The sequence below is a fragment of the Sinohyriopsis cumingii genome, chromosome 13 (genome assembly GCF_028554795.1).
Source record: "Sinohyriopsis cumingii isolate HCF-2022 chromosome 13, ASM2855479v2, whole genome shotgun sequence".
In the NCBI taxonomy this organism is placed as follows: Eukaryota; Metazoa; Mollusca; class Bivalvia; order Unionida; family Unionidae; genus Sinohyriopsis; species Sinohyriopsis cumingii.
Genome location: NC_142973.1, coordinates 47,277,568 through 47,349,656, shown reverse-complemented (window position 1 = coordinate 47,349,656; position 72,089 = coordinate 47,277,568). Strand labels below are relative to the sequence as shown.

The following is a 72,089-nucleotide window of genomic DNA, read 5'->3' as shown; positions in this document are numbered from 1 at the left end:
ACAGAACGAATAACCGTTTATTCGTCAGACATTTTCAAGCAAAAAGTCAGGATCGAATTGACGACTTATTATTACCTGTGAAGAAGAAAACAAACACAAATGGATACCTGGGAACTTTATTACCTTTTGAACCACAGTTCGTATACGTCTTCTTGGAATCCCGTCGTCTGTGCTAAAGATGAACTCCCTCATCGCAAACCTAAAGACCATCAAGCTTACGTGATCAACACGGACGAAAGTCATCTCCCAGGAACCCACTGGGTAGCCGTCTACTTTCCTCAAGAAGGCTGTGTGGAATATTTCGATTCGTACGGATTGCCCCCTTTGGAAGACGATATCATCGACTTTATGAGAAGAAATGCTCAAACCACCCGATTCAATAACGTGAAATTACAAGGCACAGATTCCTTGGTGTGTGGACAATATTGTGTGTATTTTCTGCATCATCGCAGCCTGGGCTATTCCTTAGAACATTTAGTGACTCATTTTGATCCTCGTTCTTCTGCTAGAAACGATGTGAAAGTAGATCGATGGTTTTGTGACCATTATGCTTATCTTTTGTCTCAAGCTAGGAAACGTAGTGTCCATCAATGGCCTAATGATTTCCAACAGTGGAAATCACAATTTCATTCACAACGTTGTCAGCCTTGTTTAAAGTAGTTAGTATTTGAAGAAAAAAATGTTTGTGATTTGAAAAAATTGTTAAATGTTATCATGTTGGATTATTGTTAGAGTTGTTGTTAGTTAGTGTTAAGTGATTTTTGAATAAAAAAATGTTGTGTTTTGAAAAAAATGCCTTTGTCTTTTGTTTAGCTATAAGAATGTTGGATTGATGCTCTTTCATTTCTTACTATCCCTCTCATGAACGTTGCGGCTCGAAAAAACCGTGTGTGGGATGTTTTCCTTCACGTCCGCGCTTTAACTTTAAGAACCGGTTTGTTCCCAGTCTAACCATCCATTGTCGACTCATCCTCCTACGAAGATGTGCTCCAAACTAGCTAAGCTCAACGAAGCCTACGTGAATTTGCATAGGGTCAGACACAGTCTGATACCGAAGCCAGAAGAAATAGAGAATGTGAGAATGTTAAAAATCACTGAAGACCTGATAGAAGAGCTCTTCAGAGAAGAAATGAACAGGGAAAAAGAAGAATGGACAGAGAAGTACAGACTTCAGAGACAGCAGCAACAGCAGCAACAACAGCAACAACAGCAGCAGCAGCAACCTGAAGCTGACAGAGGCTTTGTCGATTGCCGTATCGACACCAAAGAGTTCTTCTTCTCTTTCCGAAGAAGCAGACCTATCGCCAGAAAGTCTATCCTCAGAGGACATCGCATTCTTAGAAACTAAAAAAAGAATGCCATAGCAAAACAAAAAAACAGCCCTTTTCAGGGCTACCCAATACTCTAGAAAAGAAATAACTATTAATTTGCCAATGTGTGTGTGTGTAGGTAGAGTAGTGTGAAAATAAACACTAACTCTTTCTTAAAGAATGTGAGGGTATGAGTTTGTGTGTTTGTGTAATTGTGTTTGTAAGTGAAAAAATAGATTGATGTGTATAGTAGATTAAAATGATGTTAGTTTTTTGGCTGTTTGAGGTGTATATTTGGGGTTAGATTGGATTGCCTTGCGTATGTGGATAGTCTATTGAAGTGATGGGTAGCATAAAAACGTGAGTGAGTGTTTCTTTTAGGTCCGCGCGTTGTTGTTGTTTTTTTGTCATGATCTAGGTAAGATGAATTTTATGTTTTTAGGGGATGTTTTCCTTCACGTACGCGCTTTCAGTATAAAATGAAACTCGTTCGGCAGTCCAGCTACCCTTGTTGATTGATCAACACCAAAAATGAACACGAGACTGGAGAAACTGTTGGAACTTCATGTGCATCTGGAATATGCCAGGCGCATATTAAATGAACTGGCCGCTGAAGCCATTGTCGAGGAGGGAAGGATAAGAGAGGAGGAAAGAAGAAACAAAGAAGAGGAGGAGAGAAGATATAAAGAAGAAGAGGAAAGAAGATATAAAGAGGAGGAGAGAAGATACAAAGAAGAGGAGGAGGAAAAGGAGAGAAGAAAAAATTTCAGAATCCCAGAGAGTGAAAATTGGGATTCTGAAGCGACATATCCTGCCTCTGCTCTCTCCCCCCAAAAGGTAAAAAGTAATTGGGGGATAAGATGTGTATGTGGCGCCAGGCCTGGAAGGTGCCACCATTAACCAGGTGCCCATGAAGTTCCAAAAAAAACAGCCCTTTTCAGGGCTACCCAATACTCTAGAAAAGAAATAACGATAGATTTGCCAATGTGTGTAGGTAGAGTAGTGTGTATATAAACACTAACTCTTTTTTAAGATAGTGTGAGGGTATGCGTTTGTGTGTTAGTGTGTTTGTGTTTGTAAGAGCTCAGGTATGTTAGTGTGAATAGTAGATTATGGGTTTCTTAGCAAATGTGGAGAGTATAGTTAGGGTTATATTATATAAAATGAGAAAGTAGGGGGATGTTTTCCTTCACGTACGCGCGATGTTGGGCCATGATCTAGGTAAGATCCATTTTATGTTTTAGGGGGATGTTTTCCTTCACGTTCGCGCTTTTCGTATAAGAACCCACAGTATTCGTCGTTCAAACCATTCTTCATAGAAGATGGCTTCAAACCACCTGGATAAATTTCAATCATTGCAAGACGTCCTTGACAATATGGGAATGATAGAACAAATGCTCGTACGATTAGTTGAAGATCACTATTCTTATAGTCCGCATAGAGTAAAAATGGAAATTAATAATTTAAGAAAAGCAAAGGATATGATAAGTGCTGTAATGAAGGAAATAAAGGAGGAGAAGGAGGATGAAGAAGAAAGGACAAGGATGAGAGCATGGAATGAAAAAATTGAAAAAGAAGAAGAAAATGAGAAGAGGAAGAAAGAAGAAGAGGAGGAAGAGAAGAAAGAAGAGGAGGAGAAAAAAAAGAAGAAAAAGAGTGTAGGTGAGAAAATAAGAAGTTGGTGGAGGAAAAGAAGAAATTAGAAGCAGAAGAAGAAGAAAACCCAAAGGCCCTTTTCAGGGCCAGCCATATTTCTCGAAAAGAGATAGTCTTTTGAATTGCCTACCCCTTTTTAAAAAAATTTTTTTTAAAAAAAATCCCATGTTAAATTCCCCTTGTCCGTAGATTGTCCCACGATTTATTCCCATGTTAAATTCCCCTTGTCCGTAGATTGTCCCACGATTTATTCCCATGTTAAATTCCCCTTGTCCGTAGATTGTCCCACGATTTTTCGCCATGTTAAATTTCCATTGTCCGTAGATTGTCCCAAGGGGTTCTGTAATGCTAATTCCCATTGTCCGTAGAGTATCCCCCTTCACTACTTATAGTATTAGTAATAAATCTTTTTCTACTTGTTCTCCCACCATCATATCATTGTTTTCCAAAGACAAAGTAACGAATAAATGCAATCTCTCTCTCTCTCTCTCTCTCTCTCTCTCCAAACGAGAAGTGTCACGAAAATGTAATTGCTACTCCAACTTTGTTGCAGATTTTGACTAAATGATACGTGCAGATGAATTAATCGCAGGAAAGCTGTTTACTTATTTATTTATTTATTATTTGTTTATAACTTTTGTAAGAACGTATCCCTGTATGAAAAATAAATTTTTTAAGAATTTTAGCAGTTGATACTTACTTAGCGAGATATTTCATTAAATACCATCTCAAACTGGATAATTAAGGACCTTTAACAGGTATGTCAAACATACGTTTGGTTATTCAAATAAACAATCAAAATAAATTCGGAGTCAGACAGTCAAGGCATCTTCGCTAGCCACGGTTCCGATGTGATAACTCTATGTAGATAAACCCTATGTAGATATAATTATCGTATCGGAACCTTGGTCAGTCAAGATTACAGTCAGAAAATATAGTTTATTCCAGCCTTCATTGTCATAATATAGTAAAATGACCAGGTACGCCCTTGAATCAGTATTAGCGGATCGCATCAATGGGAACACACATACCCCAACGTACCCTCTCTCTCTCTCTCTCTCTCTCTCTCTCATATAGGCAATATAGTATTAAGCACTCATGAGCCGTGTTATGAATATGCGTTTCTAAGAAACACATTCAGGGGAAACAATGGTCTGAGTATGAAAGTGCATATTCAAAATATCAAAACGTTATGGAGATGCGTTGCTGCTAATAGTTTTATGAAACAAAGTTTATGATTTTAAAAAGCTTATGATTTAATATATATATTTCGTGCGAGCCAGGACGGCAATGTGTGTGTGTGTGTGTGTGTTGGAAAGTGTACAAAATGACAAGCTCATTAATTCATTTACATCCATTTGTTAGTGTAACGGCTGGCAACAGAAGGAATAGGGCTTGTGCATCGCTCCATTTTTTTACATTACCGACCTATGATAAATGGTGTCAAGTCAATGAAATATTTACACGCCCAGTTCAATGAACGTTCCACTTATCTTTGTCACAGAGTGCAAAGTCTATAGTTTCACGACGATAGGTTTTTCTTCTCCCTATTCTTCATTGCAATAACATCTAGAGATATTCAGAATATAGGCATCCGCATGGATTTTTCCAGGGTGATGGTGGTGGTGGTGGTACAAATCCAAAATCAAAGGGACGAGATTTAAAAGTGATGCAAATAGGTTAAAGGGGAGAGGCAAGCTCATACGATAGGATTTGGGTGGCTTAATAGATTTTTACTTAATCCCGAGGGCTATGTCCCCCCTTTGCCCTGACCTATTGCCCGCGGACGCCCGTGGTTCAGTATTCAGAAAAGTAAGACGTGTGCTTCGAAACTGATATGAGAGGTTAAAAACCGACAAAGGAAAGGAGCCCACTGCATGGTTGAGATTATCTAACCGCTTCCATCAATCCGTGTGCACGTACTTACATTGACAAATGGATGCGTATGACCTCGTGCAATTGTACTCTTATTTAAATGAAGACAGAAATAATACAATCTCAGGGTAAGACTAATGTACATTCACATATACGCACATATTTGAATACTTCGATGTAATCTAAAATCATTTATTTTAAAATGTGTTATTACCACCGGATTGGGTTGGTGGATAACAGAAAATCAAGGAGGCATGATGCAGAAACATGCATTTCATACTCAATGTGATACGTTCTTTCATCTGTAGTTGTTTGTTTTCTTCATGTTTATAGGTTATGCATAATTGTATTAGGACTTGACCTTGTCCAACACAAAGTTCTCTGTGAACCTGACTAAGGACATTTTTCTACAAAATAAATACATATTTAATATTTCTCTAGGAAAGTGGGTTAAATATTTGGATCATTATCAGTAAAGGTAGACATATTTATTTGGGTCTGGGTCTAGGATATTGGAATTCGCCCATGAAGAACCAGTTGTACCTGATGTTTCCCATGTTTTTTTGTTATCATTTTATCTGTTTACAACTTAGAATTTTATGGAAATGAGCTTTGGCCCTACATCCTGACTCTACGTTTGTGTCTAAGTTTTGTTGTTGTTGATATAATCAGGTTTACTTGAAAAATTATTAATTCTTGCGATAACACTATAAGCAGAATCTTTTATGTTTCTTGTTGTTGTGTTCGGTATTTGATTTTGAAGGAATAATATTTACTCAAAATATTATTCTCTTGAATTACAAAGTGCTCATTACATTTTGGACAATAACATTAACTTGGAATTATACTGAATTCAGGAAAGGACATACTGGATCATATTATTGGGATTAATTAGAAGACCGTTAACACATCATCACACTTTTGGCCACTGATACGTTAGTACATTTAAGAATACAGTAGCATCAACACCTTCAGCGATGGATCTTACTTTGAACACCACTGGATTGAACTACAAAGCATTCATTAGTACTGATGATAGACCTTTTGAACTATTTGTGATTTACTTCACTATATCATAAGTTTTATTTTAAGTGTTCACTTTTGTTGAATTTTACAAAACATGTTGCTTTTCGCTCATTTCTGTTTCTTAGTTTAATACCACAGAGTCGTGTTAATCTATAGTTTTGTATTACGCATAGTTATTTGTTTTACTTCTTATTTTAATAATATTTTATAACATTGTTATTTTTAAAAATTAAATATTACAGATTGAATAGAACAAGCCAAGGCAGCATAGTCGTTCTTTTTGTTTTCATATCTTTCTTTGTTTCTTTTCTTCATTCTTTTACGATGCTTCTTTTATTTCTTTGTTTATTAGACAAACATATAGATAGCGAATGAATGATTTGTCATTGGTCTCTTCGTCACTATCCAATAATTCTAAAATGTAGATAGAAGGATAGTAGTAAATGGGGGCACCCTAGCGACAATGGGAATTAGCATTACAAGACCCCTTGGGCAACTCTAGCGACAATGGAAAATTAACATGGAGAAAAATCGTGGGACAATCTGGCGACAAGGGAAATTAACATGGAGAAAAATCGTGGGTCACTCTAGCGACAAGGGGAATTTAACATGGAACTATAGTGTGGGTCTGTCTAGCGACAAGGGGAAATTAACATGGGAATAGAGTTTGGGTCTGTCTAGGGACAAGGGGAATTGAACATATGGAAATTGAACATGGTGGGTCTGTATAGCGTCAAGGGGAATTGAACATTGTGGGATTGTCTAGGGACAATGATGGTAGAGGGTCAAACACAACAGAGACAGAAACATACATACACTAGTACAAGCGTGAGATTTATATATAAAGCATTACCAAGACCTGAAATCTTGCTGGGGTGTTCAAAAATTTGCATAATTGTAATGATGCTATAAATAGCTATAATCAAGGAAATGCTCAACGACAAAATGGATGTGACTAAAAGTAACGCTAAAATGACGAAATTGTCCCAGAATTTAAAGGAAAATAAACATATCCCCGAAAATTAAGTTACAATGGTTTAGACTAAAATGGATAAAATTAGTAACTACTTACAATATCAACTTCTGTGACGATCGTGAATAAATACCTATGTATCTATAATCAGCTGAAATTCCTATGAAATCCCACTATCTATTTATAGCTCCAACTTGTGGGTTTTTCCTTTGGAAAATCCCACTATCTTTTTATAGCCTCAGCTTGAGTGACGTTCCTGTTTATGAATTCTAGTATATATGTATAGCTACAAAATGTGGAAATCCCCAAGTCGATATTTATAGTCTCAAAATTTCCAGCGTCAGTGACGTCACTGTACTGAACACTAGGGGATAAATGTCAACAGTGTTGCAAGTGGCTGACCTGAATACACGCTACTGCAGGTAGGTAGGTAGAGTGTATCTGATAGGGATAAAGTGAGTTTTTATAGAGACAAACAGAGACCAACACACACACACACACACACACACACACACACACACACAACGTACGCGCGCAGAGATACGCACACACACACACACACACACACACACACAACCACACAGAGGGAAGAGGAAAAAACAAACCCCAAATATACTATCAATACAGAAGGGAGATAACACAAACCCCAAATAAACTATCAACACAAACGTACGCGAACGCATACAAACCCCAAATATACTATTCACACAACGTCGCTAACGCATACAAACCCCAAATATGCTATCCACACTCGGGAGGAAGAAGAAAAAACAACCAAATATACGATCTACACAACGTACGCGAACACACACACACACACACGCACACACAGAGGGAAGAGGAAAAAACAAACCCCAAATATACTATCAACACAGAAGGGAGATAATACAAACCCCAAATAAACTATCCACACAAACGTACGCGAACGCATACAAACCACAAATATACTATCAACACAGAAGGGAGATAATACAAACCCCAAATAAACTATCCACACAAACGTACGCGAACGCATACAAACCCCAAATATACTATCAACACAGAAGGGAGATAATACAAACCCCAAATAAACTATCCACACAAACGTACGCGAACGCATACAAAACCCAAATATACTATCAACACAGAGTGAAGAAGAAAAAGTTTTTTGAAAGCACCTAAGCCCTCACCTGCAATGACCAACTCTGCCAAACACCTACACCCCACCCCCACTCCCAACACTACAAAACCCATTTAACCCGTTATTTTATGGCATCGGTGTGTGATTTAGGAAACATCAAGACACAAAATGATGGATGAATAGACTGACTATTGTTTACCGACTTGCATGCCTAAAGAGCGTGCGTGAAGGAAAACATCCTTCCATTTCAATTCTAACTAAAACATGATCCAGAGGGATAGAGAGAGGTGAAAGAGCACAATTTCATAAAGTGTGAGTAAAAACAAAACACGCCATCCTTATTATACAATGTCAAGACCAAGAGACACTTACGTTTTCTTTCTGGTCTATTCTCTTTTAGAAGGTAGTATGAAATTTCACATCAGGGCCAACGCATCGGCTCACATTGTCAATTTTTCCATTTCCATGTCTTTACTGGCACAAGTTCTTCATCATCTTCAATTTCTTCTTCTTCTGAATCCCTCTTCTCTGTTTCGTCTTGTTTTTGTTTCTTCTCTTTTCTCGTAGGGCACTCTGAATTCCAGTGTCCTTTCTCCTGACAACGATATTAGGTATCTTGACTTTTGTCTCTCTTTCTTAGACGAAGCAGGTATTCTGGAGACAAATACCCATTTACCTTTGCAGATATAGCAAACTTCATTAGCACTTACACACTTTCGTATGACTCTCATCAAATCAACGATCAAAAGAGTAAGTTTTGTTGCCACTTTCGCATGTGAATTATGCTTTCGTATGACTTTTAGCAAATATTTGACCAGCAGGTCGATCTGTGCTGACTCTTCCATCTTCTTGATCGTTTGAGAGCGGAATGAATACTCTGACGCTAAGACACTCTCCTTATATACAGGGACCTGCTGCGTATGAAACCTCGTCAAATGTAATTTTGCAATAAGATGAAACGATTTCATTGAGGAAGTAAAAAGCAATGATGTACCGTATCGCCTCACACAAAACCTGAAGTGTTAGTTCAAATCCGTGTCAGCGATTTCGAAGACGACATAACTGAGCTTTAATCAATGCTCTCCAATTATGCCACAAAACCACGAGTCCTGATTCACGCCAAAAGAAATTTCGTTCGGTCCATAAAAAATAGTATCATATCTGAGAAACGCAAAAAGGAACTTCCAGAAAACTGAGAAAGACGGCTTACACCTACAACGTAAATGTATGAGTTCAAGTAGTGCGTAAAACTTAGTCAAATTAAATTTTTATAGTCAAGACGAAACGATCTCTTTTCGAACAAGAAAGCAGACACCAAGCGACAATGGCGATCCGTGTCACACAACACTTTTCAAAATGTATATTATCAGAGGTTTGTTCTAGCGATCTGCACGGTTAAATTAAATGTTGATGTATTTTGCAATAAGACGGACACAATTTCCATGGGATCGCCCATGGTACGAATGTTCGTACATTAGTTTAATTTTTAAAAATATTTTTTTTTATATAAATCGCCTATAGGATAGACCCAGTAAAGCATGGCCATTCTCGTCACTGTCTGAATAGCTACTCAAGTCAATTCGAAGCGAACGCGGTAAGAAAATAAGTATAGCCAATGAAATGGCTTACAACGGGTGATGCATTGTTTTGTTCTAGGACTGTGTGGCATAATAATCCCTATGTTCTTGCGTTGTTACCATTACAGTGCAGACAGACTGAAATGTGAACTTACAAGCCCTCTTTGTGTGTGTTGTACCATTTCCTCTTACCACATCAAAATACAAAACAAGATGTACATATTTCTGGTCAAGCTGCAAGTGTGTGCGTGTTTTTGAAAATGGTAAAAATGGGATATACAATTTTCTCGTGACACTTATAAAGTGAAGAGTCTGTGCAAGTGTCAAAAGCCAAAGTCATATAAGTTTTGTATTTTGTACGGCTTGTAAAGATTTCCACTTTAGAAAATGTGAAGTATCACAAGTTATTATCACAAACAGAAGTGGAACATAGGGGCTTGCAAGAAAGAAAATAACCCAGACAGTTGGTGTCATCAAGAGTGCTAGAGACGGTACCCGAACTTGCTTGCTTGCTTACTTGAATTAAAGTGATTTTCGCTCTAATGGAGCATATATCACTGGTTTAATAACGCACCGCGTGATTTTTAATTACTCCTGGGGAAGGAAAGAGAGCCTCATCCCCCCAGGCTTTTATGTACTCACATACTACTTTTAAATTTAGCCAATCAGGTGTAGGACTAACTAGTCCTTAACAACCTGACTGAAAGGCTTTAAACATGAGTGGGAATTGTCTCACCACACACTCATTTTTCTGTCCGAGCGTGGTAAAGGAGGAAAAAGGTGCTCAGCAAGACAGCCATGGATGTTAAGTACTCACCAAAACGCTAGCCCGTACTTATTTCAAATCAAGTCGTGTCACCAAAAAAGACGACGTGTACGACATCAAAGGCATTGTCAAACGCAGAATGCCTCAGTGCTAACTGGCTAGGTCTGCATTTCTTGCTCCCGCTGCTGTTGCGTATATTTCTTCCCTCCACACCGAGTTCTGGGCCTAATTCTTTAAATTTCGTTGTACCCGAACTTACATTATCCATATTATCACCAACAAAAAAACCAAAAAAAAACCACAAATAAAACGCACAGACCTAAAAGAAACACTCACTCACTTTTTACAGAACATTACTATTTTTAAAATTTTGATAAGCGACGGAAACGAACAACTTAGAGTCACACTTTCTAACCAAGATAAAGAAATCATGTGCTGATAGACTCACTTCTGTATTTTTTCTTCTAACTGACTAACATATCATAGGCAATGGAATGTTATTTCTTTTCGAGAGTATGGGGTAGCCCTGAAATTTTTTTGGGGAACTTGAAGCGATCGCCATAGCTTCAAGTTCCCCCAAAATTTTTTAGGGCTACCCCATACTCTCGAAAAGAAATAACATTCCATTGCCTATGATATGTTAGTCAGTTAGAAGAAAAAATACAAAAGTGAGTCTATCAGCACATGATTTCTTTATCTTGGTTAGAAAGTGTGACTCTAAGTTGTTCGTTTACGTCGCTTATCAAAATTTTAAAAATAGTAATGTTCTGTAAAAAGTGAGTGAGTGTTTCTTTTAGGTCTGTGCGTTTTTTTTTGTGGTTTTTTTTTGGTTTTTTTGTTGGTGATAATATGGATAATGTAAGTTCGGGTACAACGAAATTTAAAGAATTAGGCCCAGAACTCGGTGTGGAGGGAAGAAATATACGCAACAGCAGCGGGAGCAAGAAATGCAGACCTAGCCAGTTAGCACTGAGGCATTCTGCGTTTGACAATGCCTTTGATGTCGTACACGTCGTCTTTTTTGGTGACACGACTTGATTTGAAATAAGTACGGGCTAGCGTTTTGGTGAGTACTTAACATCCATGGCTGTCTTGCTGAGCACCTTTTTCCTCCTTTACCACGCTCGGACAGAAAAATGAGTGTGTGGTGAGACAATTCCCACTCATGTTTAAAGCCTTTCAGTCAGGTTGTTAAGGACTAGTTAGTCCTACACCTGATTGGCTAAATTTAAAAGTAGTCTGTGAGTACATAAAAGCCTGGGGGGATGAGGCTCTCTTTCCTTCCCCAGGAGTAATTAAAAATCACGCGGTGCGTTATTAAACCAGTGATATATGCTCCATTAGAGCGAAAATCACTTTAATTCAAGTAAGCAAGCAAGCAAGTTCGGGTACCGTCTCTAGCACTCTTGATGACACCAACTGTCTGGGTTATTTTCTTTCTTGCAAGCCCCTATGTTCCACTTCTGTTTGTGATAATAACTTGTGATACTTCACATTTTCTAAAGTGGAAATCTTTACAAGCCGTACAAAATACAAAACTTATATGACTTTGGCTTTTGACACTTGCACAGACTCTTCACTTTATAAGTGTCACGAGAAAATTGTATATCCCATTTTTACCATTTTCAAAAACACGCACACACTTGCAGCTTGACCAGAAATATGTACATCTTGTTTTGTATTTTGATGTGGTAAGAGGAAATGGTACAACACACACAAAGAGGGCTTGTAAGTTCACATTTCAGTCTGTCTGCACTGTAATGGTAACAACGCAAGAACATAGGGATTATTATGCCACACAGTCCTAGAACAAAACAATGCATCACCCGTTGTAAGCCATTTCATTGGCTATACTTATTTTCTTACCGCGTTCGCTTCGAATTGACTTGAGTAGCTATTCAGACAGTGACGAGAATGGCCATGCTTTACTGGGTCTATCCTATAGGCGATTTATATAAAAAAAATATTTTTAAAAATTAAACTAATGTACGAACATTCGTACCATGGGCGATCCCATGGAAATTGTGTCCGTCTTATTGCAAAATACATCAACATTTAATTTAACCGTGCATATCGCTAGAACAAACCTCTGATAATATACATTTTGAAAAGTGTTGTGTGACACGGATCGCCATTGTCGCTTGGTGTCTGCTTTCTTGTTCGAAAAGAGATCGTTTCGTCTTGACTATAAAAATTTAATTTGACTAAGTTTTACGCACTACTTGAACTCATACATTTACGTTGTAGGTGTAAGCCGTCTTTCTCAGTTTTCTGGAAGTTCCTTTTTGCGTTTCTCAGATATGATACTATTTTTTATGGACCGAACGAAATTTCTTTTGGCGTGAATCAGGACTCGTGGTTTTGTGGCATAATTGGAGAGCATTGATTAAAGCTCAGTTATGTCGTCTTCGAAATCGCTGACACGGATTTGAACTAACACTTCAGGTTTTGTGTGAGGCGATACGGTACATCATTGCTTTTTACTTCCTCAATGAAATCGTTTCATCTTATTGCAAAATTACATTTGACTAGGTTTCATACGCAGCAGGTCCCTGTATATAAGGAGAGTGTCTTAGCGTCAGAGTATTCATTCCGCTCTCAAACGATCAAGAAGATGGAAGAGTCAGCACAGATCGACCTGCTGGTCAAATATTTGCTAAAAGTCATACGAAAGCATAATTCACATGCGAAAGTGGCAACAAAACTTACTCTTTTGATCGTTGATTTGATGAGAGTCATACGAAAGTGTGTAAGTGCTAATGAAGTTTGCTATATCTGCAAAGGTAAATGGGTATTTGTCTCCAGAATACCTGCTTCGTCTAAGAAAGAGAGACAAAAGTCAAGATACCTAATATCGTTGTCAGGAGAAAGGACACTGGAATTCAGAGTGCCCTACGAGAAAAGAGAAGAAACAAAAACAAGACGAAACAGAGAAGAGGGATTCAGAAGAAGAAGAAATTGAAGATGATGAAGAACTTGTGCCAGTAAAGACATGGAAATGGAAAAATTGACAATGTGAGCCGATGCGTTGGCCCTGATGTGAAATTTCATACTACCTTCTAAAAGAGAATAGACCAGAAAGAAAACGTAAGTGTCTCTTGGTCTTGACATTGTATAATAAGGATGGCGTGTTTTGTTTTTACTCACACTTTATGAAATTGTGCTCTTTCACCTCTCTCTATCCCTCTGGATCATGTTTTAGTTAGAATTGAAATGGAAGGATGTTTTCCTTCACGCACGCTCTTTAGGCATGCAAGTCGGTAAACAATAGTCAGTCTATTCATCCATCATTTTGTGTCTTGATGTTTCCTAAATCACACACTGATGCCATAAAATAACGGGTTAAATGGGTTTTGTAGTGTTGGGAGTGGGGGTGGGGTGTAGGTGTTTGGCAGAGTTGGTCATTGCAGGTGAGGGCTTAGGTGCTTTCAAAAAACTTTTTCTTCTTCACTCTGTGTTGATAGTATATTTGGGGTTTGTATGCGTTCGCGTACGTTTGTGTGGATAGTTTATTTGGGGTTTGTATTATCTCCCTTCTGTGTTGATAGTATATTTGGGGTTTGTTTTTGCCTCTTCCCTCTGTGTGTGTATGTGTGTGTGTGTGTTTGTTCGCGTACGTTGTGTAGATCGTATATTTGGTTGTTTTTTTTCTTCTTCCTCCCGAGTGTGGATAGCATATTTGGGGTTTGTATGCGTTAGCGACGTTGTGTGAATAGTATATTTGGGGTTTGTATGCGTTCGCGTACGTTTGTGTGGATAGTTTATTTGGGGTTTGTATTATCTCCCTTCTGTGTTGATAGTATATTTGGGGTTTGTTTTTGACTCTTCCCTCTGTGTGTGTGTGTATGTGTGTGTGTGTGTTTGTTCGCGTACGTTGTGTAGATCGTATATTTGGTTGTTTTTTTCTTCTTCCTCCCGAGTGTGGATAGCATATTTGGGGTTTGTATGCGTTCGCGTACGTTTGTGTGGATAGTTTATTTGGGGTTTGTATTATCTCCCTTCTGTGTTGATAGTATATTTGGGGTTTGTATGCGTTCGCGTACGTTTGTGTGGATAGTTTATTTGGGGTTTGTATTATCTCCCTTCTGTGTTGATAGTATATTTGTGGTTTGTATGCGTTCGCGTACGTTTGTGTGGATAGTTTATTTGGGGTTTGTATTATCTCCCTTCTGTGTTGATAGTATATTTGGGGTTTGTTTTTTCCTCTTCCCTCTGTGTGTGCGTGTGTGTGTGTGTGTGTGTGTGTGTTCGCGTACGTTGTGTATATCGTATATTTGGTTGTTTTTTCTTCTTCCTCCCGAGTGTGGATAGCATATTTGGGGTTTGTATGCGTTAGCGACGTTGTGTGAATAGTATATTTGGGGTTTGTATGCGTTCGCATACGTTTGTGTTGATAGTTTATTTGGGGTTTGTGTTATCTCCCTTCTGTATTGATAGTATATTTGGGGTTTGTTTTTTCCTCTTCCCTCTGTGTGTGTGTGTGTGTGTGTGCGTATGTCTGCGCGCGTACGTTGTGTGTGTGTGTGTGTGTGTGTGTGTGTATTGGTCTCTGTTTGTCCCTATAAAAACTCACTTTATCCCTATCAGATACACTCTACCTACCTACCTGCAGTAGCGTGTATTCAGGTCAGCCACTTGCAACACTGTTGACATTTATCCTCTAGTGTTCAGTACAGTGACGTCACTGACGCTGGAAATTTTGAGACTATAAATATCGACTTGGGGATTTCCACATTTTGTAGCTATACATATATACTAGAATTCATAAACAGGAACGTCACTCAAGCTGAGGCTATAAAAAGATAGTGGGATTTTCCAAAGGAAAAACCCACAAGTTGGAGCTATAAATAGATAGTGGGATTTCATAGGAATTTCAGCTGATTATAGATACATAGGTATTTATTCACGATCGTCACAGAAGTTGATATTGTAAGTAGTTACTAATTTTATCCATTTTAGTCTAAACCATTGTAACTTAATTTTCGGGGATATGTTTATTTTCCTTTAAATTCTGGGACAATTTCGTCATTTTAGCGTTACTTTTAGTCACATCCATTTTGTCGTTGAGCATTTCCTTGATTATAGCTATTTATAGCATCATTACAATTATGCAAATTTTTGAACACCCCAGCAAGATTTCAGGTCTTGGTAATGCTTTATATATAAATCTCACGCTTGTACTAGTGTATGTATGTTTCTGTCTCTGTTGTGTTTGACCCTCTACCATCATTGTCCCTAGACAATCCCACAATGTTCAATTCCCCTTGACGCTATACAGACCCACCATGTTCAATTTCCATATGTTCAATTCCCCTTGTCCCTAGACAGACCCAAACTCTATTCCCATGTTAATTTCCCCTTGTCGCTAGACAGACCCACACTATAGTTCCATGTTAAATTCCCCTTGTCGCTAGAGTGACCCACGATTTTTCTCCATGTTAATTTCCCTTGTCGCCAGATTGTCCCACGATTTTTCTCCATGTTAATTTTCCATTGTCGCTAGAGTTGCCCAAGGGGTCTTGTAACGCTAATTCCCATTGTCGCTAGGGTGCCCCCATTTACTACTAAGGATGTATACTACATTTGCAGTTCCGTGAAGAAAAGAATGGGTTTACCGACACAGTCATTAAGGGAAATTCATACATTATATTTATATTTTGACCAACGCCAGCTCACAATATATCAAGTCTGCCAATGATCTGCATCAAATGAATCCATACTGTGTCACACTGTCTTGATTTTGTTTTCTGCCTTCAATACAGACAAATGAAAACCCTAACAATGGAAGGGGGAGGGGTAGAGATACAATTTTTTTCTCTCTCGAAGATGTCTTTAATGGACACCTGTTCCATTGCAGAAAACAAACAATTGCTCCCAAATTTCAACAGATTGCTCTTTAAAATTATTCGTAATTGGTCAGTTCACTCCTTCTTCACAAAGAATTTATGGGCCCGGCCACATTAAAATGTATCCTAGTAAAGCTCTCAAAAGACATACACACATTGTAAACATTACGACACTACCGTACATGATAATCCCGTTAAAAGTCTAATTCGTCATTTAAATAACAAGTAGTATTTCATGCATGCCTTAAAATGTTTAACTTCATAATACTTACATGAGTCATATTGCTATGATCGTAAATTACGAACGAAAAGTGTACAAAAAATATTCCAAAGAAATTGATGAAATGTCTGAATTTCTATTACCAGGAACAAACTATTGGGAAAAATTAATAAAAAATATAGTATTACAGAACGATCATCAGACATTGTATTACATCAGTTTGACGAATAATGATAGCATAGTGTTAAGTCTTATTGATTTCCGTTAGACTCGGATGCGGATGCATAAAATCACAAAAGGAGTATGTATAATGTTGCCTCCCCCACCCCTCCCCGATTAACACCTGATTTACTCAAGAGATTGTATATGAAATGTGTGTACAGCAAATCCTGAATATTGGGTTGTGTCACGAACTGCGCCTGTTGCCCTTTAGGTATGTGGAAATTGAATGAGGAAAATGTACGCGTGAATTGTTATACAAAGAAAATTATTAAACGGACATAGTTGTTGGTAGGGAAACGCCCTTAATTCCAAAAGAGAACATAACAGACGTATATTCACGAACCAGTTATTATTATGTTTTCGCGCTCACTCCTTTATCGATATAAAAAAGCAGGGATTATTTACGATCCTGTTCGTCCGTTTGCGCGTGCTTTAACGTTTGAAAAAATGAACATCTCGTAGACCGTTCAAACAGAAACGTAAAACTTTAGACATTTTTCCAAAGTGTCTTGACGAAATTTTATTCAAGATAACTGTATGGCCTGTAGATGCATTGGGTGATAGAAAAATAAAAACGTGTTGGCGATGCTCATCCTTAAACAATGAATGTTGTAATGTATTGAATTACGAATTGGCTTATAATTAACTGCCATCCGACCCAACCGTGGCCTTAAAACTAGGGATACCATCCGTATTGGGGACGTAAACTAGTCGTTTATTTAAGACAACGAATAGTGCAAGTTTTTTCAGTAACCTACGCGCTTCTGATTTTCACCGAGTCATTATTAAAGACAGCTACAAAACCGAGACAAACAGTTAGCCCCCCCCCCCCCCCCAAAAAAAACAACGTTGAATTGCACAAGTTGACATGACTGTCTAGTGGAAGTTTGGTTTGAATGTTTAAGATTTCGCACCTAATTCGTTTGAACTTCGACGATAGTTTTATTAGGAAACATACATACATACATACATACATACATACATACATACATACATACATACATATATTTTGTGGATGTTGGAAGATAAACCAAGGTTCGCTTTCGCAGGTTCTTTAGGACAGGTATTTATATTGGAGTGGTATGCCGCTGTATATCTGTCTGTAGATTGGCGCTCAAAAGTCTGACAGATTTCTACCACAGCGAGAGGGGCCCCGAGTGGCCGAGTGGTCTAAAGCGCTCTCCGTCACGGATCACTGCCATCTCACCTCTGTCTGCGTGGGTTCGAGTCTCGGGCTCGGTCAATGTGGATATGTGGGAAAGCTTGCCGGTAGCTTCTCGTGGGTCGGTGGCTCTTTCCGGGGTTGTGTATAGCCTATCTTGTGCTGAAAAATGGCGTTAAACCCTATAACAACAAAAACAACCACAGCGGGATACCGTTGTATTCTTGGCTTCTTGTCGCCGCCTGGTAGCCAACTAGATCGTCGACTGGATCGATTCTGGACTGCAGACTGAGTAGTTGACTGGATTGCAGACTGATTCGTTGACTTGGTCGTGGTCCCCGGTCGTTACTCACTCAAGATCGACAGAGAGACGAATGGGGAAAAATTATGAGAGAATAGAGATCTTCAATTACTATCTGTATTCTTGCAAGATCGTAATAACAACATTTCCGTACTTCTTTAATGAGCCTTGAAGGCGTAGAGCCTCTATTCTGTTAGACGGAATACCTAGCCCGTATTTATTTGAGATTTAACTTGTCTGCTTAACTATTATCTATGTTTGTAAGTTTGTAAGTTACATAATATAAACAGGATGTTTACATTATTTTTTGTCCTTGATTGTAGGAATTCAATCAGTTGTTTAGGAGATTAAACTAATTTAAAAACAGACCTGTTTACAATTTGATTGGAAGTTTACACTGGAATGATGCACATCTAGGTGAAGGGAAAATGTATATAAATAGGAACTTGGTAACACATAAATCATTCCTGTGTTAAGATCAGTCTGTTGTAATCATTTAAAGCTGTTTTGTAACTCGAGAGGAATATTTATTGAAATTGTTCTGTGAAATTACTAAATTGCTCATTGACAATGGATTACTACATTGTTTTGGAATCATTATGAATTCACTCCAAGACATCCAGGATAATATCATTGTGAACATCATGACATTCAAGACCACTGAAATTCATTCGGAACATTCTAACAGTTTGGACTTGTGGTAAGACATTTAGGATTAGTTGGAATTGAATTCACACTACTAAAGTCTATTATATTCTTACTTTGCATCTCAGAGGAAACAATGTTTGTTGGTTTTACTTAAAATTGTTTTATTTCACCTGTTTCTGTTACTTATGTTAAGGCATATAGTCATAATAGAGACTGGAGACTCGTCCTGGATGCGAATTTATTACAAATCAGAGATAATAAAATTGTCTTTACAATTTAAATCGACTCTCATTGTCACTTGAAAAATTGAATTTCACACATTTGAGAAATCTTAGTGAAACCAACAAGAATTCACACTGCCAACTCATTTCGTGATCTTTGCTTTAAATCCTACACAAGATAGATAAGAGTCTATGAAAAAGGACGAGTTGCTTGAGCTTGCCAGACAGTCTAATCTTTTCTCAAGGTAAAGCATATTTATCTAAGCAAAACATAAAACACAAGCTCAGGTTTTGATGTTACTAGAATTGTAGGTTAGTCCTCCATTTTCAAGAAAAATAAAGCATATAACTACATTCAATATTTGGGGAAAATTACTGAAAAGTTGATATGACAAAGAGAACATTGACTTGTAATTATTAAGTACACTTATTAACCAAATATCGAGAAGTCTACACTTCACTGACGGAATAACAGAGTGTTGATTATGATGTGGTTAAAGAATATATCTGGAAGGGTTATGAGTTGATACCTGAGGTATATTGACAAGTTATGAGTTGATACCCGAGGCATATTGACAATCGTAGAATTTTTTTGACAACCCTATTCGAATTTGCAAGTGAAAAAGAACAACTGTTTAAAGGTAGTGCTCGTCCAAGAAGGTCGATAAAGATTACGATAACCTCACACAGCTCGTATTAATTGAAGAGTTTTAGAACTGCATCCATACTGATGTCAAAATATCCACTTTGATGAGCAGGAGGTGGACATTTGGAAAATGATGCTAGCTCAGCAGACTATTATTCATTGACTCAATTTCGTTTACTTGTCAATAAGTTTTCCTCTTAGCAGTTTTGTTGGTAAAAATTCATCTACATCTCATAGGAGTACCTCCAAAGCTCAGGCTGGCACAACACTGACAAATCGAAAGTCTGAAAAGACTGATCATTTCTCTTCCTACTTGCACTTATTGTAAAAAGAAGAAGTACGTTGTTTCTGATTGTTATAGGTTCAAAGTTAAGCGGCAGAATAAAGACAGAGCGATTCCAAAATGCTCTTATTTCAAAGTGGTGAAGGTCACGGTCTTTTAATGTAAGCAATACGTCTGTTGGATCAAACAAAACCCCAGCCTGATTTTGACACTTGTGAACCATTTATGTCAGAAGGTTCCAAATCACATATTGATAATTCTGGCAAGCCTATCCCAATTAAATTATTAATAGACACATGAACTTCTCAGAGTTTTGTGTTATCAGGGTACTTTGTCTTTGCCAGAGAAGTCTTCTTCTAGTGACAGTGCTCTTGTTCAGGGAGTACAGATCTACGAGAAAATAGCTCTTGGGAATGATGTTGATCATTAAATGATTACTTTAGCTGATATATTTATTGGTCTCTCTTTTGATAAGGTCACTTTTGATCCTGGTTTTGATCAATCAATAGGTATTGATCACAATGATCCTATTTTTTACAACCCATTATATTTATTCTGATCAGGGTGAAAAAGAAACAGTCACTCAGTGTCGAACAGGAACAAGATCTTGAAATTTCCTGTTTGTTTATAATTTGATAAATTACCGAAACTCAGCTATGGATGGACACTACCATTTTACAAGTACACATGATCTTGGAATCCGCTCGATAAACAACTTGATGAAAATAACAATCCCATTTCGAGTCAGGAACCGTATAATCAATTCGACGAAATCGCAAGGCGTTATGACACATATGTTATCATGACAACGAAAACGATAAATCCTATTGCGACCGTATTATGCTTGACGAGATAAGTAATTTTAAACTTAAAGGCTTCTTGTTTCACGGGCTGCGAGAAAGAATTGATAGTAAGCTGGTACAAGGTATCATCAGAGTGAAATAAAAACTCCAGCTTGGAAAGCCCTGGCTTGGAAATGTACTTTATGACGATGGAGTGCAAAGCGGTCTCGCTCTGGAGACACTTTCGTCTCAACTTTATAAACCTAAAAAAAAATTCATCGAGAAGGACTGTCGCAAATTCAGTTGATGACATATAGGCAAAAGATCTAGCTCATATGTCAAATATTTCACATCATAATGACAACAAAAGGTACCTGATGAATACAGTTGATATTTTGAGTAAATACGCGTTTAGTGTACCTGTTCTAGACAAAAAAGGAAAAACTGTAACTAACGCGTTGAGAGAGATTATATTCAACACAGAAAGAAAGTCTAATAAGGTATGGACATATCACGGAGGGGAGTATTTTAATAAACAATTAGAGCAGTATCTGGAACAAAATAACATCACCAAATACATCACCGGGAATAAGGGGAAAAGTGTCAACGTCGAGAGATTTAATCGCACGCTAAAAAAAGATCTAGAAGCAACTCGCAGCTAAAGATACTAACAGGTATGTTGATGATCTGCCAAAGATCACATCAGATTACAATAACACAAAACACAAAACACTTGGAATGTTGCCAAACGAAGCAGCTAATACTCCAGTATTGGCGAACGTGAATGTGTACCAAAGATACAAACTTAAAATTGATGACAGAGTAAGAATATCACTAGTGAGAAGGAAGAAAAAAAAAACGGTTGAAAAAGGATTTGCTGATAATTGCTCCGATGAAGTATTCGTTGTGCATATAATTTTAACAACAGTACCTGTGACGTATAAGCTGAAAGATTTAGCCCGGGATTATAATGCCAGAGAAGAAATTATTGTAAGTTTCTACGAACAGGAACTACAATATACGGATCAGGATATATTCATCATCGAGCGAATAATAAAAAGAAGAGGTAAGCAAAGTTTTGTCAAATAGAGAGGCTACGGATAGTTTTAATAGCTGGATACACACTAGTGAAATTAAAAATATTTGATTAAATCGCTTGCGATTTAATCCAATGACATTAAATATTTTCATATATATATGTTAGATATGATCGAGACACCATCATGAAAAGGGCTAACTGCTGTTTGACAAGGGAAGATCTAAGAAATATTCTGAAAATTGATATGTGAATAATCTGTAACTTTGTGTTAATTATCAGATATGGATAGATTTGTTACTCGAACTAATATTATAAATCCATATCAGCTGGTAAAGGCTGTAAGAAATATGTTCCGCGGTGATGCTAACGTGGTAGCTCGCTTTGAAGTAGAAAGATAGAAAAATAATTTGATCTTGCTCAGCAACTTCATCATATACTTCGATATGGAAGATCCTAGTCGAATACGATAAATAAACCTTAACCAAATATCTCAGTTTCTCTTGACAAATAGCGACGTGGCAAATATTTTAAATAGCAGGTGATTCGTATTGAAAGAAGATTTTGTATCCTGTTCGTTTTGACGTGGCAGATTTAGTGATGCCATCAGCGACATATTTTATTGATTCTGGAAAAATATTAAACTATTTTGATGATGCATAGACTGATAAAAATGCTGTTTCTTCACATATGACAGAGTTAGTTGCTGTAACAGATTCAGCATCTTTAAAGTTGCTACCATCAGATGCTTTACCTCGCCTAGTATTCTCTTGTTGTGTAACAAGGTCCAAGTTCTCCAAACGGTTATCGGTTCGAATTTTGTTAAGATGATCACTCACAAATCCACTAGGAATCAAACCATGAAAGACTTTGTAGATAAATCTGTCAGATTTGTAATAAACTTGATAAGTATTAGTTCCTCGAATCATCGCGTTCAGGTAACCATGATTTTTGACACGACCAATAACTTTTTTGCTTTGATATTTCTGACAATTCCTCTGTCGTTAGCCTTGTAAAAAATCGTAGACTGTGGTTGAAACTAGTTCTGCAATGACAAGTTACTGATATTATCTGCCTGACTATAATAACATGGTACCATCGAGTTTTAGTTTATCTCCATCACAATAACCTGTATGACTCTGCCATGTCAGCGTCTATGCCATATGGTGAGTTTATGTGGATCAATGAAAAACAGATTTGTCCATAATCAATGCTGATCGATTATAGTTTATCATCTGATGAACAGAGAAATTATTCGTAGGGTAAATTTATCTCCAACACTTTTGTTGTTCATAAAGTAGTTCCTAATCCGCTTGACAGACGGAGATACATTTTTCACTAAAAAAATCTTTAGCAAGCACTTGATCACAAATTTGTTGTAAGAAAAGTTCGTCGTGTTCTAAAATTTAACTAATCATCGTGGATGAAGAGTTATATAGACTCAAACACAGCACAACGAGCAACTGCAAAAATAAAATTCGAACAAAACGTTTTCAAACTGATGAATTACAGTGTCTTTGGAAATACTATGAAAAACATCCGAAAGTGATTCAATAATGAGGGGGTCTGACGGGGTAAGATCATGTTGTCGTCCTAACAGAAAAATAGAGTTTTGGCTAAGAAACCCCCTTTTAACTACTACTGTTTGCTCTTAGAGAGTCAGTGAGGAAATAATTAGGTTTATGTCCTTTTGAATTGGTTTTTGGACATGCCGTCCGTGGACCATTGAAATTATTAAAAGAAAACTTCTTTCAAATGAAGATTCCACGACTAATCCTCCTGCGTGTGCCCCTGATCTCAAATACAAGTTGTTAAAGGCTTGTGTTGGCAAAACTAATCTTCGTTCTACTCAGTCAAAATGAAAAGAAGGTATGACAGAAATACATAGGAAAGGAGTTCTCAGCCTGGTAATAGAGGGTGGCTCTCTTGGAAATACTTAAAAATCTTCCTAGGGCTAAATTTGATAGTTCTAATGCACTTGAAAGTACATTACTTAAAGTATCAACACTCATCGGTGGTGGAACAAAAACAACTTTGTCCTATAAATAAATTAAGGTAGCATGTTGATAGAGGTAGAACAGTTGTTTATTCAACAAATTTAGTTGCACCTGTCCCATAGTGTAAGGATGTAAACGATGTAGTACAATCTGACTGTAGTTACTCTGGTTGAACCAATCGTAGGATTTCAGATATATTAAACAATATGAATCAGACATTTTCACATCTACAACAATAGAAAAAGAGAAAACTAAAATAGCTATTATGTGAAATGAACACTTGTTTCCTGATGTTCCAACATGACGTTGGCACTGCGGATTCTACAGGTGTGAAACAGTTTCCTGTCAGGGTGAATATTTTCAAACACGAATATTTATTTTAAAAAAATTCATCTATTGAAGAATGATTTTATAGAACTAAGTAAATAGAATTCATCATGCATTCATGTACCTAAATCAGGTAATTCGTTCCCTACGTATATTAGGTATGACAAATTCAACAATGTCACCAAAAATTATTCATTTCCAGTGCCAAGAATTGCATCGACAAAATTGGAAATGCAAAATATGTCAATTTCATTTTAGAATAATTCTGTCAAATTCAGCATACGGACAGAGCATACGAACTCCATATATAATTTTTCAGTATAAAATAATGTTATTTATATGAAAAACTATCCTTGAAAATTCCAGCGTTTAATGAATCTGATAACATCTGGTCTAGATAGTTCGAAGATGTCATTATCTTTATCAATACCATAGAAAATGACACAGAAACCATTCGGAAATCCTTTGATCGACTCTTACGATTAATTTAGGTGAAAGTGCTTATGTCACATTTTTAGGACATATTGTGGGTCAAGGTCAAGTCAAACCTGTAGAAGTTAAGGTCAAGGCTATCTCTGAATTCCTAGTTACTAATATTACAAATAAACTGATGCGATTTTGGGGTATAGTTGGATATGATTGAAATTTTTGTTCGAATGTTTCCGTAGTTACTGAACAGCTGAAAAATGTGTTGAGTAAGAAATCCAAATTGTATTGGTCTTACAAATGTTAGAAATATTTGACTGATTAAACGCCGTATTTAAAAGTGCACCGGTTATTCCATCACCAAATTTCGGCCAATTATTGAAACCGACTGTTGATGCAAGTGATGTAGGGGTTAGTTGAAGATTAATTCAAGAAGAAACAAATGGCTTTGATCATCCATTGTGTTATTTTTCTAAATATATAAATAAGCACCAAAAATAAAAAAAAAAAATCCGCGACCGAGAAAGAATTGTAGGCTCTGAAACATTTTGAAGTGAATATATATTAATTCAGCTACTTCTCCGGAAATTGTATTCAGTGATCGTAACCCCCTTGCTTTTATTTACAAAATGAAAAATAAAAATCAGACTGTTGAATTGGATGGTGCTAGAATACAAAATTGACATCAAGGGAAAAGATCATGTGATTGCAGCTGCCCTCACGCGTGTATAGAATAATTACATTGCTCTGCTTTGCATACATTTTGTGTAATTAAGCTAACTGTCAGTCATTAGACATATTTTCATATGATAAATATGTATATAAAAGAACCTTTATTGTATAAGTTTTTCTTTTTCTTAATGATGGGAGGCGTTATGTATATTTAAATTAAATTAAGTTTTCTCAATAATTGTAAGTTAAATATGTGCAGAGGATGTTTAATTTTTGTGTGTTTATAGGTTATAAACAATTTGCTCATGAACTTAGAATATTATAGAAACACACTAGTTTAAAATTTGATCGGAATTTTACATTAGAATATATTGGATCTGGGTCAAATGAAAATGTGTATAAATTGGGACTTGGTAAACAAGTAAGTAAATCCTGTTTGAAGATCGTTCTGATTAAGTCCTTTTCAGTAGTGTTGTGGTTCGAGAGAAATTGTTCTTAAACTTGTTCATTGGATTTGCTAAGTGTTCATTGATTTTGGATTAACGTATTGTTTTGGAATGGTTGTGAACATATTGAAGACATTCTTGATTACATCATTGTGGTAAATGAGGACATTCAAGACTATTGGGATTAGTTCTTTCGGAACATTCTATTATTTTGAACTTGTGTGGAATTCATTCGGAACATGCTATATTTTTTTAAAAAAATGATTGGGAGATATATGATTATTTGGGATTTAATTTACTGTGGTTTTTTTTTGAAATTTCACTTAGTAACTTTTGAGCAATTAATTGTTAGTTGAATTTAATTAAACCGAGGTTTTCTTTCGGTTACATAAATTAAGACTTAGAATTATAACCACATGTATATATATATATATATATATATATATATATATATATATATATATATATATATATATATATATATATATATATATATATATACCAATAACAAAGACGGCAACGGATCAGATAAGCTATTGGGCCTAACGAATTCCTCCTGAGTGAAAAAGGTAAATTGGTATGGGCATGTCTCACGATCATCAGGACTTGGCGAGACATTCCTGCAAGGCACTGTACAAGGGAGAAGAAAGAGAGGCAGGCAAGGAAAGAGGTGAGAAGATAACATTCGAGAGCGGACAGGCTTGACATTGAGCGACTCATTGAGAAAGACGGAAAATCGAGAGGATTCGAGGAAGTTGGTTGTACGGTCTTGTGCGGTGCCCTAACGGTCTACCAAACTACAGATAAATGTGAGAAATTAAACATACGTTCCATTTCCGAATTAGTACTGTTCATTACCTTAGATTAAAAATCTTGTAAATTATGAAAGCCGTTGTTAAAGTGTACAGATACGGGAAATGAAAAAGATGAAACAATATAATTATTTGTGTGAAATCTGCGTTTGTTCGTGCCTTTAGATAATTGCTGATGGGTTAGGCCAAGATATTTCTTTTTACAAGGTATCAACAAAAAAAAAACATTAGATGTTTATATAGTTAGTATTATAATGCATCTGAAGTGTTTAATTGTTATTACTGATGCTGAAATAAGTATTGTGACTATTGAAATAACATTGCCAACATCTGGGTCTATTATATGTAGTTGATGAACCATGACGTTTAAACATTTAACAATGTTAGTTCATTAAGTATTTAAATATGATCAAAGTTTGATGTATGATGTCAGAACTAATAGGTCAGCAGCAGAGGAGGTGAACAGACCACTTTTTAGAAGGGTCCAAATGCCGAAAGAAGCCTTCGTAAAAACAAAGATGAAATGACGTAAATAACTTTAAAATCAAGGTGATCTAACCACGCTAAGGCTTCTCTAATTGGTTAGGTTTTTGTTTCTTTCTCGGACTGAAAAATCGTGATAAGCGTAAATCATATTACAAAATTGAACCAACTTGAGGTCGCACCTCCTCTGCTGCTTTAATTAAATCATTATTATATCAAGAATCTCACACTGCTAGATTAGCTCGAGAGAGACTAGAAGCAATCAAAAAAAATTTTCCTGTTCGTGATTCTGTTAGACAAAAATTGCAAGAATGTCAGGAAGCACAAGTTGAATACGCTGAAGATACAGAAAAAAATATTTAAACCTGTTACAAAAGTTACTGAAAAAGTTGTATAAGCTACTGAAGGTCTACTTCCAATGTTAGAGCGACTGCTACAGATACTAGAAAAATAGCAGAAAGAACTAAGAAAAAAAAACTTTTAAAAACACTTCCAACCGACATATCTGCTGCTCAGCCACCCCCCGCAGATGAAGAAATACTTGACGGTGTTAGTGAAATAAAACAATTCTTACACCAAAACCAAAACTAAAACTAAAAGAAGCGGAACCAGAAGAACAACAAGTTAAGTTATGTGAAAAATTTAATGATATGGCTATTAAGGCAATAGAAAAAATAAGAATAGAAGAGTTATGTAAATTCGGCGAGATTGTGGCTTCAAGTTACAATTTTAGAGATTGATATTTAAAATCTGAGTATGATAAACTTGTGAGTAAAGAAACATGGTATAAATGGATATATCGCATAAAATTAAAAAAAAAATAGAATCTCAAATGATGATATTACATATCAAGCATATAGAAATGAAATAAATAAATATCTTTTAGGTGCTCAATTTTCTCGACGACAACATTCTCAACAACAATTTCCTCAGCAGGAACCTTCCCTTCGACTTCCTCCACCACTACAACGAATAGAACGACAATAAAAACAACCACAGTCTCCTAAGACACAAAATTCTCGGCCACAACAAGATCCACAATGTCTTGAACCTAAAGATATTTGTTTTACTGATAAAGCTCTTAAGTATTTTGCTGAAAATCAGGATAAATTAATTGACATTGATCCAGAAGGTTTCCCTGGCACTACAGGAAGTGGTTTTCTACCTTGACTAAGTCAAGAGGAAGCGGTCTTATTGCCTGTCCTGACAGTGTTCTTTCTGACATAGAACGACTAGAAATACTGATTGGAGAAAAACTAGCAGGAAATAATTCTCCAGAAATCGTTAATGAAATATCTGATATTTGTCGAAGATTATTCACTGGCGGCATTATGGATCGCAGTATTTATCGTTCCCTTATTGATGAAATTGCTGATGATTATTATAGTGATTAAGATCGCTGCGATTAAATAAATGAATAACAAATAAGATGATCATACACACTGCTCAACGTGGACCGTTCATGGTCAGGGAAGTAAATTCACGACTGCCAACATACAAAGCAATTTACGGAGATGGAATTGGTGATGTCGTTCAAAATCTATTTAGAAAGATGGTTTTAAAAGCATTACCAAGTGCAAAACAATTAGGGATGAAGGCTATTGAGGCTGTTAGTGATAAAGGCACCGGCACAATTGGTAATGTTGCCGGTAAAGCGTTCTCGACAATCAGGGATAGACTAGTACGGTTAATGCGGCGAAAAGCACAACCAGTGAAACTGGCCAGCACTGAGGTTATGCCCGCAAATGTCAGTAAGATAATAAATCAAGCTGCAAATCAAAAGCTAGCAGAGTTGGCTGGTGTACCCATGTCAGAAAAAGAAAAAGAAAAAATATAACCGCAAGTCTGATATCAGAAAGTGGAATTTCCCGAAGTGGTCTTCGTGTTAAACGACCATGATTTAGATCATGGCAATTATAATAAAATGTTCAAACGTGTATCGGACCCAACGTTTGACATGGACGCACCAGTTCTCAAGTTTTCAGAAATGATTAAAATTTACCATGATGGCCCTTACATTAAAGGTACAGATGTGTCCAATTTAAATAATAATAATAGTAATAAAGACTACTTCAACAATTGTAACGAACACAGCTCCGTTGAAAACCACGATGTTATCAGCAAGTTCGAATGATCCTGAATTTAACGTCAACTTTCCAACTGCAATTCCAGTGAAAAAAATCGCTCTTGCACAATTACGAGTATATTACAGTTGGCCAAACATCAGATCAAAATCATTCGGTGGATTACATGCAAATAATTTCCCTTGTGTTTGCAAATAAAAAATAAACCAGATGGAACTCCCGGTTGGAATGTTATCTCTGTTCCCACTGGCAGTTATCAAATCGAACAAATCAATGATGAATTTCAGTGCAGAATAAAATCAGTAACTGGAAGAGAATCAAAAATATCAATTAATATTCATGAACCAACTTTATCATCTGCAATTGAAATACATTCACCTGATTACGTCGTTGATATTTATCAATCATCGATAAGATCTGTTTTAGGTTGGCCTGAAGTAGCACCAGAATATCATGGACCACCAGAACCAAAGTTAAATGATTTTACAACAAATGAATTTTTTTTTATAACAGATCCAAAATTCCGAGAAGAACCATGGGTTTATGAGAGATATATTACCCCTGATTTTAAAGGTTTAACATTTCCTAGAATCAGACTTGTTTTTTATTATGATAATGATACCAATAAACACAAATTTAACGAACAACATGTTAATATTTTTTCTCATAAAATCACTTCGGAATTCAGATATATATTGACTCATCTGCAAAATTTGTTTTCAAGCGCCACACAACATTACAGTGACGATATAAAATATCAGAGCATATAAATGGTACAACATTTAAATCGTGTTATATTTGATATTGAACCTATCAGTACACAAATAAAAAATAATTGATTTTGCTGATAGAGTAGTTTATGATTCAACAAATGAACAACTATTTCTTGAATCATATATGATTACAGAAAGACAATTACCAACATTTGTAATACCATAATTTGCCACTGACGAACTAAAAAAATCACTCAGTGATCTTATCAATGAAAACTTTCCTAAAATTGTCGAGTCATGGAAAAAAATAGCTCCACCTCCAGTTATTCTCGGATATGACAATGATCCATACGGAGGTGGGCGTCATATTTCACCAGGAATTGTTAATATAACTTCAACGATCGCAGTTAATCTTGTTTGTGATGTAATTGATGGCAGCTATCAAATAGATCTTGAAAGATCAAATCAGTCTCAACAAGGATATATTTTAGATATATTTTAGCCACAAGTCCCTCCTGGATACTTGATCGTGCAAGAACCGATCAATCCTGTTTATCTACGGTGTCATTATAATCTGTTATCACGAATAAATTTTAAACTTACTGACCAGTCCGGACACTTAATTGATTTAATAAATGGAAAATTGAATATAAATCTGTATGTAAGATTGTAGATCTTTGATCATTGATTTTTAATCTTAACGATTTTCAACCTCAGCGGGAAATCAGATTTTATTTTATTCTGATGACAAAATTAATTTTTTTTGTATGTAAAATGGTCAAGGAAAATCCGATAGATTTCTTAAATTTTGAGGGCAATAACCCATGCGCGTATTTCTCTAATTGAATTTAGGATTTTTGGTTGAAATATAATACAAGATGATTAATTTTAACGATTTTTTCAGTAAAATTAAGACAAAAACCACAAAATCAATTAGAGAATCGCTGGGGGTTTGACCCTCAAGATTTACGAAATCTGACGGATTTTCCTTCACAAAAACGACTAAAATAGGTTTAAAAAACGATGAATTTTAACCAAATTTCATGAAAAAATAAGAAATTTTGAACAACGTTAAAAAATATTTTAAAACAAATTCAGAAAAAATAAAAAGTCATTATAATAAAATGTTGTCCGTAGATTTTTTTGATCATGAAGTCATTTTTGCAGAGTGTTTTTCAATTAATCAAGAGGTAATTGCATAATGTATGAACATGTGGGGGTTTTCATACACGAAAGAGAGGCTCTTGAAAACGCCATGAAAATAATAATGACACAGTCTCCAGCAAACACAGAACAATTTTGTGCTGACGTAGTTATTGTTGAATACGGTAACGAAGACTTTTTATTGACGCAGGAACAATTGAATCAACTGCGGCGAGAACATATTTCTATGATCACGTGTGATAGAGATCAGATTCTGAGATTATGCCCATTCCTGCATTAAATTCGATCGACTTAAAAAACTATTGTCTGGTTCTGAATTTTAAAAAATAAAAATATTGTCTAGATAGTATATTTTTTTTACTGATTGTCATCTCGGGTTTGTCAAAGAAAACAAGATAATCAGAATTTAAAAAACAAATAAATCTGAAAGATCAAGGATTACACGTGCTCAGCGACAGGGTCCCCAGTTACCATAACTTTCATTGTCAATATTTTCACTTTCACCAGTAACAGAGCTAATTTGGATCGTTTCACGATCTGACATAATTTTTCTTAATTGTCTTATACGAGCATTAATTGTTTTCTTTTAAATTCGTATTCACGAGATAATTCTGATCTAATTTATTATACTGCGAGAGAGAGAGAGAGAGAGAGAGAGAGAGAGAGAGAGAGGGACGAATTCCCTCACCTCGTTTTCTTTTACTGTAGCTAACTATTGAAACATCGCCGATGTATTCCGATGGTAGCGTGTATCGACCTTCATATTTACGTTCTTGCAATGTTTCAAAATCAGAAATAATTTTTTTCAGGATTTAGTTCATCAGATATATTTATGGCGTCCTTTTCTAGTTTTTTAATAGTAGAAATAATATCATTAATATTTTCGTAATTCATTATATACTAAATATATATTAAAATAAAAAAATAACATTCTAGCAGACTCAAGAAGATATATTTACAGTATTTACAGTAAGGACGGCACATTATATATAATATTTACAGTAAGGACGGCACATTACATATAGTATTTACAGGTAGTAAATTTAAAGTATTTACAGTAAGGACAGCACAACATATACGGGAGCCGTTCTCAACATATACGAGAGTTATTCTCTACACTCAACAGATTTTTGCACACCTTCACCCCATAATCATCCCGGGGAGCGTGCAAAAGGAGCACACACCACGTAGTGACATGGCGGGAGGGTGTGCTTTTTCTACTGAGAATCGAGACTGGGCTGGGCCCCCGATTTTAAATATAAAAAGCGCGAAACCATCGACAGTTGTCAGTCATGGGACTCGATCGCCAGACCTCAAGCTTCATAGTTATACGAGCTAGCAATTGAGCAAAGGAGACATCTGACAGATATATGTTTTAGAAATTATTATAAAGTAATCTTGCTACAGTACAGCGTAGATTTATTTCTGTTTTGTCTATAATATTCTGCCTTGACAAAATTAGATCAATTATTTACCAGGACAAAATTAATAACGATGCAGAATTATATAACAAAATAATTATTTCCCTTCCTTCATGTCAGTGACCTCAGAAAGGGAGATAACCGTTGAATTACTCTGCCAAGGAGAATGGAGTTATCCCCTCTGGAGTAATATCAGAAAAAGATAATTTTTTTATCTTATATGTCAGATGTGTGAGGAAATGCAAAAAAATAGATATATTATAGAAATTTCTGCAATTCCTCAGTGACAATAGCATATATATATATATATATATATATATATATATATATATATATATATATATATATATATATATATATATATATATATATATTGTGATAAAAAACCCCACAAACGCCGACAATTCTGTGCAACTAGTTTCGCATTTAATGTATGCTTCTTCAGGCACGAAATGTTTTGAAAGTAACGGATGACGTCTTTTATTTTAAAACAACAATTACGTCATTACGTAACGTCATAAATGATATGCATCATTATAACAATTTTGTAACAATTATATATGACAGGATCTAAAAGATACACGAGTCTCTAATGAAACTTGAATTAGTAAAATAATAAAATAAACTAGATTCAAACAGTCATACATATAATTATATTGTTATAAAGGATATACAATATATCAATGTAAATTACAAAGAATTTTGTAATTAAGAATTGTCAATTGTCGGATGAAAATGATTCAGGCGATCAATAAATATTTTTAGTTCTTCAGTTGAATGGTTCCAGATCATAAATATGGCTCCTTCATACGCTTCCCTTTTCATGGGTAAATTAGAAAAAGATTTTCGTCAAAACAAAAAGTTTAATCCATCTGTTTGGTTTAGATTTTTAGATGACATATTTATGATCTGGAACCATTCAACTGAAGAACTAAAAGTATTTATTGATCGCCTGAATCATTTTCATCCGACAATTAAATTTACTTATACTGCATCAAGTACGCAAGTTTCATTTTTAGATGTAAATGTAATAAAAAATATTGATAACACTATCTCTACAAATATTCATATCAAAGAAACTAATATCCACCAATATGTAGAATATTCTTCATGTCATCCCATGTCATGTAAAAACGGCATACCATATAGCCAGGCCAAAAGATACCGACGCATTATTTCAGATGATTGTCAATTACAAAATTCTTTGAATAAATTACGAACTTATTTCCAAAATAGAAATTATCCTACATACATAATTGATTCTGCACTGAACAAAGCCCTTAATCTTACTCAACATGAGGCTTTAAACACAGCAGAATGTAAAATAGAGAGAGATGTAATTCCTTTCACAATACAATATAATCCTTCATTACCTAATATAGGTCGTATAATTAATAAATATTATAGTCTCCTAAATTTATCCAATAAAACTAGCGTCAAATCACTTTTCAAAATTAAACCAGTTCTCGCTTATAGAAGACCCAAGAATTTGCAAGATTTTTTAATCAGAACTAAACAGACAGAAAATAAAAAAATGCACTTTTCGTCATCTAAATGTAACAGACACCGGTGTTCTCAATGTGCAAACATAAGAGAAAGTACTTCTTTCAGTAGTGCTAATACAAAAGAGGTATTTTCTCTACGCGATAACACTAACTGCATATCAACTGATGTGATTTATTTAATAACCTGTAAAAAATGTAGCATGCAATATGTTAGACAAACACTACAACAAGTCTCTAAGAGAATGAATAATCATCGCTTTCATATAAAAAGTTATAGAGATCCTCAGTTTTCCTCTAATGTTTCAACACACTTTAACACCAATAATCACTCTCTACTTGATTTTTCTTTCATGCCAATAGATATTGTGCATGGTGACATGAACAGACTCATAAAAGAAACTTATTGGATTCATAAGTTAGATACTCTGTATCCTAATAGACTTAATGCTAATGCACTATATAAAATTGAATAATTTACATTGATATATTGTATATCCTTTATAACAATATAATTATATGTATGACTGTTTGTCTCTAGTTTATTTTATTATTATTATTATTATTATTATTATTATATATATATATATATATATATATATATATATATATATATATATATATATATATATATATATATATATATATATATATATATATATATATATATAAATGAAGCGATTGTTGAAAGTACGGAAAAAATTCATATTTTATAATGATATGTACACTTTCTACAGTGACAAGGTCGGCCTTTTTTCTGCTAATAATGGTCAGAATGCCAAAATGGATGTTCTATCTTGATGTCAAGTGCCCCCTGTGAAATATATATACATGATGCGAGTGAGGAAACGTTCTGTATTTTTATTTTTATAGTGATTTGGAAAGTTTCCTCATCGATAATAGAAACCTCAGAATGACAAAATAAACTTTCTATAATTACTGAACTATAACACAAAAAATGAAATTAAATGAAATAGTTAATAAATATAAACGGCATAACTACTTAATACCTACCGGAGATAGTTTATTTTGACAGTTATCTCTAACAAAAATGGAAAATGATTTTTTGTTTATATTTGTTTGAAAACGCTGATTTGTACATTTTATTTCTACGAGATGTACCGATTTCGGTGCCAGTTTCTGTATTTGTATATTTAACCGCCCTCCTTGTAACTGTTTTTTCATATTTACCAGTATTACCCGACTTACAATTCTGACTTTGTGTGACAGCTCTCAGATTGGATCAAGAATTGTTTTTGTTTTTTTGGATTTGAGTCAGTATGATCGATCACAAGACCTTTCTCGATTAATTCGTTGAAACATTCGAAAATAAATTTATGACAAAGATACCTCTTCTTCCCAACAGTAAATCTTAGATTTACCAGGATTATTAACAGTACCAACTGGACTTTTCAACCGACAGTTCCTGATGACACCATCGCGAGAGCTTCGTAGTTTATTATTATAGGAATCTTCACAAACTCTTGGCTCATTTATATAATGATATTATTTGTTTAAATAATAATTTGTCCAAATGATTACTTTGAGAATCGAGTTAGATAATCTACTACACTTTTTATAGCCTTGTCACTGTCATTATTTTTTAAATAATAATATCATTTGAGCTCTCTATGTTTTTTACCACTACAGTGTGCACACAACTGTGTTTTTCTTCTAACTCCAACACCACATCGTAAACATGGTTTTGGTCCTAAACTTCCATTACGAACCTTTTGCAAATGATATCCGCAGAATTCTTTTACGCAGACTTTGTTACAAGGAGTTGCAGACCCTCATTTATCCCTTGCTTGAGTCATTGTATATATAATATTTTTTATTTAAATGTTTGTCTTAATTATAATATGAACGAATTCGAGAGATTATCCAAGATCAAGCCTACTAAAGATAATTTCAATCTTGATAGAATATTTCCTGACCGACCAATACAAACTCTAGTTGATCCGAAGAATAAAAGTTTGATTAATAAAATTCATGACGCCAAGAAGGAATTTAGCAAAGATGGAGCATCTCACGTATGATCAACGTTCAAAATCACCGATGGTGTCGATGCTACGATGAACGACAAACGAGCAGCAACTGTCATTAATTATCTTGACAACCGAAAATATTTTTTTCAGAGTAAAGTGTGTTGTATTAGCAGAAACAGATAATTGGATTATCCGTGACAAATATGAACATGTCCTTCTTAATTGAAAAATTGCCAAACTGAGTAAAAGTTCCAAACCAGGAATGTTGACCGGTATTGACAAACCGTATTATGAGCAAGCGTATCCTGTAACAGCAGTTATTAATGGAATTTATCCGCTAAATGAAAAACCTAGTGTAGATAATCTGAAACCGATGAAATTTTCAAGACTGAATTTTGTAGCCGAACGAGTAACAAAACATTTTACCGTTTCGACTCGTGGAAACGGCCTAACGGACAAAAGACGAAAATAATAAACGAATGGGGAGAAATAGTTAAAGACACCGGGGCGTTTGTCAAAGATGTCGCTGAGTTAGGAAAAAAACTAAAATTCCCAATAATTGTAAAAACGATTACCGACGAGATTTTGCATGAATCAAAAGATAAATCAGAAGGAGCTTTGATTGAAATTATTGATCACAATGCGCACGCGTGGACTAATGCGGTAACAATATTTCCACGAAATCGAACTGTTAAATTTTACCGCGGGGACATGTTCGATTTTATTAACGAAATAAGTAAAAACGATCCTGTATAGGTATGGTTATTTCAGAAAACGACGATGAATTAATCAAATCAGATAGGAGTATTTGTATCGAAGAAAAAAAAAAAGTTTGATCAGTTTGTACGACCTAATGGCGTTATTTATCGAACAGACTTTCTTCACACAAAAATGAAAAATCTTGCACTGCGATATACTGATGATACTGATGAGTTGCTGAGCAACTGTCTTACTATTCCGTCAGTTGCTGCTCATTTTGCTAGAGAGAAAAATTCGTGGAAACCAACTCAGTTTGATTTTATTAATGATATAATATCGAGTTGTGTCGAATACGGACACGGCGGATTGTGGAATACTAATTACGATTAACAAGATGTCATCTCGGTTGATATGGTTGCATGTTATCCCGGAAGTTTTCTTGGTATGGGAGAGTTTTCTGTATATTTTAAAAGATTCGGTCATCCGACACACGAGATGACCAGAGTATCAATAAATGGACCATTACCGGATTTTGACTTAACTGGATTCGCTTGTATCGAGTCATTCGAGTTTGCTAAAGATCTTCATCCAGTTTGTTATGCTTGGTTTGGCAAACATTTTTCGGAAAAAATGTGTGCATTAACAATATTTTTACGATATATGCTCGATGTAAAAATACTGATATTTCTGACAATAAGCGAAGCAACTATATCATATCGGAAGCAGACCGAAGTTTGGTTACCGCAACAAAAGAAATATTCTGATGATGAAAATCCTGATACAACCGGTTATGAAAATAAAATTGCAAAAGATCTCGGCAGAAAAATAATCGGTAAATTCACCCAAGGAGGATCATATGATCATAAACGACATTGAAGAAGACTGATAATAGACGATGCTGAGTTAGATTTTATAATCACTGATACAAGAAAAATACGTTTAGAAGCAGAGAAATAGCTTTCTTGCCAAATGGAACCAAATTAGGTACAATTGTGAGTTATATGGACGGTGAGTCACCTCAATTTACTCATTTATGATCCTCAATGCTCGCATACGTTTCGATAAATCTATTATCGATGATAAACAGAATTTCTGTGTTTGCCGTCAGAGTCGCTACGGATTCGTTTTATATCAATAAAAAATATTCAGGATTGTTGGCAAAATTGAATATCGCTACTTATGCATCATCATGGGGCGAATGGAGAATAAAACAAGAAAATATACTCGATTATTCTGAATCCGCTGACGTTGAAATCAGGGGTATTTATTGCAAAAAATATCAGACATTAAAGTTATCATCTGTACCATCAGTGTATGATCCCGTAGTTAGACATAAGACGGTTTATCTTAATGGACCAGGGGGTCTGGTAAAACAACTCGCGTGATTGAACTATTTCGGAATTTTGATATGATCGTTTTAACTCCTACACACAGACTTGCAAGAGAAATGAGAGAAAGAAATATTAAATCATGTACTTATCATGGCTTTTTTCGATACAAGGGTGACGCATGGACTCCTGATCGAATGGGAGAGAAATATATTCCGAAGATTATCGTTTGAAATGAAATGTGTACAGTGTCGTTAGAAACATTAAAAACATTTCTTGATTGGTTATTAACAAAAAATTCTGCTGTGCTAATGTGTGGCGATCATGGTCAACCACCACCTTTTGCTGGGTTATCTCCACATGATTGGCTAAAGAATTTTGTGGATTATTATGAAGAAATAACTGATGATCATAGATCTCTTGATGTAGAATTAAGGAAGTTTAAAAAGTTAAATCAGACTACAACCGAATAAAATTCAATGTGAAGCAATGCGTAAAATAATTTCAGAAACCCTTATTAACAATTTTTGGAATTTGTTGAGACCAAATGATTTGATAGTTCAAGTAGAAAGATAGTTCGTTATACACTTCAACAGCGGTTATTTCAGTTGCACAAAGAAAAGTTTTTAGATCTACGTGTACCATTGTGTTATCGACCAGCAGATACGCGACGGCAGAATATCGACGTTGATATACCAGGACGGACTGAGAAACAAAATCTTGTATTAAATGATGTTGTCGCAGTTGATGTCGATGTTGTTGAGGATGCGCTACAAGCTGATAAATCCCCGTGGACGTTAGGATACGCAATGACAATTCACTCATCTCAGGGGTTAGCCATCTCTGATACGCGAGTTTGGATTGTCGATGATCGTGTCGAGTGGTCAAATTTAGTTTATCTCGCAGTGTCTAGAGTTAGCAAAATATCTCAGTTGCGGAGAATCGTCATAGACTCTAAAGAAACCACTAGCGATGTTATTGACAATGACATAATAAGATAAAAATTATCTGGTTATAAACAATGTGACCAAAAAAAAAAAACGCGACTTTGATCTAGATGTTGAACTTATCATAACGTTGAAACAACCGCAGAATAATCATTATGCGAGCTGTAATTGTATAATGTTGCGGAGATATTCAAATAATGATTCAAGTCAATTTACCGTGGATAGAAAAGATAGTAGCCTTGGTCACGATGTTGACCTGTCTTGAATGTAATCGACGTAGAGGTGCTAGTTAAGTGATCACGTTGGTAATTGTGTATCCGTAGGAATTACTTGTAATTGTTCACGTGTAAATCCTCGCTTAGGAGCAGTTGAATCTAATCTGTAGATTGCGGGTCTACCAGTAGATCTTACCACGCTAGAAATTGTATGTGTTGCAATACTCCAAATAGGATCAGTCGCTCTTTTTTTTACCACCTTCAAATTCACCGGATTCGTATAAATATCTTACAGTAACATTACCTAATACTGGTTGTGTTGAAAAATCACGTCGTTGTATTGGTATATGTCTTTTTTTTGTAATTGCATTGATAGGTTTCATGGAAGTTGCACGAGTAATTTCATTATTTAACGCGGCTGTCACACTTGGTAATCTTGCAACCCATTCGCGAGATCTCGTATCCTGAATTATTTCCTTCGCATACTGATATCCAAATAACCGTTCAGCAAGTGTTCGATTAAATCGTTCAACAATTGCCTGATCGCGATGAATTGCAGTATGTCCTCGTCGTATTTTGACATTATGTCGCTTCATCAGCGATGATACTGCACCAAGAAATTCTTTGCCAGGATCAACTTGTAGCAAGTGTGGCGATCGTAATGGTCCTCGTTGATAAATTCGTTCGAACGCAGATACAATTTCAGTTGCTGTTTTAGTTTATAATGGCTCTGCCTCTTTATATCTACTTGCAACATAAACGACAGTTAACGCGTATTTGTACGTTAGTCGACGTCTCCCAATTTTAATAGTATCATGTGGTAAAAACAAAATATCCGCCTGATGAACTTCATTAGGAACGCTGACATCGAAATGTGCGTACTGAATTCGTTTAGGCGGTGGTAGTTAATTTGCCATATTGCCTGTCGTGCTAACCACGCTGCTCAGGCAGAACGTGTGACATTTGCTGCATCAGCGAGTTTACTAATTGCTGCTCTACCTCTCCAGTGTCCCCTTGGACTATAATAAATTGATTCCATTATTTAATAATTGATTAATTAATTACCAGCCCCTAATGCTAGTTTACTTTTCATTGCAGATCTTACCAACCAATTAGCTAATGATTCTCTGACATTTTTATTTTTTATGGAATTTAACGAATGAATCAACTTCACATCTGCAATATGTCTAGCTTGTAGGTTTTTACTTTTATAAGCTACATCATGAGCGTGACATGCTTTATCAATATCGTTTATAGGATACTCACCTGGTTTTGGTTGATCCTGGTTATCAAGTCGAATATCAAGTCGGGTATCATGACCACAATAACTATATTCTGGAAGCTGTTTTTCTCCTCGGTATGTAGCCCAAGGAGTTCCTGGAAATTTTGACATTAATGTAACAATATCACCACCATCTTTATGTGAATTCTAGGTAAAAACAACAATTTCTTTCTGTTGCATATTGCACATCTTCCACCGTATGCTATTCTTTTATTTTTTGTTGGAACAGTGGATAAATCAGTAGTTGGAGATTTAACTCTACAACGCAAACAATATAGATTCATATATATTTATAATATTTATATAACATGAATGTAATTGATTTCTCAGCGACACGAATGCAAGAGCCAGTCAAACATCATCCAGCACTACCGAATTCTATCAGGATGATATCTGGATCGGGTAAGACGCAGTCATTACTTAATTTGATAATGAGATGGTTCAAATGGGATAAGTTGTATTTAGTAGCTCCTTCAGTTGATGATCAGAGATGCTACGATGCACTTAAAAGTTTTAATGAAAATGCAAGATTGTTGAACAAAGATGGCGATGATGTTATTAATTTTATAACTGATATTGATGAAGCGCCGAGTGTTGATGATTTAGACGGATTTATTAATAATCTAGTTGTATACGATGTTGTGATGCTGGACAAACAATCAAATCCAGCTAGAATATTTTCTAGAGGCAGACATAAAAACACAGATGTAATTTATGTTACTCAGCGATATACACAAATACCAAAAGTGATCAGAGATAACTGTAATATATTAGTTGTGTTTATTAGAGTCGGTACGCATACGTTGCGAAATATTCATCAGATTTGGTGCAGCGGAGATATGGACATAATTAGATTTAAAATTTTCTTTTCCAAAGCACAGTCAACCCCACACGGATTTATAACAATAAATTTACATGATCCCAGAACAAGATGTCGTGTGGGTCTTGATAAAATATTTGGTTGATAATTATAGCAGCAGAGGAGATGCGACCTCAAGTTGGTTCAATTTCGTAATATGATTTACGCTTATCTCGATTTTTCAGTCCAAGAAAAAAATAAAATAAAATAACCCAATTAGAGAAGCCTCGGCGTGGTTACACCACCTTGATTTTAAAGTTATTTACGTCATTTAATCTTTTTTTTTACGAAGGCTTATTTCGTCATTTGGACCCTTCTAAAAAGTGGTCTGTTCACCTCGTCTGCTGCTAGGTCCTACTCCCCACCTATATTTTTAATACTTAATAAACATACCGGTACATATAGTTTATTTTCGTGTATTATTTGGATCATATATGCTTATGCACTTATGCTAAATTCTTCCATTCAGTTTTTGTTTCCATTACTGTACAGCCTCAGTTACAAAATCGTTACACGTGTCCTTTATTGGTAGTTCTAAAGTACTGCCCTTATTCTTGTTTGTATTTTAGTTATCCAAAAGTACACGTGTCTTTGGTGACGTCATCAAAAAGTACGCAGGAAGTGTCGAGCTGTCAACTCTGTTCCGACAGAAAGTCAACATAAGGTGGCGATTTTAATGACTGAAAATGCGGCGTTCGCATCTTGGTAAAGTCAGATATTGAATTGTGAAGTACAGTACTTTTTATTTACCGAAATTAGGTGGAAGGGTTTATTAGATAGTGTCAAAGCGTTATTCCTCCATACGAGTTCGACATTTACTTTACAGGGATTAGTCCTACAATGTAAGACATAGTACATGTTGTTTTGGTTTTAGTGCTATATACCATCACCCCCAAGAACCAAAATATCGGTTGATGTGTCTTACGTTGTAGGACTATGCAGGGATTTGAGCCATAAGAGAAAGACTTTATTTTCGGGGGTGTGGGGTAGCCTTGGATTTCTTTCTAGCCTGGATATTTTCTTCTCATTTACCTGAATATAAGTTTGATTTTATTACAGTTTAGAAATTCGTTCTTCGTAAAAACAGTTGAGAACTTGAATCAACTGAGTGACAGTGTTGTGTGCGCACAATCAGTGAAGAGCATCAAGACGGGTCTTGAAAAATACTACTAACTTTCTAGTTGGCTCTCTCTTGCCGTAACTGGCCCTACACTGTACACATTCATATTCAGATTCAGATAAGTTTGATTTCTTACACTAATTTACATAATATGAGTCCCAACTAGTACTAATATCAATACCCTGACATCATGGATGGGGTACTCATGATTCTATATCCTGCGTCATTGTAGCAGCCAGATGTGATTCACACCTAGGACTTTTTCAACCAAGTGTAAACATTTTGGATATGTTCCTTAGACGTCGAAACTATGACATCGTATCTACTCACCAACATGTTGTTCTCTTCCTTTTATTGTTCTTTTTCAAATATGACTGGAGGTGGAGAGCCACTGTATGAAGACACAATCAGTGCTGGAGCATCAACTTTGTTCAGGTGGATTGTTAGTCTATTCACTGCAAATTGATCAATATATTTTGCCTGACCTTTTTTTGCAGACAGTGATTATAATCACTCTTTATTTCTCCATCGTAATAAATCCTTTAGAACACTTTTTTGTATTCATACCTGTGGGAATAGAACACTTGTGTATTCAGCAGTTGCTGACTTGGGATTTAAACTGCTGCCACATGTGTGGAAAGCAGCATCACCCCAAGGCAAGAACAATTCATCATAACCATCCTATGTATTAGTCTTTTCCTGTTGATATTGGTTTTGTTATGTGGCTAAGAAAAGTTGCTCTTACCTTGGGGTGATGTTGCTTTCCAAGTTGCATGTAGCAGTTCAAATATGAGGTCAATAATACTAAAAAGATGAGTGTTCTGAAGGATTTAATACCATAGAAGAATAGATGAAGGATTATTCGTACTGTCTGCACACATTGTTCTGTAAAAACTTATTCATTAATTGGTAGTGAGCTATCCAATAATCTGCCTGAATAACAAAGCTGATGTTTCAGCACAAATCATGTCTTAATACAGTTGTTCTCCCCCACCAGTTGTGTTGGGAAAAAAATGCAGAACAACTCGTTGCCCCACAATTCCTCCACTATCAATCACTCCAGTTTTGGCTGAGAATCCCTCTTGTTATCTTATACTTATGCATACAGTATTTGATAGTATTGCAGTAGGAACCAATCAGTTTGTAGACAATGCATGGTTTTGAACAGAACTTTAGGACAAGGAATCCTGTACTCTTCACCAATATAACTCAGGAGTCCCTTGCCTATTTCTGAGAGACTTGTGCATAAACTTGGGAGTCTCTCTCTTTCAAAAGGATAGAAAGGAAAATGAAAAGCATATGCTCATTATTATAATAATGCTTAAATTTACACTGAAAAGAAAATACTTTTCAGTAAATAGATTGGTAGGTTTAAAAATATAAATTTATGTTCTTTTACCCCTTCAACAACACTAAAAAAAAATAAAGCTTTAAAGCTCAACAGTAAAATCGTCACTAATTTCAATCTCAAGAATGCCGTGTAATTTTCTCTGCAGATTGAATAACCTCCATTACCACCAAATAAACTAACATGAATAAACACATGGCATTACATTATACAGTATATACCATATTTTATGTATTTTTTTGTACCCTTTAATTTTTGTACATAGTCCAGTTATGAAAATAAAAATTATTTAAATGTATCATAATTTTTTGTACATATAATATCACTTTGTATTTTTGATGAAAAATACATTAAATTATCATGCATGAAATTTCTACTTACAAGGTTTACGTTTGCAAAAAAAAGATCAAAAATAGCATATTGCCATTTTGTTTTTACAAAAATTAATAATTAATTGTTGTTGAGAAAATACAATGATTGATGCATAAGTATGGGCACCTGCAGCATAAGTCAAAGGGGTTACATGACCCCACCCAACAAGTTTAATCATTCAAATGAAGCTGAAAATATGTTACAAGATTCTGTTTAAAACGCTTAGTAAATGTTAGCCTTAGTTAACAGACTGCTTACTATACTAACTCTCCTGGCTGTGACTGAATCCCCCCCCCCCCCCCCCGCAAATAAAACCTGCGGGAGCCCATGTGTATAAGCTCTCTTATTGTCATTACAATATCTACTGGTATTTATTAACAAAATGGACAAAGGACTTCACAGACCATACCTTTAAATATTATTGTTAATTAGTTCTCCTTATCAAGTCCGTCACCTAAACAAAACACCACATGCATTTTAAAATTAGTTCTGAAGACCTTTGATGTTTTCTTATCCAACAAAAATGACATCTCAGTACACGCTAAAGTGAAGACCACAGACCATTGGTCAACTAGTTTTATTGTTTCATTATAGTCATACAAACATAAAATATAAGAACCTAGTCATTTTCTATCGTAAATATGAAAGTCACAGATGCCATTAAATCAATTTGTATGTGTATATATACATATATATATATATATGCATATACACATGGACTATCTTTTAAGTACTTGTTCTCTTTTGACTTGGATATAGTTAACATTTTTTTTGCAAATCTATTATATGATATACCCCACTATTATCATTATTGGAGAGTTCGAATAACAAGTATTGCATATATGATCGCTTGTCCTTATAACATCTGCTATGTGAACAGCACAATGACAGTTTTTCATTTCCCTAAAGAGAGCCTCGTTTCCCTACTGGCAGCCTCGCTGATTTGATCTCTTCTATTGATTCTTGCACTCAATCTGGTTTTAACTGGAACAACCTGAAGGCTAAGCATGTTTAATTACCGTGTAAATAACACTGTATAGCCATGTGGTTGTTGTGACAATGTACATCATAATTAAAACAAGAATGAATTGTTGATTTAGCGGTGTTTATTTGATAATGGAATATATTAGGGCTGTAATACATGAGGATTATCACAATCGTCAGGTAACAGTCTTTTGTTTTCTCTTTGCAAAAGCTACAAATAAAAACCACCCTGAATAAATACAGTCTTGTACACTGGCAATGGTTTGTTTCATCTCTGTTTCTCTCACACACACATACACGCACGTGCTCGTGCTAATTAACTAAAACTTTATTTCAAGTTATTGCAATTTGATAATGAGTTTGTTGTTAATGTAAAAATACAAGTTGCACTTAATTTCTTGACAGTATGGTCTCATATCATTGCGTACAATTTACCAATAAATAATACCCATAACTAATATATGTACAAACCATCTTAATCATTTTGTCAACATTATACAACATAACAGCTACATGTACTCTAATTGCAGACAAGCTTGCACACTGAGACATAATCCCTCCCCCCCCCCTTGTTCGCAAACAACAACAAAAATCTTGGAGTACTTTAAAAAAAATTGTAATTAGATTCTTGAGTTGAGAGCAGGTTGGCGAGTAGCGTGTGTTTCGTAGAACTTGTTCAGGTATGATCCCTTTATTTTACGTACACGGTCAATACCACTAAATGATAATTATTTATTTTACATATAAATTTTCATGCACTGAAATTAATAATTATTTTTCATGTACGTAAAATAACATAAAATATAGTACTGTAGAAATGTGATTTACCATCATTAAATGAAACAAAAGAATAATATACCAAGCACCATTGTGCAAAGAAAACAAATTAATAATTCAAAATAAATACATGTATGGTAATTATTAAACATTATTAAATGTCTTGATAGTTGACCCTAAGGAATAAAGGAGGGATATAACATATGTTCTATAGAAAAGATGAATTAATCTAGGTACATGTATGGTACCTTAACACATGCAGCTTAAGATTTTGTAGATCTGAACTGTTGTCAAGATAAATTTACAGAAGCATTAAGTATTGATACTAAAATATTACGAGCCCAATGGAACCTTTGTCCATTTTTTTTGTTTTTTTTGGCATTAGTGTCAATTTCATCACAATCCATTTTCCAAAAAACGAAAATAGAATTGTCAACATACTTTTCTTTAGTCTTTTAAAAAGTCCCTACTGATACTGTTGTGTTCAGTAGAAATTACGTGTACTTACCTTGAAGTTGTTATTACCATTATGGCGTAATGATGATTTGACTATTGACCAGATCAATCTTTGGGAAAGCTTTCATTACATCGATGATTTATGTTCACATCACCATTGAGATATCATAGCCAGTTATCTTCCCTTTAAACCAATAGGTGGCAGCATAGAATGAATCAGTCCAAGATTATTTCCAGCATACTTCCTGCTTAATAATCAAGCAATAAAAAGATAGCATCTTCTTCAAGCTTTACAAAATGTCTATGTATGGATCATGGACATTAACATAGGTGAGAGGAGTTAAAAAAGACAAGGCTAAGTTAGAAAAAGGAGTTAATCAATAGGTGATATTAGGCATGATAGGGATATTGTATTCGCAGATGGGAAAATGGTATTTTATTGTATCTGCATAAAAATAAAATAATCATTTTGACACAATTACTTTGTGATTATTTTCTGAAATTATTTTTCAAAATATTCATATCCCTATAATCATATAATTCATGGATGATTCAGCAATTTTTTTTATTCTTAATAATTCTTTAGAGAGTTACTTGGTGGGGTAATTTAATAAATGTTTTGGACTTCCTTAGAAATGATGTTTGCTCCTTTAGTTTGGAAATAAATGAGATTCTTGTCCAGTATTTTTTTATATTGAATATTCATATTTATATATATATCTGTATTATATGCAACTGTAAATGTGTTTTTTTCTCAGGTTGAAGGACCATGACAATAAGTTTTTTAAAGATGTTGTCCTTGACAAGTATTTTTCTTAAGTCTTATAAGTGAAAAATGTTTGCCATATTTATGCTGCTCTCCTCCAGAATACAATTTTCGGTTAAAAGAGCCTGATTATCTTTTTTAAGATGATTATTCTTCTTATTTAAAATGGGTTTAATTTGATATTAAGCCCATACAGAGAGAGATGTACATGTGTTTTTTTGTGTGCATGTGTGTGCATTGATATATGTCAGATTTGCTAGAAGTGAAATGTTCTATTTTTTATTTTATTCAGAAATCTATACCTAAAATATTACTTGGAAGGGATTTTGTGGCAATAGAAAATATAATGTAATACTGGATGGATATAGTTCAAAGAATGACAGTCTCTTTTTGTGTACTGCAAAGAACAGTTTTTGGCCCTGTTATGTTCCTGGCATGATTTTAGTAAATATATGTGTGAAAAGACATAATTACTATTGTTTTTGTTGTCATCTGATTAAATCGAGCAAATAAGAATGTGTTTTTGCAATTTACTGTAACTGTCACTCTCAGAATTCAGTATGAATGTGAGTTGAAAATCAGTTCACATATTGGGAGTCCATCATACAGTAAAGATTGTTCATTACAACAATGGACATTACAACAATGGACACAACATTTTGTCCGTTATACCATGAGTTTAATTTCCTGAACCAAATTCCTAATTACTATTTATTCCTAAGGCTTTACTATAATGTTCCTTGTTACATTTAATTGGTTATAGTGTATTCTTTGTCTGCCTTAAAAATTTAGCTCAGTTATTAGCTTGTTAACACCTGAAACACTGAAACCAGTTGAACAATAATGATAATTTAAATAAAAGGTAAAACAACAAAGGTGCCAGGTAACAAAACATGTACATGTATTTCTTTTGTACTTTGTTGAATAATTGAGTCCAGCTTGATGTAAATGTCTCTTGTGTTGAACTGTTTTTTTTTTAATTCTGACTTGTGAAATGGCTGAAAATTCACTGGTCAGAAAATTATTTTTTATCTCTAGAGACAATGTGACAAACAATAAAAGGAATAATATAAAACAGAAGCCACTTCAGTGTCAACATTAATTATTCATTAACATCAACATAAAATAATAACAACTGTATTTCATCAAATAGACTGAAAAAAGAAATGTATTTCTCTAAATACTCAATGCACAACATCACCACATCTCCTGGATCTCCCTTCATCTATTTTTATTCTTCATTTTCTGAGCATTTCTGGTATTTTCTTGGTCTTCCCTTTTGATGATAATTATCTGGTTTCTGCCATTTCCATGGCACCTGTGCATCTTGCAAATAATTCTTGTAAGTTTAAAATTGTCACAGCACAATGCTGTGAATGTTTAAAAATTTTAAAACACATTGGTATAATTCTGGATTATTCATTGATTTATTGAAAATATGACCTTTTCCATTTGGTCAGTACTATCCCTAGAATCTACCTTTTGTTATTATCAGTAATCATTGCTTGGGGCAATATACCTGGCTAGTTCCATGTGCACAAAGACTGTTTTTGACAATAATCACAGTAATTTACTTGTTGAGCAGATGAATGGTTATACACATGTCTGTCTGTGCTTTGAGCATTTATTTTACTTCAGCAAGTGCAGGATGTTGGTAGGTACTCATTTAATACAATAAACTGATCAGTTGACCAATAAAGGAAATGCCAGATCAAGGTCACTTCTTAATTGTTATATAATTGTAATTTCAAGCACTGGTATAAATTGTTTACTTCAGGTATATGATACGTCATCAACATAAACAAGTACAGAAACATTTTGAAAAGAAAACTAAATTTAATGAACTTGTATATAATGTGTGTTGAAATCACTGAGTCCCCTGTGAAACATAACAAACAATCTTTATTGTAGATACATTTTTAAAGAGACAGTAGCATTTGCAAGCTGTGGTATGACTCTCTCTTGCCTTTGAGTGTTATACTATTATGACATCAGGTGCTGATTATTTCATTGAAATAAGTGCTGCAGATTTTCTCCTGTTAATTTTTACTTGTGCAGAAAACTATAAGCAAATATTTGGCTACCATGAAGGTTATACTGTATATAGTTTATACTTATATGTCACCTCACATGGTGTCAGAACAGTAGTTAATGCATTTGTTGTAGATAAATTTTTATATCAATTTATATCGCTTTCAGGCAATGAGCAAGCTGGATATCAGTACACAAATCAAGTGCTGGAGGAAGAGAATGAAAGATTGGAAGAAAGTTTAACAGGGAAGGTCAAAGCACTAAAATCTGTAAGGTTATACTTATTTTGAAGAAATTGCTAATTGGAGGTTGAGATAATGAATAGTGTTCATCCAATCACATGCAGGAGGGACAACAACACTTTGTCTCAATTTCCACATACACCTTCTACGTTTTTTAAAATTTTATTGCAACACTCAATTTTTTTCTTTTGTTCAATTTTTTGGGTGTCTTTTTTTTTCTTTTTTAAAAATCTTGAAGCAGTTTTGAATTTCATTTGTATATTTCAGAATCTATGAAACATTTCACCAGGTTGCTGTTGTTTACTGTTCTTTAGTAATAAAGTAATTTATATACAGACATTCAGAGAGTCCGTGCATTGGATGCTGCTGCTTTAGCTGGTAAAAAATGCCAATGGTCAAAGGATTAAAGAGCTTTTAACAGAAGCAGATTCAGTAAACAAGTTAAAACTGAATTTTTCTTTTGGGCACACATGTTTCAGTTGTAAACATTAAAGAAAAAACCACCAATGTCATCATTCTATGCCAGTGGCTGATACGGTTTACTGAATTTGCTTCTGCAGTTATATATAAAGTTTGATACGGCTGACTGATGGAAACAATTCACATAGATCTAGCTTCCAGCTTTATAGTGAAGTGTAGGAAGAGCATTACATGTATATGCTAAAAAGATTCATATTTTACTACTTGCTTAGGGATAAATCATATTTTGTTTTTAAATTATGTGGGGGTATTTTGTAAACTGTAAAACCTGCAAGACAGATTTAAGCTTAAGGCACTTTTGATAGAATGCTTACAATTTTGCATAGTTTGAACACAATTTTCTTCTTCTTGTAGTCAGTTGAACAGCTGCTTATCAAGAGCTCTGGACTGTAGAACTGTTTTATCTCTGCTACGGTAGATCTTGTTTAAGTATGTTTGTCATTGCTACAGTGGTCCATGTGTAAGACTGATCATCATTACTACAGTGGTTCATGTTTAGGATTGTTTTATCACTGTTACAGTGATTCATGTTTAAGACTTGTTTATCATTGCTCCTGTGGTTTGTGATTAAGACTGTTTATAATTATTATAGTAACTTCGGTTCTTTGGTTTAAGACTGTCATTGCTGCAGTGGTTCATATTTGAGACTGTTCATCATTGCAACAGTGGTTTGTGTTTAAGACTCATTGCTACAGTGGCTCATCTTAAGATTGTTTATTGCTGCTACAGTGGTTCATGTTTAGGACTGTTTATCATTGCTGTGGTTCAATGTTTAAGACTTTATCATAGCTTCAGCGATTCATGTTTATGACTTGTTTATCATTGCTGCTGTGGCTTGTGATTAAGACTGTTTATCATTATTATAGTAACTTCGTTTTAAGACTTGTCATTGCTACAGTGGTTCATATTTGAGACTGTTCATCATTGCAACAGTGGTTAATATTTAAGACTCATTGTTACAGTGGCTCATCTTAAGATTGTTTATTGCTGCTACAGTGGTTCATGTTCAGGACTGTTTATCATTGCTGTGGTTCAATGTTTAAGACTTTATCATAGCTTCAGCGATTCATGTTTATGACTATCATTGCTACAGTGGTTCATGTTTAAGACTATATCATTCCTGAAGTGGTTCATGTTTAAAACTTTATCACTGCTACAGTGGTTCATGTTTAAGACTGTTTAGCATTGCTGTAGTGGTTCATGTTTAAAACTTTATGATAGCTTCAGCGATTCATGTTTATGACTATCACTGCTACAGTGGTTCATGTTGAAAACTAAATCATTTCTACAGTGGTTCATGTTTAAGACTTGTTTATCATTGCTACAGTGGTTCATGATTAAGACTTTATCATTGTTACATTGGCTTCTGTTTAAGACTGTTATTGCTACAATGGTTCATGTTTAAGACTGTTCTTCATTGCAGCAGTGCTTCATGTTTAAGACTCATTGCTCCAGTGGTTCATGTTTAAGACTGTTTATCGCTGCAGTGGTGGTTCATGTTTAAGACTGTTATCATTGTTGCAGTGGTTCATGTTTAAGAATGTTTATCATTGCTTCAGTGTTTTGTGTTTAAGACTTATTGCTTCATTGGTTCATATTTAATAGTATCAATGCTAGTGATTCATGTTTAAGACTATATTATTGCAGCAGTGGTTCATGTTTAAGACTATCATTGTGGCAGTGGTTTATGTTTAAGACTATCATTGTGGCAGTGGTTTGTGTTTAAAATTATTACATTATTACAGTGTTCAGGGATTAAAACTAACGTCCGTCTGTTAGTCCATGACTAATAGTTTTCCTCACGGACTAATAAATATGTTCCAATACAAGTCTGCCTGACTAATAAAATTATTTTAAACTTTGCTTTTCTTGAATTTTTTAATGAATGCCATAACAGAAATGCAGATAAATAACTTGCTATTTTTAGTTACTGAACTTGCTTTAACTCCCATATGTAAATCCAGATCACCTAGGCGCTTTATATTAACTTTACAAATGGCATGCAAAGCATTATTGTTGCACTGACCAGGATCATAGTTAAACAACTAAAGTGAAGAGAATAATGTGGGGATTTGTACAAGGTGTGGAAAATCTGGCCAAAAGGCTGAAGACAAACAATAACGAGGACAAATGGGAATGCTACAAACAGTATGATAAAGAAAATAGGAACCAAACTTTTCTTGAGAAGTTGAAATGCAGTCTGTCATGGCTTAATTTTAACCCTGAAGTAAATAGTGCATTTTGTAGCATCTGCAGAGAGCATTCAAAAACAGAGGATGAGAAAAAAAACCTCATTTGTAGTTGGATGTTCCAATTTATGGTTGGAAACAATTGTATACCATGAAACCAAATCACACATCCATCAGAAATGCAGGATATTGGTAATGGACCTATAAAAGAATTTCATGGTTTTGTACTAAAAGAACAAAGCTCCCCAACATCAGTGCAGTTATCACTTCATGCTCGAGAGGACATGATCAAAAGTTTAGCAGAACACATGCATGCCCGATTTGACAAACAGCATTGTGATGTATTGAAAGCCACACATTTTGCAGATTTTCAGTCATGGCCAAGAGACTCAAATCATATTGGATTTGGTGATGCGGATGTTTATACTCTGCTGGAACATTTTTTCCCAGTAATGACAATGGCAGGCTTCAATCCAGACATGGATGAAGAGGAGTGGCAATTCTTGAAAAGTTTATTTTATGTTTGTGGATATCAGGTGGAGAACTTACAATGGTGTGATGTTAATAAGAGATTTCAAAAGGTCAAACTAACATTCTTGCACTGGTGCATATTGTGTTGACCATTCCAGCCATGTCTGCAGATGCAGTGTGGGGATTCAGTGAATTGAAAATGATGAAATCTGATTGGAGATGCAGACTGTGCAGCAGTGTATTGAATGACTTGTTAACAATTCACTTTTTATGTGAAGACATTGCTGATTATGATCCAGTGTCAGCTATATATTTATGGAATTCTTGTGGACCGAGACTAAGAAGACCACTGTATTTGGAGGACTATTCAGAATCAGATGGAGAAGATTATGATTTGGGACAAACTGATGGCAAATCAATATAATTTATGATGTGTATAAATCTTTATTGTTGTGTCACATACGTGTATTTTGAGGACTGATGGATTTTGCTGCGGACTAGTGTGTCTTTTGTCCCATTAGTCTGCTTGACTAATTAATAAAAAAGTTAGTTTTGAATCCTGTTGTTCATGTTTAAGACTGTATCATCACTGCAGTGGTTCATGTTTTAAGACTGTTTATCATTGCGACAGTGATTCATGTTAAAGACTTTCGTCACCATAATTGCTACAGTGATTTATGTTAAGGACAATCATCACTATAATTGCTACAGTGATTTATGTTAAAGACTATCGTCACTATAATTGCTACAGTGATTTATGTTAAAGACAATCGTCACTATAATTGCTACATTGATTCATGTTAAAGACTATCGTCACTATAATTGCTACCGTGATTTATGTTAAAGACAATCGTCACTATAATTGCTACAGTGATTTATGTTAAAGACAATCGTCACTATAATTGCTACATTGATTCATGTTAAAGACAATCATCACTATAATTGCTACAGTGATTTATGTTAAAGACTATCGTCACTATAATTGCTACAGTGATTTATGTTAAAGACAATCCTCACTATAATTGCTACAGTGATTTATGTTAAAGACAATCATCACTATAATTGCTACAGTGATTTATGTTAAAGACTATCGTCACTATAATTGCTACAGTGATTTATGTTAAAGACAATCATCACTATAATTGCTACAGTGATTTATGTTAAAGACAATCGTCACTATAATTGCTACAGTGATTTATGTTAAAGACTATCGTCACTATAATTGCTACAGTGATTTATGTTAAAGACTATCGTCACTATAATTGCTACAGTGATTTATGTTAAAGACAATCATCACTATAATTGCTACAGTGATTTATGTTAAAGACAATCGTCACTATAATTGCTACAGTGATTTATGTTAAGGACTATCGTCACTATAATTGCTAGTGATTTATGTTAAAGACAATCGTCACTATAATTGCTACAGTGATTTATGTTAAAGACAATCGTCACTATAATTGCTACAGTGATTTATGTTAAAGACAATCGTCACTATAATTGCTACAGTGATTTATGTTAAAGACTATCGTCACTATAATTGCTACAGTGATTTATGTTAAAGTCTATCGTCACTATAATTGCTACAGTGATTTATGTTAAAGACAATCATCACTATAATTGCTACAGTGATTTATGTTAAAGACAATTGTCACTATAATTGCTACAGTGATTTATGTTAAAGTCTATCGTCACTATAATTGCTACAGTGATTTATGTTAAAGACTATCATCACTATAATTGCAGGGCCCCGAGTGGCCGAGTGATCTAAAGCGCTGTTTGTCACGGATCACTGTCATCTCACCTCTGTCTGCATAGGTTCGAGTCTCGGGCTCGGCCATTGTGGATGTGCGAGAAAGCTTGCCAGTAGCTTCTCGTGGGTCGGTGGTTCTTTCTGGGGTTTTCCTGGTTTCTTCCTCCACCATTAATACTGGCCGCCATATATAGCCTATCTTGTGCTGAAATATGGCGTTAAAACCTAAAACAACAACAACAACAACACTATAATTGCTACAGTGATTTATGTTAAAGACAATCATCACTATAATTGCTACAGTGATTTATGTTAAAGACAATCATCACTATAATTGCTACAGTGATTTATGTTAAAGACAATCATCACTGTAATTGCTACAGTGATTTATGTTAAAGACTATCGTCACTATAATTGCTACAGTGATTTATGTTAAAGACAATCATCACTATAATTGCTACAGTGATTTATGTTAAAGACAATTGTCACTATAATTGCTAGTGATTCTTGTTCAAGACTATCATCATTATAGTGATTCATGTTTAAGACTATATCATTGGTACAGTGTTCATGTTTAAGACTATATCATTGGTACAGTGTTCATGTTTAAGACTATATCATTGGTACAGTGTTCATGTTTAAGACTATATCATTGGTACAGTGTTCGTGTTAAAGACTATTATTGCTGCAGATGTTCATGTTTAAGATTGTTTATCATTGCTAAATTGATTCATGTTAAAGACTTATCATTACAGTGGTTCATGCTTTTCACACCATATGATAAATGTACTTGATTTACCATAATATTATACTTGTTCACATATTTCTTTGAGTGAAAATAAAATAATCCTTTAAATGTCATCATGCTAGAAAAAATAATTGCATGGTAAATAGAAGTAAAATTGTCAGTGTTGATTCTGTATTTCATACTATCTTTAAATAATTCAGTAATTTAAAATAAAGGGGGTCATCAAAATTTTATTGAACCTGTTCTCATTGGACAGTTATGGTTATCTTCGAAAGACTCCATTTTCACCCAGTTTTGCAATATTCTCATGTTCTTGATTAATCATTACAAATCTCATTGCTTTAAAATGAAATGTTAAAGAAATTCTTGTCCATTTCAGATGACAATTGATATTGGACATGAAGTGCGGGCACAGAATAAAATGCTTGGTGAAATGGTAAGATTTTTTACACTAAAAAGTGTACAATGTATGATTTAAAAAATTAACGAGCGTAAGATGTATTATTTAAAAAATATTGATCACACTTTTCCAATGTATGTTTCCAAAGCCTGTCAGCTCATTACAATCTAGTGGGATGTATTGTATCTGAACAAGACTGTTTTATACTAATAAAGGCTTATCATGCAACATGAGAATGCTATCAAAAGTGTAGCATCTTGTACCTGGAAATATTATAAGCTATAACACCTTTTTCACTTTTCCTTTTTGTCCATCTTTCTATCCAGACCTCATGAAACCCATGTCAGGTATTGTTGGGAATTACCTACTGATTTACCTTTTGTGGATTTTGTCTCTAGGTCTTTATTTTTGATAGAGTTAAAACTTTTTTTTGATAAATGTAAATTACCATGTTGGGAGACGTTGTAACCAACATGCACTAAATATATTATAATGCCATTAGGCATGCAAGATGCTTTCTTATGTGGGTTTCCTGAAACATGTATCTGATAGCCACCATTTAAAATGGAGCTTTGTTACCTTTTTTATATAATATATTTAGCTTGTGAGATGGGGTTTTGCCTATTGTCTCCCTTTGTGATACAAGTACTATTCTAGGTCTTATGGTTTTTATGTACATGTAAATAACTATAAGTCATTTTGATATATGTGTTAGGTATATTTTATTTATATTGAGTGCTTAATTTTTGTTGATGATTGTAAGCTGTAAATAACATGTTTACATAAGAGTTCAAAGTCAGTCTTGTTTATAGTTAGATTACATTTTTCCATGGGGCCCTGAGTGGCAGAGTGGTCTAAAGTGCTGTCTGTTACAGATCACTGACATCTCACCTCTTTCTGCATGGGTTGAAGTCTTGGATTCAACCAATGTGGGTATGTGAGAAAGCTTGCCAGTAGCTTCTCACGGGTCGGTGGCTCTTTCCAGGGTTTTCCCGGGTTTTTCCTCCACCATTAATACTGGCTGCCATGTATAGCCTATCTTGTGCTGAAAAATGGTGTTAAACCCTGCAACAACAACAACATCATTTTTCCATTGAAAATCTTTACATTCTATTATGTTAAAGATCAAGGTTTGAGGATGTTGAATAGGCCTGATGCACTCATTAGTATGTTGTAAGAGGATGTAGAATAGGCCTGATGCACTCATTAGTATATTGTAAGAGGATGCAGAATAGGCGTGATGCACTCATTGGTATGTTTTAAGAGGATGTAGACTGGGTCTGATGCACTCATTGGTATGTTGTAAGAGGATGTAGAATGGACCTGATGCACTCATTGGTATGTTGTAAGAGGATGTAGAATAGGCCCAATGCACTCATTGGTATATTGTAAGAGATGTAGAATAGGCCTGATGCACTCATTGGTATGTTGTAAGAGAATGTAGAATGGACCTGATGCACTCATTGGTATGTTGTAAGAGGATGTAGAATAGGCCTGATGCACTCATTGGTATGTTTTAAGAGGATGTAGACTGGGTATGATGCACTCATTGGTATGTTGTAAGAGGATGTAGAATGGACCTGATGCACTCATTGGTATGTTGTAAGAGGATGTAGACTGGGTCTGATGCACTCATTGGTATGTTGTAAGAGGATGTAGAATAGGCCTGATGCACTCATTGATATGTTGTAAGAGGATGTAGAATAGGCCTGATGCACTCATTGGTATATTTTAAGAGGATGTAGACTGAGTCAGATGCACTCATTGGTATGTTTTAAGAGGATGTAGACTGGGTCTGATGCACTCATTGGTATGTTGTAAGAGGATGTAGAATGAACCTGATGCACTCATTGGTATGTTGTAAGAGGATGTAGAATAAGCCTGATGCACTCATTGGTATGTTTTAAGAGAATGTAGACTGGGTCTGATGCACTCATTGGTATGTTGTTAGAGGATGTAGAATGGACCTGATGCACTCATTGGTATGTTGTAAGAGGATGTAGACTGGGTCTGATGCACTCATTGGTATGTTGTAAGAGGATGTAGAATAGGCCTGATGCACTCATTGATATGTTGTAAGAGGATGTAGAATAGGCCTGATGCACTCATTGGTATGTTTTAAGAGGATGTCGACTGGGTCTGATGCACTCATTGGTATGTTGTAAGAGGATGTAGAATGGACCTGATGCACTCATTGGTATGTTGTAAGAGGATGTAGAATAGGCCTGATGCACTCATTGGTATGTTGTAAGAGGATGTAGAATGGACCTGATGCACTCATTAGTATGTTGTAAGAGGATGTAGAATAGGCCTGATGCACTCATTGGTATGTTTTAAGAGGATGTAGACTGGGTCTGATGCACTCATTGGTATGTTGTAAGAGGATGTAGAATGGACCTGATGCACTCATTGGTATGTTGTAAGAGGATGTAGAATGGACCTGATGCACTCATTGGTATGTTGTAAGAGGATGTAGAATGGACCTGATGCACTCATTGGTATGTTGTAAGAGGATGTAGAATAGGCCTGATGCACTCATTGGTGTGTTGTAAGAGGATGTAGAATAGGCCTGATGCACTCATTGGTATGTTGTAAGAGGATGTAGACTGGGTCTGATGCACTCATTGGTATGTTGTAAGAGGATGTAGAATAGGCCTGATGCACTCATTGGTATGTTGTAAGAGGATGTAGAATAGGCCTGATGCACTCATTGGTGTGTTGTAAGAGGATGTAGACTGGGTCTGATGCACTCATTGGTAAGTTGTAAGAGGATGTAGAATGGACCTGATGCACTCATTGGTATGTTGTAAGAGGATGTAGAATAGGCCTGATGCACTCATTGATATGTTGTAAGAGGATGTAGAATAGGCCTGATGCACTCATTGGTATGTTTTAAGAGGATGTAGACTGGGTCTGATGCACTCATTGGTATGTTTTAAGAGGATGTAGACTGGGTCTGATGCACTCATTGGTATGTTGTAAGAGGATGTAGAATGGACCTGATGCACTCATTGGTATGTTGTAAGAGGATGTAGAATAGGCGTGATGCACTCATTGGTGTGTTGTAAGAGGATGTAGAATAGGCCTGATGCACTCATTGGTATGTTGTAAGAGGATGTAGACTGGGTCTGATGCACTCATTGGTGTGTTGTAAGAGAATGTAGAATTGACCTGATGCACTCATTGGTATGTTGTAAGAGGATGTAGACTGGGTCTGATGCACTCATTGGTATGTTTTAAGAGGATGTAGACTGGGTCTGATGCACTCATTGGTATGTTGTAAGAGGATGTAGAATGGACCTGATGCACTCATTGGTATGTTGTGAGAGGATGTAGACTGGGTCTGATGCACTCATTGGTATGTTGTAAGAGGATGTAGAATAGGCCTGATGCATTCATTGGTGTGTTGTAAGAGGATGTAGACTGGGTCTGATGCACTCATTGGTATGTTGTAAGAGGATGTAGAATGGACCTGATGCACTCATTGGTATGTTGTAAGAGGATGTAGAATAGGCGTGATGCACTCATTGGTGTGTTGTAAGAGGATGTAGAATAGGCCTGATGCACTCATTGGTATTTTGTAAGAGGATGTAGACTGGGTCTGATGCACTCATTGGTATGTTGTAAGAGGATGTAGAATAGGCCTGATGCACTCATTGGTGTGTTGTAAGAGGATGTAGACTGGGTTTGATGCACTCATTGGTATGTTTTAAGAGGATGTAGACTGGATCTGATGCACTTGTTGGTATGTTGTAAGAGGATGTAGAATGGACCTGATGCACTCATTGGTATGTTGTAAGAGGATGTAGACTGGGTCTGATGCACTCATTGGTATGTTGTAAGAGGATGTAGAATGGACCTGATGCACTCATTGGTATGTTGTAAGAGGATGTAGAATAGGTGTGATGCACTCATTGGTGTGTTGTAAGAGGATGTAGAATAGGCCTGATGCACTCATTGGTATGTTTTAAGAGGATGTAGACTGGGTCTGATGCACTCATTGGTATGTTTTAAGAGGATGTAGAATGGACCTGATGCACTCATTGGTATGTTGTAAGAGGATGTAGACTGGGTCTGATGCACTCATTGGTATGTTGTAAGAGGATGTAGAATGGACCTGATGCACTCATTGGTATGTTGTAAGAGGATGTAGAATAGGCCTGATGCACTCATTGGTGTGTTGTAAGAGGATGCAGAATAGGCCCAATGCACTCATTGGTATATTGTAAGAGATGTAGAATGGGCCTGATGCACTCATTGGTATGTTGTAAGAGGAAGTAGAATAGGCCTGATGCACTCATTGGTATGTTGTAAGAGGATGTAGAATAGGCCCAATGCACTCATTGGTATATTGCAAGAGATGTAGAATAGGCCTGATGCACTCATTGGTATGTTGTAAGAGGATGTAGAATAGGCCCAATGCACTCATTGGTATGTTGTAAGAGGATGTAGAATAGGCCCAATGCACTCATTGGTATGTTGTAAGAGATGTAGAATAGGCCTGATGCACTCATTGGTATGTTGTAAGAGGATGTAGAATAGGCCCAATGCACTCATTGGTATATTGTAAGAGATGTAGAATAGGCCTGATGCACTCATTGGTATGTTGTAAGAGAATGTAGAATGGACCTGATGCACTCATTGGTATGTTGTAAGAGGATGTAGAATAGGCCTGATGCACTCATTGGTATGTTGTAAGAGGATGTAGACTGGGTCTGATGCACTCATTGGTATGTTGTAAGAGGATGTAGACTGGGTCTGATGCACTCATTGGTATGTTGTAAGAGGATGTAGAATGGACCTGATGCACTCATTGGTATGTTGTAAGAGGATGTAGAAAAGGCCTGATTCACTCATTGGTATGTTGTAAGAGGATGTAGACTGGACCTGATGCACTCATTGGTATGTTGTAAGAGGATGTAGAATGGACCTGATGCACTCATTGGTATGTTGTAAGAGAATGTAGAATAGGCCTGATTCACTCATTGGTATGTTGTAAGAGGATGTAGAATAGGCCTGATGCACTCATTAACAATGTTGTAAGAGGATGTAGAATAGGCCTGATGCACTCATTGGTATGTTGTAAGAGGATGTAGAATAGGCCTGATTCACTCATTGGTATGTTGTAAGAGGATGTAGAATAGGCCTGATGCACTCATTAACAATGTTGTAAGAGGATGTAGAATAGACCTGATGCACTCACTGGTATGTTGTAAGAGGATGTAGAATAGACCTGATGCACTCACTGGTATGTTGTAAGAGGATGTAGAATAGGCCTGATGCTCTCATTAACAATGTTGTAAGAGGATGTAGAATGAGCCCGATGCACTCATTGGTATGTTGTAAGAGGATGTAGAATAGGCCTGATGCACTCATTGGTATGTTGTAAGAGAATGTAGAATGGACCTGATGCACTCATTGGTATGTTGTAAGAGGATGTAGAATAGGCCCAATGCACTCATTGGTATGTTGTAAGAGGATGTAGAATAGGCCCAATGCACTCATTGGTATGTTGTAAGAGGATGTAGAATAGACCTGATGCACTCATTGGTATGTTGTAAGAGGATGTAGAATCGACCTGATGCACTCATTGGTATGTTGTAAGAGGATGTAGACTGGGTCTGATGCACTCATTGTTATGTTGTAATAGGATGTAGAATAGGCCTGATGCACTCATTGGTATGTTGTAAGAGAATGTAGAATGGACCTGATGCACTCATTGGTATGTTGTAAGAGGATGTAGAATAGGCCCAATGCACTCATTGGTATGTTGTAAGAGGATGTAGAATAGGCCTGATGCACTCATTGGTATGTTGTAAGAGAGTGCAGAATGGACCTGATGCACTCATTGGTATGTTGTAAGAGAATGTAGAATAGGCCTGATTCACTCATTGGTATGTTGTAAGAGGATGTAGAATAGACCTGATGCACTCACTGGTATGTTGTAAGAGGATGTAGAATGGACCTGATGCACTCACTGGTATGTTGTAAGAGGATGTAGACTGGGTCTGATGCACTCATTGGTATGTTGTAAGAGGATGTAGAATTGGCCTGATGCACTCATTGGTATGTTGTAAGAAGCAACCAATGCAGGCAACCTGTTTGATGTGGGATGTGGAGTTTTTAACATTGTATAAAAATGTATGACTGTGTTTCAAGGATTGTACCATTTATCTTTTGTCTCAAGGTGTATATTTACTTTTGGTTTGAGTGAGTTCTCTTTCTATGTATTATGGAAAGGTTATTGCCATTACCAGTTTGCTACCTAACTTTTACTTTGTACTTTTTAGCCAGCATTATGCCATTTGCTGTTAAACAATAATCTTTCATTGTGTATTGAATTTATATTTTAAAAAAATTAATGAACTAGATGGTAAAGTGACACTCGATGCTTATGTCCCTATAATTTGGAACCTATTTTAACAATCTACCTTTTGGTTGGAGGTGAGTTGCCCTAAGGAAATCACCATTACAGATCATTCACGTCTCGCTTCTGTCAGCATGAATTTAAAAATCTGCTCGACCAATGAGGGTATGTCAGAAAGCGTGCCAGTAGCTTATTGAGGGTTGGTGATTCTTTCTGGGGTCTTTTCAGGTGCTGCATACGCCAGATATACTGGTACTGGCTGCCATGTATATCATATCATGTACTGAAAAACAAATAAATATTTAATGCTATCAAGCATTTGTTAATTTTGTTCTAAATTGTCTAGAATATTAAATTAATACTTAGCTAAATAAATCAATTCACATTTTCAGTTTTCTTGATAAATTTCCCCAAAATGTAGTCATATGAAAATTCAGTGATTTAGAAAACTCCTACTGTGAAATAAATGTGCAATGGTTTGAGGAATATATAAAGGAGATATATTGAAAGTTTAGGAAAAGAAACAGTAGCAATCAGTCATTTAATCTGTGTCTTTTGTTATTATAGAACAAGTTATTTTCATGCATTTTCAGGACACCGACTTTGAATCTACTGGAGGGATTCTGCAATCTACTATGGGTCGTTTAAAAGCCATAACCAGAGCTGGAGGTTACAAGCTCATGTGGTACATGATTCTGTTTGCACTGTTTGTGTTTTTCGTTTGTTGGATGATCATCAGATTTAGATGATAAAGGATGGTGGAAGATTGAGACTATGTTCATCATGATCTGTGATAATCGCACAGTGGTCAGTCATCAGTGATAGCACAATTGACCTATCAACATTTGTTGATCAGCAACAGGTGATTGGTGATCCAAGTGTGTCATGGACCATTAATATCATGTGCCATTCAATAAATGATCATCATGTCACCTGTCTTTTTTTTTCAGAGTTTAGATAATGGGTTAGGACTCCAAGTTTTCAAGGGATTAAGACTCCTTTCTATATAAATTGTACAGTCATATTGTTAAACAAACATTTTTTGTTGTTCACTTTTTGCAGAATTGCCCAAATGTGTTTAAAAAAACTGTTTAGGTATGCAACATTTTACTTGAAAAATCTTATATGATATAGAAATCAAGATTTCAGTGACTGCATGTAATGTGTGTGTGTTTTGGAGTTTTAACGTAGCTTTGAAAAAAATTCAGTCATATCACTATGATGTCTGCAGTGTGTCAGTTTATAGTGATGTCTTGCACTGGGGCATCATGCAGCAGACACGTAGCATGATGTCCTAACACTAACCTCTTAATGCTAAGCACCAAGCGAGGCAGCTGTTAGTACCATTTTTACAAGTCTTTGGTATCACTCGGCTGGGATTGAACCCACAACCTTCCGCATTTGCTCTAACCACTAGGCCACCAGAGCGGAAAGAGTATAAGGAATATAATAAAAAGGTTATATGCATTAGACAAATCTTTTCAATGACTGTAAGAATTTTTGACCAAATCAAAGTATCTTTATAAAGGGAAGTTTCTGTGTGGTTACAATTTTGCTGATATTTTAAGTGCTTAATAATTACTTTGCCTAATTTTCAGAGTTACTGATGGTAATAATTAACACTTTTGGTAAATTTTAATTGCATTAAATTTGCAGGATTTTCTATCAGATTTCAGTAGTCACAAAAATACAAACATGTAGGATATTTTTCAGTAATGTATTTGCGGTACAGATGGTTGAGTTACTTATCTTTATGTTACATGATAGACAGGCTTATCTGTTTGCTTCCATTTTTATCAGGAAGTCAAAGTATTTATTAAAAAGTCTGCTTAAATTTTTCATGCAGTAATTTATTAGTAGGATTGAGTATTTGCTGGCTGATATATTTTAGTAAAAGAGACGTTATAAATTTTATAAACTCTGATGGGGTTTGACAAGAGTGTCAATCTGCATATGGGGAGGGGGTGACTGTTAATAAGTATGTACATTCTGCAGTTATTATTTTGCATTTACCTTAGATGATAATTAGTGACAATTTTGTATAAGACAGACTGTATAGTTTTATCATTGATGAAAATATTACCTCACTTTTGTTTTAAAGCATTAAAAATAATTTTTGCTTGGTTTTGTTTCATGGCATTAAAACAGAAAGCTACTTATTTTTAATGAGTGTATTGGACTTCCTCTTCAATGTTCAATTGTCCTAGCTATTATTGGTAGAGGAGGGTGATGCACAAGCATATGTATGTCTTTTTTTTATTTATTACAAAAGTGTATGGGAGGGGATTGAAACTGGTTGAACTTTTTTGCATGTGAACTTTATGGACATCCCCTCAATGGTTATTTTGTAGTATTAGTGTATTGCTTTCAAGCTGACCATTCTGAAAACCATTTGATAACTCAGTCAGCATGATTTGCTGAGCCTGCATGTTTTTATTGTAATAAAAAATACACGTTGAATTCGCCCTGTTTCTCCATAGTTTCGGTAAAATGAGAAGGATTGTGTGCTTTTGACCTAGTAAAAGATGAGAGTTGTTATCTTACTGATGAGTAATGACTGACTTTCACAGATGGATGATGGTAAGGCATCTGCATAATGAGATTTCTGGTAATTCCTCCATGCTTTCAAAGCATCTGTGTGATGAGATTACTGGTAATCCCTCCTTGCTATCAAAGCATCTGTGTGATGAGATTACTGGTAATCCCTCCTAGCCATCAAAGCATCATTGTGATGAGATTATTGGTAATCCCTTCATGCTTTCAAAGCATCTGTGTAATGAGATTACTGGTAATCCCTCCTTGCTATCAAAGCATCTGTGTGGTGAGATTACTGGTAATCCCTCCTAGCTATCAAAGCATCATTGTGATGAGATTATTGGTTATCCCTTCCTGTTTTCAAAGCATCTGTGTGATGAGATTACTGGTAATCCTTCCTAACTATCAAAGCATCTGTGTGATGAGATTACTGGTAATCCCTCCTTGCTATGAAAGCATCCTTGTGATGAAATTACTGGTAATCCTTCCTTGCTATCAAAGCATATGTGTGATGAGATTACTGGTAATCCCTTCATGCTATCAAAGCATCTGTGAAATGCTGCTAATGATATATTAATATCACCAGCATCCTTGTTTAATATCAAACATGTCCAAACAGCATTGGCTGCTTATTGAGTATGAGATCATATTCTAGCTATTAAACAGTAATAAGTTACCAAGTAATATTTTTAAGAAACAAATTCGTCAAACATACAAACTAATGGACAGGGTTAAAATATCAATACCAAAAAATTTGTACTACATGTATGTGTGTGATTTGGATTTTTAACGTAGCTTTAAACAATTTTCCAGTCATATTGCTATGATGTCTGCAGTGTGGCAGATTAAGTGATGTCTAGCACTGGGGCATCATGTCTCAGACATGTAGCATTTCATGTCCCACCCAGTCACATTATCCTGACACCAGGCCGACCAGTCCTAACACTAACCTCTCAATGCTGAGCGCCAAGCGAGGCAGCTGTTAGTACCATTATTTTTATAAGTCTTTGGTATGACTCGGCAGGGGATTGAATCCACGACCTCCCGCATCCAAGGCGGACACTCTAGCCACCGGAGCAGTCAAAATTTGTACTGATATAATTGTGATATAATTAATGTACCTATACATACCACTAAATTTAATTACCACTAGTCGTTAATTAGGACTTATTCATTGTATTAAACATACCTTTTTAAACATGCTTCCTGTCTCTAATATTTAGGTGCTGATCTTAAAATGGTATTATAGAGAAAATGTACAGAAAGACACAATTTAGAGTGGAGTACCAACTAGTAACCAAATTGAAAAGTATTGTGAAAGTAGGGCCTGTGATATGCCACACAGGAATTTAGTGTTTTTCTGTGTCTGAGAGATTTTTATAATGTAATAATTTTTTATTGTAGAGCAATACTGTTTCTGTATTGAGAATGCTTTATCTAAGATTAAATGGATACTTGTTTTCATTTATGTGAGATATTTACTCCATGTTGACTAAATATTACAACCAAATATCAAAATAACACATTGAATGGAATAGCTTTACAGTTAACATATATGTGAAAACCTTCCACATTGTAAATTTCACCAATTATCTGTGTATTTGATTCTGTTACATGTATATAATATTTGTAATTTGTGTCCAGGGAGCAGTAATCTAAACAATTGAACAGCACAGAAGACTCCCTATAACTGAGTCATTTGCAAATTCAAGACACACACACACACACACATATATATACACACACACACATCTTGAAATCATAGTTTATCATTGTCACATTGTTGGTCAGTACTTATTTATTATTATCTTTTTCAGTGATTTAGTAAAAACATTATTGAGAAAAGTTCCAACCGTATTCAAATTGATTGTCTTTGTATCTCAATTTGATGCATTATCTCGACTTGTAAATGAAGAATTGAGCAAATGGAGTTATACAGGGTATGGATATATATAGATATAATTGTCAATCGCATATTTTAAATAGTTATCCTATTTGTCTTCTGGATACATCATAACTTTACAGAAAGAATACATCCTTTTCACAATCTTGGGTAAGAGCTGTCTCCCATGATGGAAGCATATTGTAATCAATGCTAAAAGTTTACACCGACTGCCAGACAACAGAGACACTATATCATGACAGATTATAGGTTAGCCTTATATATATTTCAATACATTAAACTTGAAATGTTTATCAGGTTAGATGAGTGGGTCAAATTTTTGTTTTCCATTTTTTGGAGGTATAAATGCATTTGCTGACAAACTTGTACTGGATATCAAATGTTTTTCCCCCACTTACCAGTGCTTTGAATGAATTTATATATTTCAAGCAAGCAAGATTTTATTTACATTAAGGATACACATTTAGAATATACAATGTATAATGCATGTCACAATCACTGTGTTCCTGCCTGGGATGGATCATGAGCATCACGGTTGGCTGTTAGAATGTATTTATCTTGGTGCAGACATTCTCTGATTATTGTACGTTTCATTAAGTTTCAAAGGCATCTTCCATTGTAGGACCATTCATGTACAAAAATGGAGCTCAGTAGACATTTTAATTATGATAGTAAACCTTTCTCATTTGTACCCATACACACAAGTACGAAGCAGGCTAACACTTGTTGTCCATCATGTTTGTGGTACGGTCTAGTCATGTGATTAAAATTCTTTTTGAGCACCTTTGACAAAAAATATATTCATAGATAAATTACGGCACTGATTTTGTTTCAATGTGATCAGGCAGATCCACTGTTGTAATTATATCTTAATGCAGCATTTATAATGATGCGTGTACAATACATACCTTGTGAAGTAAGTGCAACATGACTTCATCATTTGAAATGGCAAAAAGCCTTTGGTCTTTGATTTTGTGTTTTGGTCACCAGTGAAATATAGGTGAGATATATAGATCACTTTTTCAAATGCATTGTCATCATCGACATAGGTGTCAAACATTTTTTTGTTGCATTTAGCTCCATTTCCCTGTATGCATAAAGCTTGCAGGGCTAATACTCTCCATGTACAAAAACAAGTCACAGTGATCTGACTTTCATGCTTCAGTGATGTTAAACTACTTACCATGGGAAAACATAGGTCACTGTGACCTACTTTTCACTCTCTAGCAGTATTAAATTCTGCATTTATCTTATTTTCTCAGATTGTTATATGTACAGTCATGAAAGTTGGTGGTTTTATTCATTTTGGAGAGCACTTCACCCCATACAAAAAATAGATCACAGTGATCTTGTGGCTGATAAATCCCATAGCCTGACTGTTCATTTTCAGATTAATAAATATTTTCTAAGGGCTGTTCCGTTTAAACATACATGGTACCCAGAAAAGGCAGTTTAAAAAAAATATAAGCAAGGGTACTTTGATTTCACAGAGTTCATATTAAAATTATAAGAAATTTATAAATTGCATCTATGGGTGAGTATCCTACTTTAAAAGTGCCTTCCCTGGGTCCCATGTAGATTTTAATGGAACAGCCCAAATGTAGTAGTCTTGCAGTTTTTTTTTTTTTTTTTTTAAAACAAAATTAGGCAAGTACTAATTTGCATTCATCAGTCACTTGATTTACTTTGCCCATTAATGACATCCAGGGATCTACCTCTCTTCTTTATTTATTCACATCCCGAGATACTACAGAAAGTGATTGATATCTGTCTTACTTGCGCAAGTTCTGTTAATGCTTGACTGCATATTGGGCTAAGCATCCAAATTATCGGACAATCAAAACACTTCAAAAATAAAATAAAACCAGTATAATTAATAAGTAGTGTTTTAAATGACCTTGGTATGTTGTGTTTACTTAAACCAGATACTCAAAAGAAAATCATCCTTTGATTTCAATCCATCAGTCCAAAGAGATGTAAGCTAGACTATGTGACAGCAAAAAATATCAAATCTGACAATTAGGACACACCAGTTTTTTTCAGTCATGTTGGGTTCATAATTCCCCTTCACTTGAATTCCTTGACACTAAAAGATAAATGTTTTGAATACCAAATGGTACAGGTTTGAAATTCAAGCAGTGTATTTGTAAATGGAACTGACAAGTTCACAGTTTAATTTATCAAGTCTGATAAAGAATTTTGGACCTTATAAAAACCAGTGCAGCACAGTATATACGTGATACTAGCCAGCATGTGCAGAAAATCCTTGAAGTTGCTAACTCTTCAGTAGGAAAACTTAGAATAAAATGATTTTTTTTTATAGCTCTTTTCAAAAGTCTACGCAAGTGGTTCCCAACCATTTGTTGGCTTTGACCATAAATAATAGTGTTTCTGAGCCTCACAACCCCATTCCACATTTTGACAAATTATGCCACCCTAAAAAAAAGAATCCTTGCAACCCTCCAGAATGTCCTCGTGACTCCAATAGGGTTGCAGCCTAGGGGTTGGGAACCAATGGCCTTTACTTTAGCCCAGATTGGAAAATCATTTGTTCCTATATTGAAATGCTGTGTGCACTTCATCAGAAGAACAGTATTAAACTTGGAACAGACCTGTGGCACAGGAAGTTAGGGACGGTCTGAATTCCAGGAAACTTTTTTCATTCTTACTAACGGAAGTACTGATGCTGCCATCTAATAGGAAGAAATGGCATAATATCTATCATCTTCACAGATGGATCATCGTTTGTTGTGCCTTCAAACTTGTGGTTTGTAGCAGCAAAGAAATTTATAAAACTTTGTACTTGTCAATAAAAGTAAACTCAGTTATTTTCGTTTCTCTGTCTCACATTTTATTCATTGTAGGAGATTGATTTTGAGAAGAAATACTGATTTCATTAAGATTTTAAGGCAAATTTGTTTTGTTTTGTTTTAATAGTTCCATGTGTCAATCATTTAGAATGTTTTTTAATTACATCTATGAAATTTCTTTTCTTTTCAAAATTTACATTTTTGCTTTAAATTGTTGTAAACATTTTTAATGGTGAATACAATATGAACACAATAAACTGAAATCATGATGGTGTTTTAGTTGTTTATTGAAATTGCTATCATCCATAATATTTAATTTACGCACACGTCTATGTGTGTAAGACAATGTACATGTACCTTTAACATTACCTTTGAGATGAAATATATATGTACTTTGCATTATTTCTTTTTTTTTATTGCAGTGCTTATTAATGAATAAAAATAATTTTTTGTATGCTGGAAATCTAGCATAAGCATAGTCCATTTCATCAAAGCACATCATAATTCAGGATGTATAAATGATGTTGAATGTAAAGCTGTACCGATTAATCGGCCAAACTCATAATTGGGCCGATTATTGGAACAATCTGTAATCGGTATCAGCAGAAATAATCAGTGCTGATGTAAACAAATGTCCAAGATATAAATTGAATCATAACATTTATCTTGACATGGCCTGAATTTTAAATCAGAATTAAATAGTGGAAATTAAGGAATAAACATTTAATTTGGGGGTTAATTGAAAGACAGTTTATTCTTGAAAGTAAATACTTTTTAATGTGCGTGCTGTAAACTACCGCTGATTGTCTGCTCACAACAAATCATTAATACCATGCATGCACTCATCCCAGTCACAGCAGCCAACCAGCCAATGAGGTCTCATGTGGCTGTTGAACTTTCAGCATACACATTACAGGGTTGTTCCTGGCTTTTAAACAGTTGTCACGAAAAAAAATCACCAATCTCAATATTTCGTTGCCAATTTTCAAAAAATGTCGCCAGAATAAGTAGTGAATATTTTTCCAAGACTATTAATATAATAGGCAATGAAAATTGAAAAAAGATGAGATAGTTATTACTTTATTGACAACAAGCAATACAGCCATAATATTACAAAATAAATCATTACATGACTGTTTTGCACTACTTCCATGGTCTTTGCATTGCGCATCACCGTTAGTGCATAGGTCTAACTGTTGTCACCTGAAATAAATGCATTATCAAATGTAAAATATCAACTTTCCTACAGTCTCTTTCTTTTTAATAGAAACGTCAGGTATTAAGCAAATCTATATTATGTATTTTAATTTCCAAATAATAGTTTTGTAAGAAATGTTATTTAGATAATGACATTGTAATACTAAAACCCTACGATCGTATTTAGCAATGTAAGATAAGTGACGTATGAAGCGACCATCGATTTCACACATTCAGGAATTAACTGCCCCCCCCACCACCACCACCTTATGGCTAGCTTCACAAAGTACATATCCGTCAACCAGGAATTCAGAAATTTATTTTTGCTGCGCTTTACATGCTTTGCTTGTTAGTGAATTGCTTCCTAAATCCCAGGAATAATCACTGAATGCTGTATATTTTTTCTCAACAAGCAAATTATGATCTCCATCCCCACCAATGAAACTTAAACGAGTCAACTTGACCTGGCCATTACTGTACCGTATATATAAGCATTGATTACCATCATTAAATTAAAAGGAATGAATGAAGAAACATATCACAGAGCATATGTGCCCACTAAAAACTAATTTGGAATAATAAATATATTATTTAGTAAAGAGTTTTATTTGCATATAAGAGTTAACAATAAGAAATAAGGTGGGATATAAAATTTGGGAAATAGTTATCACATGTATGGTATCTTGAGACCACATCGGAACTTTTAACATAAATCCGCACCCACTTTAGGCATTGTTAGTTATAACAAAAATACGGCATGGTTTACTTGTCAATCAAATGCTAGTGCTTTCACTAACTGTAGAACAGGCAGTTTCTTGAAATAATCGGTATCAGCAATTTTAATAATCGACTATACACGGTATCGGCATAATCGGCAAAAAGTGACATCGGTACAGCATCAGTTGAATGTACTACTCAGGAAATAGATTGTAAATTTGTAATAATTAATTTATGCTAAAGATGTAACCTTTTGATTGGTTGATGGGTTCTGGCAATAAACTGGAACTTATGGAAAGAAAAAATATAATAAAATGATTCAGTGCCCTAAAAATGTGAAATTAAACTAGCCTCAATTTATATGATGCTTTGGTCTAGAAAGTAAGCTAGCTATGAAAATTTACCTCTGTATAAGAAACAGACTCTACAATATTCAAAATATAATTGTATAATTATGTTTTATATAAGACAGAACCAACATCCTTTAAAGTATTTATCTGAATTTATTACTTATTTTAATTTATTTTTACTGACTCTTTTCAATTTTCAAAAACGTAGCAGATCTCGCAGTACCCAGGCAAAAAGAGATAGGGATTTGAAAAACTTAAAATTGCAATTTAAATATAGCATCATATGTGCCTGCTCAGAATGTTACATTTTGCTAGGAAATAGCCATTTTGTGCTAAAATGGGAGCTGGTCTTATCCATCCAATGTTTCAGTCAAGCACTCAAATGATCCATACAGAAATCATACCTCAACTTAATGAATAATTTGACCTCTGAAATATTCGGAAAGAACTTACAAAAATTTAAGTCACAAATAATTCAAGTGGAAGCTGAAAATTCTTGGTTTTTGCATCAACTTTGAGTATTATTTGCAAGTTAAAGGATATTTCATGGTTGGGAACAAACTTACTCTTTCTTCCAAACTTTTTCTAATTTCCTGGTAGCATGGGAATCCAGATAGTAACTTTAACTACCAGTAGTACCTGCACTAAAGTTTGGAGCACCTGCAATTAAGATGCCTCTTGATTTTGGGATCACTGAAATATGATATTGCCTTGAAGTTTGTACTAGATCACAGTAATTAAATTTATACATATGAAAAATCTGTAAGATAAATTTAATAATTTTTGTTTCCATTATACATAAAGTAGTATATTAATAATGAATACTTTTAGGGGCCCTGAGTGGTCTAAACCACTGTCCGTTATGGATCACTGTCATCTCACCTCTGTCTGCGTGGGTTCAAGTCTCAGATTCAGCCAATGTGGGTATGTGAGAAAGCTTGCCAGTAGCTTCTCATGGGTTGGTGGTTCTTTCCGTGGTTTTCCGGGTTCTTCCTCCACCATTAATACTGGCCGCCATGTATAGCTTATCGTGTGCTG

The 72,089-nt window shown here is 35.2% G+C and overlaps 1 protein-coding gene across 1 annotated transcript; it reads left to right on the top strand.

Annotated features, from left to right (window-relative positions):
* Positions 1 to 41,620: 41,620 nt before the first annotated feature.
* LOC149785446 (BET1 homolog) lies at positions 41,621 to 69,056 on the top strand. Its single transcript, XM_089979273.1, has 4 exons — positions 41,621 to 41,740; positions 49,058 to 49,158; positions 55,152 to 55,208; positions 62,133 to 69,056. The coding sequence occupies exons 1-4, from the start codon at positions 41,722 to 41,724 to the stop codon at positions 62,286 to 62,288; spliced, it is 333 nt and encodes a 110-aa protein (XP_089835399.1). The 5' UTR covers positions 41,621 to 41,721; the 3' UTR covers positions 62,289 to 69,056.
* Positions 69,057 to 72,089: the final 3,033 nt, after the last annotated feature.

What these genes read in the sequence shown, in the direction of transcription:
- LOC149785446 (XM_089979273.1), top strand. An exon ending in AGGTCAAAGCACTAAAATCT is followed by an intron (nt 49,159 to 55,151) that starts GTAAGGTTATAC and finishes TGTCCATTTCAG; the next exon opens with ATGACAATTGATATTGGACA. An exon ending in ATAAAATGCTTGGTGAAATG is followed by an intron (nt 55,209 to 62,132) that starts GTAAGATTTTTT and finishes ATGCATTTTCAG; the next exon opens with GACACCGACTTTGAATCTAC.